The 72089-nt window shown below is 38.8% G+C and overlaps 2 protein-coding genes across 4 annotated transcripts in view; both read left to right on the forward strand.

Moving 5' to 3' along the window:
- Positions 1–7321, forward strand: part of PLAA (phospholipase A2 activating protein) — a 26676-nt gene extending 19355 nt beyond the window's left edge. For all 3 annotated transcript variants that reach the window (XM_026713423.2, XM_087926541.1, XM_026713424.2), the window contains 3 exons: positions 757–849; positions 3119–3283; positions 6618–7321. In XM_026713423.2, the coding sequence (XP_026569208.1) occupies positions 757–849; positions 3119–3283; positions 6618–7183 (824 nt within the window). In that variant the 3' untranslated portion in view covers positions 7184–7321. The remainder of the gene's footprint in view (positions 1–756; positions 850–3118; positions 3284–6617) is intronic.
- Positions 7322–12337: 5016 nt separating this feature from the next.
- Positions 12338–40846, forward strand: CAAP1 (caspase activity and apoptosis inhibitor 1). Its single transcript, XM_026713427.2, has 6 exons — positions 12338–12643; positions 16148–16348; positions 19678–19762; positions 23122–23200; positions 28080–28153; positions 38864–40846. Exons 1-6 carry the CDS (start codon positions 12503–12505, stop codon positions 39199–39201), a joined length of 918 nt encoding a protein of 305 aa, XP_026569212.1. The 5' UTR covers positions 12338–12502; the 3' UTR covers positions 39202–40846.
- The last annotated feature ends 31243 nt before the right edge of the window (positions 40847–72089 follow it).

Genomic DNA, 72089 nt, shown 5'->3' on the forward strand with positions numbered 1-72089 from the left:
CCTTACAGAACAACTTCAACTCAGGGATGTTGGTGGGCTTCCTGAAATGAACGGCCTATTCCATGTCTTTCCACAACATTTCTACAGAATTTCTATAGAATTAATGCCAGGTCTTTGACATGGACAATCCAAAATATTAACTTTCTTTTTATTTAACCATCCTTTGGTCATACAACTTGTATCTTTGGGGTTATTGTCTTGCTGCATGAGTCACTTTCTCTTGAGCTTCAGTTCACGGACAGATAACCATGATATTTTCCTGTAGACATCCCCAAATGATGCTGCTTGGAAAACAACTGTGAAGATTGCAAATCGCAACCATGTGACTGCAGAATGCTGCAACCGATGATCTGGTTGCCCAGATTGCAGTCACATAACCATGGAGGTGGTACAACAGTCTTCAAAGATAGGTCACAAATCTGGTCATTGTAACTTAGAACCATCATTAAATGAACAGTTGAACGTGAGAACTATCTGTAACTTTAGATAATTTTCCTCCATGAAGAAGTATATTTTTGACTCATTTGCTTAATTGAGTTTTATCTTTATCTAGGTTTAAGAGAAAATGAGAATAGATCACATTTTAGGTCATATTTATTGAAATACTGAAAATTCAAAAAGGCTCAGAAACTTTTTAAGTACCCCTGTGGTTGACAATCAAGTACTTTACTCTTCATTCAGTATATCAGCAAAAAAACTGATTCTCTGCTAAATTGGCTTGCAATTTCTCCTTTTCTTTTTACATTTATTCTTTAGGGCCCAAACCAGTGGTAGCTAACACTGAAAATATTTATTTTCCAAAGAAAGAAGCTGTTACATTTGATCAGGCCAACCCTTCATTAATACTGGGTAAGTATAGTTGTAATGACTTCTTCAACGATTTGTGCAAAAAGCATTTTTTCTGGCACATTAGTCTTGAAATTTTTTTAATCCCTTGGTACTTACAAACTTCTTCACTTTAATTACATGCCTAAGTATAAATATAGAAACAGAATTTATGTTTTTAATAGAGTGAAGCTGCTATTTGCTTCTCATAAAGTATAGGTGTATTGCAGGTCAGTTTCTGTTTCCCCAACAATGCTCTGTTTTCTCCTATTGGAGAAAATGTTGGACTGGAATAATGCTAAATTTGTTCCGTTTACTTTTTTGTCTTTCTGATAAGCCATCAGGCATAATCTTTCCTGGGTAACCTTTTTGTTATCAGGCTGAACATTAAAAACACTGCCCGCTTTCTCCTCTTTACATAGCTGAAGACATCGTAAGAGGAGGGCGGTGTTAATCTATGGTGGCAAAAAATATGAGTTAAAAAAAAATCCAAACAGCAGCTTTTCTGACTGCCAAATTTTATGCAAAGAATAAAGCTTTTGTGAGTTGCACTTACTTCATCAGTTGTCTAGAGTTTTTAGTTTTTATCCCATCTTTTTTTACATATAACTCAAGCCAGCAAATTTACCTAAAACTCCTCCCTGTTGATTTCCCCACAACAAGAATCCTGAGGGGTGTTGGGCTGAAAGAGAGTGATTGGCTGAAAATTACCCAGACAGACTTCTTACCTTAGACAAGACTCACAGTTTCCTGGTTTCTAGCCTGTTGCCTTAAACACTGTACCAAATTGGTTTTCTATGCACTCTGTGTAAAGTGAGCTGCAATTCTTGAAAGTTTGTCTCTCTTAATAAAATATCTTAGTTAGACACATAGCTGAAATAGTTGCCAAAGGGTGCAAGCCGTAAGCTACAATCGAATGGATTCTTATGTGCTAACCAATACAATATAAACCATTTTTGTTCTCGAAACATCAAAATTAATTTTATGTTACCACATGAACAGCATTCATTATTGCAGAAAATAGTGTTCAAATAGTGTTCTGAAATCCTGGATTCCAATAAATCTGAATTAGCCAGCTCGTGATATCTTCTCTGACACAACAAGTTTCTTTAGGTGGGGCACCTATTTGCTGCATCATCACAACTTAGATGGCAGTTTTGATATATAAGTTATATTTGAAAGTATACATATTAATGGTAAAAATTGGTTTTCAAAAGCTGTCAATAGTCTATTATTTATTACTTCCCTGATCTTATAACCATTCCTAGTTTCAAAAATGTTCATAAGACCTTCTAAATTAAGAATGGATCCAGAGTTTTGAGCTAAAGGAAAGTATCTCAAGGCCATAATACCAAAGTCTGATATCAAAGTTTTATGAAGCTGTTTTCAAGGACTCAGGATTTCAGAAAGGGTTGCATTAGAAGTCATAACTTTAGCTCAATAATCACTTTTTATTTCAGTTTTTGACAGGCACCCAGTAGAGACTGTGTTGATTAGCAGTTATTTTGTCCAGATCTTTGTAAGATCTTTGCTGGTACTTGGGAACTCAAAGCATGTGTTCCTACCAATATTTAACACAAACTTAAAGCAATTATAAATCTTCAATTACTTTTCATATTTTTTCACTTGTACTTCAATCTTAAATATATTTGTTTGAAAATATGTTCTAGTGGATCTTATTTTCTCTGCTAAATATGCCTGGGACTACAGCTTCTACATAACACCTGACAATTTATAAGCTATTTTGGATTAGAAACTGGTGATAGACTGTATATATATTACTATTCCATGTCTACAGCAAATTTATTGCTTTTGGGCAGTTTTATAGTATGTAGAGATTACTAAAGTTACACCTAATTTAAACATAACGATGGAAAAATCAACAAGTCATGCATGGATGAAGTAAGGTGGGTTGTCTCTAGACTAGGGGTGTCAAACTCATGTAGTCACAGTGTAGTCATGTAATGTATCGTGACTTTTTCCCCCTTTGCTAAACTGGCTAGTTTAGTGTGACACATCTGACTTGCAGACCGTGAGTTTGACAGCCCTGCTCTAGGCTATCTCAGTTTTTAAACTTTTTTTGAAAGTTAGTAAAATGTGTTTTATAAACTGAAATTCATTAATTTATATAATTAACGCACACAGTTTGATGTTAAGGAATGCTTTACCATATTGAATTTGTTCCATTCAGTAGTTATAAGAAAAATAATGCAGTGTTTTTATAACAAGGAATTAAATGCATTGTAGAAATAACTAGAAACTCATTTCAAATTATCTGACATCTCCCATGCAGGTAAGATGAAAGAACTAAATGGAGATGTACCTGAAGAACAACAGTTAACTGAAGATGATCTTGATGTTTTAGAAAAGATGCTATCTGTAATGTGTAGTGTGACCTTGGAAACACCCACACGAGAGCAGCTGAAAACTTTGTGGAAAGCGATTAACTGGCCAAATGGTATGCAGTAATTGTTGAGGACAGATCTCACAAATTATATGGACTAAAGGCAGTATCTTAATACATCCTTTTTAAGTAAGCCATTTTTATCCCACACTTACCTTAGATCGGTACACTCCTTATTTAAAGTTGAGAAATTTTTTGTATAGCTACATACATATTCAACATGCTCTTTCCTTTTGTAGTAAGCAACATTATGCAGAGTATAAAAAAGGAATAAAAAACAATATGCAAAGGAAATTGAAAGCATGAGAAAGGAGAAAAGAGAGTCTAGCTAAAGCTTCTTTACCCTAAAGCCATTCATTTTATCCCTCCACATCTTCCTGTCTTTACAAACCATCCTTGTTTCTACTATATCATATACTGATTCATACCTTGCTTTTTTTCCTATTTAAAATTCTTAGTTCTCTCTTTTGGAGGATGTGATCTCCATCCAATCATAATTGTTTTCAGTCTTCTCCTTCCTCTCAACTCTTTCTTCATTCATAATATTTACAGAAAGCCCTAAATATATAAACTCTAAGCAGTGTAGATGTAAGGAAAATTAAAATCCATGTTACATTGTATAAAGTGGCCTCTCAGGATCTTCACCGTGAACCAATTTTTCATTAAAAACGAATGGATTAAAATGCCTTCTAAAACATTGAGGGAGAGAAGCCATGCATGCCTCCAAAGGGTTGCTGTTAAATATTGTACAGATAATTACCAAAAAGTACACCTTCTGGTCTTTCCAGAAATGGAAGCTTCAGCAAGCCCTCCATAGATGACTTGACCTGGTCATCCTTAGCAAATGATCCTGCTAATTGTGACTCTACTATAATTGATGTTCCTGATTAGAAATCTGGCCACTACATTCTATGCCAGTCGTACCTTCCAAATCTTTGTATTTAAAGGCAGCCCCGGGTAGATGTCTTGCAGGTTCCATTCATGGTGATCAAGGCAGGAGTTACAGTTGCTGAGACTTCCTTGTCCAGGTAGGTTTGTAACTGGCGTATCTGTTAGAGCTGGGCCTCCTGGCCATGATTTCCACCTTTTGCTCCAGCGGGAACCACAAATCCAGGAGCCCCTTCTTCCTCAAATCACAAAAACTGGTTTCATCAGGGCCGTTCAATCCCGTTCTAGAGCAACTACAGCAATATGTTTCTGATAGAGTTTCATCTTCATTTCAGATGATGATGAGGATGATGAATACAAGCTATGTAGAAATGTGAATTGCCTTAGGAATTCTCATGAAGCAATATAAACTTTTATAATGCATATTTTTTAAAATTTGATTATAGTTCTCAAATAATTGTGAATGTTATAAACTTTCTTAGAAATTAAGAATTGTGGTAGTTGTAACACAGTGTTTTGCTTGGACTATTCTGATAAACAGGTACTTTATTATTATGCCATAGTTGCCACTGTGTGAATATGGAGGTCTTTGCCTAAGTCTTTCCACTTTGTAGAATTGCTTGACAAAATTCTTGGTATATCTACCAATGAAGAAAAATGGGGAATCCATGTACTAGAACCAACTAAACGCATGATTGTTTTCCTTTAGAAAAAAACTGTTTGGGGCCTTTTCCTTATCTGTGATTTCAAAAGTAAAGGTAAAGGTTCCCCACGCACATACGTGCTAGTTGCTTCTGCCTCTAGAGGGCGATGCTCATCTCCATTACAAAGCTGAAGAGCCAGCACTGTCCGAATACGTCTCCGTGGTCATGTTTAAATGCCGAAGACGCACAGAACACTTACCTTCCCACTAAAGTGGATCCTATTTTTCTACTTGCATTTTTTACATGCTTTCAAACTGCTAGGTTGGCAGAAGCTGGGACAAGTAATGGGAGCTCATTTCATTACGCAGTGCTAGGGATTCGAACCACCGAACTGGCGACCTTTCTGATTGAGAAGCTCAGCGTCTTAGCCACTGAGCCACCATGTCCCTGTGATTTCTAAGGTTAGGGTAATTAAAAATTAAAAAAACCTGCAGAAAGCAGCAGTGGCATATTTCTGTATTTTTGTCAAGAAAATTATATGGTTATGTCCTTAAGGCCACTAGGATGTAGGCCTTCACTTACAAGAGTGATTTTAATGAATCGCTTGTTTGCTTTCCATTTCTTGCCTAATCATGTATCCAGTTTTGCAGCTTGCTCTATCTTCTAGGAGCTTCCTTCTCATGAACAGTTTTATTTGCTTAGGAAATTCATGCAGCTGCCCATCTTCCAAAATGTGACTGTTGTTATAAACAGTTGCTTGTTGCAAACAGTTGTTGGACAGTTTAGAAAGCTTGAGGCATAACCATCATCTGTAGACAAGAATGAGCAGATGGGTGAATTAGTTGGTGGTGGGATGACATTCTCAGATTTTCCATTGCTGATATTTATTTGAGAAGAATGTTTTAAGAATGGAAAGGAACAGTAAAATTCTCAGGGTTATGATGCAATATCCATACTATATTTTTAGCTCATATTTAAGCCATCTTTCAGAATTGCCTAATTTTCAAGTGAATGAAGGCAAATATATATGTCCCAGGATAATGTTGGTGACCAATCTGAGTTGGTTACTGGGACTAAAGGTTTATTCTTCCAAACTTTTGGAGCCCATCCTCAGGGAACTAGTATACTGCTGTATCATCTTACAGACAGGTTAGATTAATTTGGATTTTCATAATATGCTATATTCAGTCCATTGTTGCAAATGCTGTGGCTTTGATATTAGTACAAAGATCTATAGATTAATTTCTAGTTAGCCAACAATCTTACTTATTAAATTCAAATCTCGTATAGGTTGAGCGTGATTCCTGCTGATTTCATGAAGACGTGCCCAATTTTCTCGGCAACAGTACAAAAGTGGTTTGCCAGAGCTTTCTTATTGAATATTTCTTAACTTTCCAGCCTAGTTTACAGCATAATGTTTCCTTAATACCTCTTATATAACTAATAAGACTTTACTGCTTTCCAGATTCAGAGTATGTACGGGTACTACATAACAGAGATGCTATGTGCACGCCCATTTATATTTCAAATCATTGCTTCCCTTTTATATCTAGACTTCTGAATAGATTTCTAGTCAGGCCTAGTGCCACTTAGCTTCTGGGCCTAAACATGGTCATCCACCTAGACATTCTAAATGGAGTCCCTGTGAATGAATTCATTTTAAGATCCCTAATGTTTAATTTTTCCCTTTTTGCCAGTGGGAATATGAAATGTGTTCCTGAGAAAACCATTTCATTCCTAACCTTTGCTGAGTTAATTCTGCTCAGCTATTGGAATAGTGAGAGTTACCAATTTACTGACAATTCTGTACAATTTAATAGGAAAACCATTAACTGCTTCTGTATTTCTGTTTTTAGACTTTGTCTTTCCAGCACTAGATATTCTTCGATTAGCAATCAGGCATCCCAGCGTGAACGAAAGCTTCTGTGGCGAAAAGGATGGCCTTCAGTTCTGCAGTCATCTCATCAAATTCCTGAACCCTGGAGGAAAGCAAGCCAATCAGATGCTGGCTCTGCGAATTTTATGCAATTGTTTTATTCACCCAGTTGGCCAAAAGCTCATGATGGCACAGGGGGACTCCATAATGTCACAAGCAATAGAACTGAAGCTGAGCAGCAATAAGAACATTCACATTGCACTGGCTACGTTGGCTTTAAACTATGCTGTTTGTCTACATAAGAGTAACAACATTGAGGGCAAAGCTCAGTGTTTGTCAGTGATCAGCACAGTCATAGAGGTAGTGCAAGACCTTGAAGCTATTTTTAGACTGCTTGTGGCTCTTGGGACATTGATCAGTGATGATTCAAATGCTGTACAATTAGCCAAGTCCCTAGGAGTCGATTCTCAAATTAAAAAGTATTCCTCTGTATCAGAACCAGCTAAAGTAAATGAATGCTGTAGATTTGTTCTTAATTTGCTGTAAACCCCTCCTTTTGAAAGAAACAAAACACTTGGGAATCTAGGACTATATCAAAGATATCCATTTTCGTATTTTACAAAAAAAAAAAATTGTGGGCAAACTCTGGAAATGAAAAGATCTGAATAAATTTTTTTGCACTGATTTTAAAAGTGTTTTTCTTCGAAGCTGTTAAGTGCATGCTTATTTTAAAGATAAATTTAGTAGCTTCTGTAGGTTAGGAGTAACAAAAATTACTAAGGAAATCTTGATTTATTGACATGTATGACACATTTACGCTGCTTTTCATCAGGCAGAAATCACTTGCAGAATGGATTCTTGTTTCATTGAGTGCCTCTATTTTGGTAAAACCATCTAGAATCCATTTGTATCTGGGATTATTAGATCCACAAGGCTGCAAGAAGAAAGGACTGAAAAGTTATCTTGAGCAAGCAGAAATTTTCTCACAATCCATTGAGAGCTGGAAGGAAAAGTTAACTACATTTAAGTTTTCTATTGGAAGAGATTCCAGCAATATGTTTTGATATTAGTTCCTTACTTATTCTTTGAGCTTTTACATTGTATGACACTACTAATAATGGTCCTGATTCCTTATGAAAGTGGGGATATGTCAGGAAGTTGACTTCCCACATACAGAAGGTGTCTTTTTAACCACCATTCCAGAAAAATCTAGCATACCAGGAAATAGGTCTTTTGTATTTCCAGGTGTACTGTTCTCTTTTTCATTTTTGGTTGTCTTTCTATAGAATATTTCTTCAGAGTACATATAGTTCTATCTTTCTCTGAATTTAGTGATAACCTTCCCACTGTTGAGTGCAGTGTTATCTTCAGCCAGCCAGATTTGCAAGAATAATGCTACAAAGTATGAGCTGTCTCATTCATATTGATGAAATGCTCATTCTAAAGTCTAAGCCCTTATACCTAAATGTCAGCATTATTTCTTAGTTCCTTATCAGAAACATGCAGCTCCTATGCTTATCATTTCTTGTGGATTTAGCAATGCAGCTGCAATGCTAAATATGCAAATAATTATTTCTGTTTTGAATGTTTTCAATTTATTTTGGGAAGTTTTCTTTATAGGAGGTGGTTTCTTATTGAAATGGAAATTATAAGTAAATTTTGTGTGAGACCTATCAAGTTTCAAAATCAAAGTCTGAATATCTTAATAGGATTAATAAGATATTCAAACTTTCATATATCCTGCTAAGACATAAACAGATTGCAAACCATTATGTTGGGTTTGAGAACATGTGTCAAACTATTATCCACAGTAGCATAAAAAGTAGCCCTAGCCATTATAGAATACAACAATTGTATAGGAATTGTGCAGGAATACCACAATTCCCATGTTATATTTGCTTCCCTGTACTTAAACGACCCCCAAATCATTCTACCATATAAATGTGATCTATTTGAAACAACCAAATAGACTAATTCTGATCACAATGAACAAGACAGTAGTTGAAAAATTATGTGAAGGGGGTCCTTGGTGCTCTCTGAACTTGTTCTCTTATAGATGTTTCATTACCCAAATTAGATAAGCATCATCCATACTTATCATCACTAGGAGTCTATACACTTCCCTAAATTACAGAAAGTTTCCTTAGACTCAGTGTGGTATAAAAGGAGTGTTCTCAACTTTTCTGTCTTAGATTTGGTGCCTGTATGCAAAACAATCAGAATGTCATAGGTTAAGTTTGAGTAACAAATAATATCTTAGCATCAAATATTAATCTACAGTTGTGTTGATTTGCATAACACAGCTGAGACTGTTCAAAGTTACAGAAATAACAAAAATATGAGTGGTTCAGCAGACGTATATCTTACTGTTTTAGATGGTTGTAGTTCTTCTCTATTGCTTTATACAGTTACCAGATGATGTAACTTTATACAGTTACCAGATGATGATGAAGACGGGACCTCTGATTCTAAAAATCATAGACATAAAAGATGAACACATTACACTCACCTCTCTTCATTTTAAGAGAGATACCTTTCTGTATCTATAGTTAAAGGTACAAATGTTTGCTTTGGATTGCTATGAAATTGCCTTGCTGTCAATTCCACATTCAAAATGTTCCAATATTCTCTGCAAATAGTTTTAGACCCGGAAACTTGGCAGATACATTCCTCCAACCCTGTAAAAATATTTGAATACTGCATTCCCCTACCACTAAAATATGGGCAGAAAACATAGCCAAGTCTCCAGGGACTTCCTAAAGGCCAGCAGGCTCTGTGCTACATTTTTATGTACTTTCTTTAGATTTTTATGGGACCTTACCAAATGTATTATCGAGTCACAAAATACATCTGAGCTCATGGACTATATAGTTAAAATCATGGATATTCTGTTAAACAATATTGAAAAGGTAAAGGTTTGCCTTACCCAGTTGTGTTCGACCCTAGGGAGCGCTCATCTCCGTTTCCTAGTTCCTTCAGCCAGCATTGTTTGAAGACACTTCCATGCCCCTACGGCTGGCATGAGTATACACAGTTACTTTCCTACCAAAATGGTACCTATTTATCTACTTGCATTTGAATGCTTTTGAATTGCTGGGGCAAGAACAGGAGCTCACCCTGTCACATGATACCTGGGTCTCAAACTGCCAACCTTCTGACAACAACCCAACCTCTTAACCTCTGGGCTAAAAAATAAAAAAGTGCAGTCATGAGTCTTTTTGAGTGTTAAGGATTTTTACAAAGATTTTTCTCAAGAATGAGTGATTTTCATAGTGTTTATACTGAAAGGAAATACCATTACATTTGTGTTTTCCATTATAATGCAACCGGTACAAATAACAGATCTGAGCATGGTGTTCATAGATTCAAATATTGTTTAGACTGGAACCAGTGAAATTCATAGATCACAACTGTGATGCTCTGCCAAATCATACAAATTGTAGAACCCTACTTTTCACAATATCAACATTGTGCAAAATTATAAATTAAGGCGAGGACTCTCATAAAATTTTATATTTTACAGTGGAACACACAAATATCAGATGTCATAATAATCTATGTTCATGATTAATAACTGACTTTAAAAGATCAGTTGTTAGGAGACAGTGGGAAACATTAATCATCCATGATTGTTAAGGTACATAAATCAGTTTTGTCCAAGGGGAGTGTATTATAACAATCAAGGATCTATTTCTGGCTTCACTGTGTCCCAAAACCTCAGTCTGACCCACAAAATCTCTTGCTTTTTTCATTATTTTTATACTGCTTTCTCGAAATTTCCCCAAGGAAGAGTATTTGTTTTCACTAAATCACTTAGTGAAATCAAATTTGACACAGTTGATTGTTGATTGCCCTGAACTGCACAAGAAGATACCCATTTTAAATAAATGCATGGATTCTTAAAGAATATCAGGCTTTTATATATTTGGATGGCTCCATGAAGAGCAGAATTTATTAATCTTTGTAAGCTATCCTATTATTGGTCATTATTAACCTACATGTTTCTTTAGACCCTCTATCTATCCTGCCCTTTTCATGTAAATGGTACACCTGTTTATTTCAGATCTTTAAAAAAGATCCCTGGTCATTATCAAATGCTGGCGTTTATTCTTTTTATTTGTATGATAACCAATGAGCCTAGGAATTTAGGATGAATTAGAATACTGAATAGCAGCCTGAGCAACTGAAGCCAGAATAGTTCTAAGGTCAGCTTTGGACTGATAATAAAGGTAATCCTCAACTTACGACCACAATTGAGCCCAAAATTTCTGTCACTAAGTGAGATATTTGTAAAGTGAGTTTTGCTCCATTTTACAAGCTTTTAATAGATAATAGAGAATAGAATTCTTTATTGTCCAAATGTGATTGGACACACAAGGAATTTGTCTTGGTGCAAATGCTGTCAGTGTACATTAAAGAAAAGATACATTCATCAAGAGACAAGAATCATAAGGTACAACACTTAATAATAGTCATAGGGTACAATAAGCAATCAAATCATACCAGGAAACAGTCAATATAAATCGTAAGGATACAAGTGACAGTTACAGTCATACAGTCACAAGTGGGAGGGGATGGGTGATAAGGAGTGATGAGAAGATTAATAGTAATAGTAATGCAGACTTTGTAAATAGTTGGACAGTGTTGAGGGAATTATTTGTTTAGCAGAGTGATGGCGTTTTGGGATGTCCTTGTGTCTAGTTGTTCTGATGTTCAGTGCTCTATAGCCAGGGGTGGGATATGACAAGGTTAACTACCAGTTCGGTGATTTATGATGTGCGTCGCCTGTAAATCGTCATCAGCATGCTGTGTGCAGAAAAGCTGCCTTTGAAACAGCCCCCTTTTCCTGCTGTTTTAACTGCAGCTATGCCTCGCGTGGCAGCTGAAGTTGAAAAATCAGGAAATAAAGATCAGGTAAGAGCCCGGGTGGGCAGATGGGTAAAAACATCACCAGACATAGAACCGGTTCTATGTCTGCTGCTCTTCAGAGCTATCGGTTTTACAGAGGTGGACAGAACCGGTAGAAACCTACCCCTGTCTATAGTGTCGTTTTGAGGGAAGGAGTTGAATCAGTTTATGTCCAGGATGTGAGGGGTCTGTAAATATTTTCACAGCCCTCTTTTTGACTCGTGCAGTATACAGGTCCTCGATGGAAGGCAGCTTGGTAGTAATTGTTTTTTCTGCAGTCCTAATTATCCTCTGAAGTCTGTGTCTGTCTTGTTGGGTTGCAGACCCTTTTTTCCCCACAGTGAATTACTGCAGATGTTAAGTTACTAACACAGTTGTTAAGGGAATCTGGCTTCCCCATTGATTTTGCTTGTCAGAAGTTTGCAAAACACGAACCCAGACATTGCAACCATCATAAATATGAGTCAGTTGCCAAGTATCTGAATTTTGATCCCATGGCCATGGGGATGCTGAAATGATCACAAGTGTGAAAAATGGCCATGTCGCTTTTTTTCAGTGCCCTTGTAACTTCGAACGGTCACTAAATGAACTGTTGTAACTGTTTTAAGCCGAGGACTACCTGCAACGTACCGTAGAGCAGAGGCCTCCAAACTTGGCAACTTTTAAGTTGTCAAGTTTAGGGATTCTTGTCATAGGGGAAGGCTCAGTTTAAAAAAAAAAAACCTTTGCCAAGTGCATCCAAATAAAAGATGCTACTTTCTCTCTCTATAAGATGTCTATCTCTATGGAGAAGTCGCAAGAATGACGTAAACAAACTGCGACAGGGGTCCAGCTGAGCTTAACGCGCGGATCACTGATCCCGCCAGTCGCGAGATGGCTTTTTGATGCGGTTATTTATTTATTTATTTCTCAAAAGCCTTTAAAAGGAACTGCCACCGTTTCGGGGAGGCGGGCGCCATGACGGGCCGTAAATTCTCTAAAGAGAAGAAGCGACATCGCTCCCGTTTAAGCGGCCCAGAGGAAGGAGGCGCCGGCGGCGGCGGCGGCAGCAGCGAAAGGAAACGGCGGAGCACCGAGGCAACCCGCGGCCTTCCGGAGGTATCGAATAACAGTCCGTCAGCCTTGCGAGGGGAGAGCGGCTGAATCGCGCGGACTCACGTGACAAGGAGGCGCGGCTTCAGCCTCTCACTTCGCGCGCCTTGTTTTGGCGGGATAACGGTTGTCTCGTTTTTTTTTTAAACCTCTTAAAACTCGCGTCGCATAAAATAAGGGGTCGCGGAACGGGGGAAAGAGCGGAAAAGCCATTAAAGGAAAATTCGTACCTTAGTTCAATCAAATCAAAAACGGGGTGGGAATCAAATCAAGTGATTGTGAAGTGAGCTCAACCGCCTCAATAGTACCCTTTAATATCAGAAAAGGTGCTGCCAGGCTCCTGGTTTTCTGCAAATCTGAAGACAGGTAGCGCCTTTTCTGAGTAAGAAATACCATTAAATGCTATTATCGCTTCTAAACTGTCTGTTGGGTGAACCCAGAAGATTGGTTGACGGTGGTAACTTCTAGTTAACCATGAGCAAATGTGCTTAGGAAAAGCCTCCGTTGCTATTAACACACAAGCTGCTTTATTCTCTGGAACGTAATAGGGCAAAATATTCTTAGAAGGTAGTTAAAATATGAAGAAGCTAAACTAGGCCATCTTAGAAGGGAAATTAGTGCTTTTTTTTGTCGATGGAGATGCTCAGTGATCCAGGTCATACTTGTCCCAAAGGTGCTTTTTAGTAGTCCAGTTGCCTCTTGAAAAAGCACATTTAAGTGCTTATTTGTTACACAGAAGCAAGAGTATCAGGTGTATAGATTAGAAAAAACTAAGGACAAATATTAAGGCTCATAGCATCAGATATACAGTATGCCAATTAGAACGTGAGAAATTTGGCTATTTTATTTATTCTCTCTCTCTCTCTCTCTTTCTTTCTTTCTTTCTTTCTTATCTATCTATCTTATCATCTATCCATCAATCTCATCTATCCTACCCCTATTCCACCCATCATCCAGGTGACTATTAGGAAAATAAAACTTGAAAATTTTAGAAATAGGAATATGCAGACTTAGCTGTTTTACACCTGACTATAAAATATGTTTGCAACCTTTGCCAATGTTTTTGCCTTATGCGTCAAATAAAACTTTTGAACTCTGAATGATGGCATCTGGTGTTTTGACCTGAGCAAGGAATGCACAAGAGGAAAACATTTAACACATTCTCCCTGCAAATGTAAGGTGGTGGCTGTCTGATGTAACTGGCAGGGGGGGTCTGCATTACTGTATTTTCAGCAGTATAATTTGATATTAGGATACAGAGGCAGAAGCTAATATCTGGTAAAAGCAATCCTGCAAGGCAAATAGAGAGCTCTGTCTGCAGGATATCCTACTGTACTACTCCAATTCACTTCTTTTTTGAGTGGTGGTCACACTTGTAAATTAATCATTTGGCTGTGCCCACCTAACGGTGGAGTGCCACACTGGAGGTGGTTGATGAATTAAGAGACAACCTCATCTCCCCACGCTGCGCATTCTGCTCCAACCCTCCCTTGCCATCATTAATTACAACGTTGTCTTTGATTATAATTCCATTTTTTCCATTTTAGAAATATTTATCTTTTATGTTTTTAATGTTTTTAGTGCTTTAAGTAACTTCTAAATGAGATGGGCAGAAAATAAATAAATAACAAACCAAACAAACAAATATTACGGACCTAATGGGAAGCAAATCCCTGTTCCATGTGTATTCATACATAGTCTTATGATCTGTTCGCTTTTTCTATATGCTTGTGAATTATGATTTTGGCCTTTCTACTTGGAAAGAATGCCACTGAACATGATATGACGTCTCAGCATGCATAATTTGTGCTATTACAGGTAGTCCTTGAATTATGACCACAATTGAGCCAAAATTTATGCTGCTAAGTGAAACATTTCTTACGTGAATTTTGCCTCATTTTATGACTTTTCTTGCCACTGCTATTAAATGAATCATTGCAATTATTAAGTTAGTAATATGGTTGTTAAGTAAATCTGGCTCCCCCATTGACTTTATTTGTGAGAAGGTCACATCACATGACTGGGACATTGCAACCGTCATAAATATGAGTCAGTTGTCAAGCATCTGAATTTTGATCATGTGACCATGGGGATACTGCAATAGTCATAAGTGAAAAATGGTCATAAATCACTTTCATGCATAAATTGCAGTTATAACTTCGAACGGTCACTAAATAAACTGTTGTAAGTCAACTACCTGTACATCACTAAAAAAGGAATGAATATTTTTATGCAGTTATGTTAACGATGTGACTTTTTAATAAATTTAACTGCAAAATCTGGATTACATTTTGGAATGATATTATTACAGTCAACAATCATATTCCAAGGACCAGAGAAAAACATATTTTAAGCATCTTAGCATTCCAAAATAAGTTATAAAATTGCTTCAAATAACTTAATCACATCCTATGAATCTCAGTACTGATATATTGAAGATACTCTACCTGAAAACTTACAGTGTTCTCTCCTACATTTTATACTGCCCTTCTCTATTTTTGCTTGTGTGTGCTATTGTTATTGTTTTGAGGTCAACTCACCATATTTCAATATTTGTTAAATATATATCCTTGGCTTTTCCTTTAGTGGCTTGCTTGCTTTGTCCTGCATGTTTTAGTCCTTTGCTAAATTATGGTGCAAGTATGGTTATTAATTTGTGACTTTTTTCTGACCTCTAGTAATAGATCTTTGGATCTTCTTTTTATCCTAGTCGTCTTCCAGTTTTATAGTCTTCTCTAATCTTACATTCATTAGATTATGTTTTTGTATGGAGCATTCTCTGCAGAAAATTATTCACTTTATGATAATCAAAGTAATAATCAAATAATGCGATAGTTCCCCCTAATTTTCTCCAGTTCTTTTTTCCAATATCTGGTTCAGTTTTTCTTCTTCTTTCAAGACTTTTCATGTCTTTCATTTTTTTGAGACAGAGCTCTGAATTTTTATTACTCTCTATCCCAGTGGTGGCTAACCTTTTTGGGCTCTTGTGCTGAAAATTGCGTGCACGCCCATGTGTGCGCACTTGCGCGCCAACACCCAGAAGGCAATGCACATCCCCCCGCGCCCCCGTGCATGCGCACGTGATTCCCTCCAATATAATAAAACATTATTTTCTATTATTGATTTTTTATTTTGCCAATTAGTCTTATATAATGATAACCTTATTCTATTAGTCTTCCTTTCCAACATTCATTTGTAAACTCCTTTGCTGGCCTTATGATCTTTCAAATAATGTTGACATGCAAAATTAAGCAGCTTAATGAACCATATTAAAATATTGTCACTGAAAGTGTCATAACTTAGAGTGTTACAATGTTTAGACTATACAACAGTAAGAAGCAATTTTAGAAGCTTCATTGATTCAAACTGCAATTCTATATGGATTCACTTGTGAGTAATCTATACTGAACTCCATGAGACTGAACTGTCAGTTCCTTGTCATAGTTTATTTGCTGAGAATACCACACAGTCAATCAAGTATATATTGGATATTTTTGTGTCATATTTTAGGAAACGAAGTGTATTGCTCAGGTTCCAGAAAAGAAAGATGTGGTAGAAGAGCCCAGTGACATAGAAGAAGGTGGACTAGATCTGACTGTGCAATTGAAGCCTGTCAGTTTCTATATTACGGACAAGAAAGAAATGCTTCAGCAATGCTTTTATATCATAGGGGAGAAGAAATTGCAGAAGATGTTGCCTGATGTTTTAAAGGTATTGAAATATATCAGTTACAGCTGTGCAAATTCTTTAAAAAAAATGGTGCCTCACAATACATTGGAACACACATGAAATATTTTTTACAAAAACGATTAAAAAGCAAATATGTTTTTATCCATAAAGTGTACTGGTTGTGCACGCGCATGGAAAGAATAACTTCTGAAATAGTTTCATGAGCCTAGAAAAAGATGCAGCTTTTAAAATTGTTCTAAAAAAGTGCTTCACGTAAATAAGTTATCACATTTAAGAGAAGACTGATTGTATGTGTGTATGTATGTGTGTGCACGTGTCTGTGTACGCACACAAATATGAATGAGATATGGTAAGTTAATAAAAATACAGTGATATTAAATTTAATACGTTAAAACTCTTACTATATCTTTTTATCATAATGATGAAATCACAGTGCATAGGGCATTGCTGCCATCTCTTATTTTTTAAAAAAATATAAAGCAAAATAGTAGAAATGAAATGTATTATTTTACTATGAAGCTAGACTTAAAATTTGGGCTGGGCAAGTAATCTTGTCTGTAGGATATGTTTTTCATCCTTCGGTGATGGACGAGTGAAAGAAATTCCCACATCAAATTCTGTGTATGCTTCTTTTAAGGAGTCATAACCATGACATAATTAGAGCAAAAATGTTACTTATACGATCATATAATTATTGTGTTTGTAAGATATTCTGAAAAAATATCCATAGATATCCATTTCATATTAAACATGAACAGTATGAGAACTATGTGCAATGCAATAAAAGCATATTTATTTGATACCTATTTAGTTACTGTTTAGATGTGCATCCATTTTGTTAGCCCTTCAGTGTAGGGGCCCTTTTGAAATATGGTAAATTTGATAAAATGTAGGATTTGCCAAATTAAATCATTTTTAAAGTTTGAATGTTAAACCACCCTCCATTATCACCTAGACAGACTACCTTTCACTTCTTGCATTCTTCATAATCAAAAAGTAACTTTTTGCATTCTCTGCCTGTGGGTGTCATTCCTTTCCTCAGCTGAAGTTGGGTGTGGCTTTAGTTTATTTTCCTCCAAATTGTTTCCCAACTCTGCACATTTTAGAAAACATAAAAAAAGGTTTTACCTACCATATATTTTTGAAAGGAAATGACTGTTTTCTGTTATCTATTCTTTATTGCAATATCACATTGCAATATCACGCAAACATTCAGAACAAGACATCCATATCTCAGACTTATGACCCTACCAATTATAGTGGGTTTTTTTTCACTTATTAAATAAGTTTTCACTGATTCATCAAGAAAGCTGTAATAGATTAACCTGCCAATTAAACTGCACCGTTATTTGGTGTGCATCTTATATAATTGTAAGATGGTTCAGTAGTAGTTTATATAGATTAAATAGTTCAGCTATTAAGACTGCTGTAAAGGCAGCTAGTGTTTATACGTATATCTGTATATGGAAGTATATTAATAAATTATGTTATATAAATGCTGATGTACAGTCCTTGGGATAAATCAGACTGGAAATGTAAATAATGTTAATTACTGTGGCATATGGAATAATGTAATATATAATTACAGCTTTTCCAAGGGGATATTGAAATTTTTCTTTAATTGGACATAACACCAGATAAGAATGTGGCAACCTGGCAGTTTATAAGTAAGTCATTTATAATTAAAGAACATACTACTCCCAAAGGATTTTTGACATCTTTGCCTGGAAATAACTTAACTAGAAATCAGAAGCAAGCAGGATTTAAAAATAAAACGGAAACAACATTAAGGTGTTACTGTTCAGTGCTTCTTAAGAATATTGATGAAGCTTTCAGTAGGTAAGAAAGGCACTTCAGTTGTGATACCCTAAATCTCTGTTTTTCTTTGCAATAATTACTTTTGTAAAATTGTTTTAAAAAATCAAAAATATTTTTAAATAAAAATATTTTTTTAAAAAGGGACAGATCTGCAATTGTAAAATTTTCAGCATACCCTAAAACAATGGGAATACCTGTTTAGAAGCCTGCAATAGAGATAGGCTTATGTCAAACTTGGGGTATACTAGGAAAAAGTTGAGATTGTTGGCATGGTTTCAATGAGTGAAACTGCTAGACCTTTGTGGGATTTCTTGATTCCTTGACTGTTCTGACAATTAAAAAAAAGCACATCTCTAATATTGGAGGGCCAAGAAACACATTGGAATTTTGACTATCCAGAATGGCTGCCCTATGATGTCCATTCATAAAATGCCTATAGTGATGATTGCAAGTTCCAAATCTATTTCAGACAAGAGCAAATTACTAGAACTTAAAAAATAGTAACTTGACCACAAAACAGTTTTACTGAACATAATTCATAACTCATTTTTATTATTCACTTGCACTTACCCCAAAACATTTTTTCTCTTTAATCAACGGTTGATATATAAAATATATCCCAACATGGGATCAAATGTAGATCCCAACACATTCTCTCTGTTTTATTATTACTGATAAATAAACTGCCAATTTTTCCACATAACTTTGTTTTCTCTGTAGTTCTCCCTATTGCAGTCTGGATCATTTTGTTTTCAGTGAAAACAATTAGTCAGTGGAACAGCTTGCATTCCGGAGTTGTGGCTACTCCATTGTTGGTGGTTTTCAAGAAAAAAATGGACAACCATTTGTCTGAGTTGGAATAAGGACTCCTGCCTAAGGCGGGGGGATTGGACTAGAAGACCTCCAAGGGCCTTTCCAGACCTATAATTCTATTGGATCGTTTTTGTAAACATGTGTTTAATACATAATGATAATTACTTATGTCAATAAATATAAATTATTGATTATATTTTTTTTAAAATAGCCACTTTAGAAAACTCCTTAAAAATATCTAAAAACATCAGAACAAGTGGAGTTCTAATATATTGAGTATAGTTCACTATATTTTATACTTTTCTGATTTAATCCAATATATGTATTTTAGATTGATAAAAAGAATATATAATTACTTAAATATATGTTTAACTTTTTGGTCAACAGTTTAATCAATAGTTACCATGGTTTAATAATGTATTCGATTTATATATTATCATTTTAATTGTATTCCTTCTATTCAAAATATAATATTCAAGTTCCAAATCATGCATATCTGAATTTATATTATTTTTACATTGTTTTATGACACTATTTAATTTTAATATTACTATTTAAAGTCAACTTTTCAATTCCTTGATTTAGTGAGTTTAGATTTAATTAGTAATTAATTACAATATTTTAAGTTTGTTTCAAGCATGATTAAATTTGACTTATCTAAAATAATTCTTTTTTTTATTATTGTATAGAAACATTTCTTTTTTATTTAATTTACTTAGAACTGTTCTATAGAAGAAATTAAAAGGCTTTGTCTTGAACAATTGGACCTTATGTCTGAAAAGAAGTTACTGAAAATTCTTGAAGGTAAATATATATACTGGACTATCATTTGGATTGATTATTCTAAAATTAGAGAGTAAGAACTTTTGAAGACTAGATGAGGGCACAGTTTCGTTTCAATTAAGAAAATTAGAAATATTTTTGTAGTAAAAAACTAAATACTATATATAATTATACATGTATGTCTACTAAGATGTAACTTTGACTGAGTTCAGCAGGATTTATTTGTAGATCATATATATGGTCTGGCACTATACATATATGATTAAAACCTATGTGTCTTTCTAGACATCAATTACAGCTACTAAAATCAGAATATAAATATCTGAATTAGAGATTATGAGTTGAAAGCCCTCTATTTTATGTGGTGCCATTAGATTATTTATTGAGCTTCAGACTATGGAGTAATTCACACCAAAAGGAATCAGTAGCCTTTGCTTTAAGTATGCAAAATAAATATGCTTTGCTTAGAATTACAAAGTTGGATCATTTTAACTCTTGAGTATCTAGATACTTTTGCATCATCTGAAAAAAAGAAACATCTTTAGTTTCTGTCAAGTCATAGTAGGACCATATAGGCTTCCTTTTCTGCAGAAGAACAAAAAGATTTAGGAAGAACCAGAAGACAATTGGAGACTGATGATCGAACCGCAAAGTAGAACACAGCAGGAAAAGTGAGAAAGAAGTGGCTCCTACTGCTGGGTTATCTTTAGCTTTTGGTCTCACTTAGGGCTCCCCCCAGCACAGTTGTTAAGTGAATCTGGCTTCCCCATTGACTTAGCTTATCAGAAGGTCATGAGTCCCCTTTTCAGTGCTGTTGTAACATTGAACAGTCACTAAACAAACTGATGCAAGTCGAGGACTACCTGTACTGAGATGCAGTAACTATCCCTACAATTTCAAATTCAAGATTTGGCAACTGATCATATGAAGGATTGAAACCTAGGACTTTTTTTTTCATGCAAAGTATGCAAAAAAGCATCTCTCTTATTCCCGTGTCTTACAGAAAGGAGAGCAACTCCCATTTTTTTATATCTTCCAATTATTCATCAACATTGTCTGTCTATGAAAATAGCCTTTCAGTTCATTCCTCAAGTATATAAACCAGTCCAATCTTCTGCCAGACCTACAGATAAAGACAAGGAAATTGTATTGCAGGAGAGAATGAGAAACCAGTGCTAGGATTTGAGGAAGATATATGATGAAATAAAGCCAAAGTCTGAATAGAAGTGAAGTGATGGCAGGTGTTGATAGAGAAGGTCAGTTACTGTAGGGAAAGCAAGATAGGACTAGAATATAAACATCAAGCATCCATTTACTCTGTCCTTATGAAGAAAGCATAAATTCTACTTTGTAATTTCAGTATGAATAGAGATTTGCCGGTGCCCTTAGTTGGCATCAAGGGCAGCTCCTCCCACTAAAGGAAGATACGATTACTGAGACATTGTCTGGATATTGAATAGCTCAGCCCAAATTAGTAGTCTCAAATGTAAAGATATGGGCATTTAAAGAAGCATGTTCATTAATTATAGTATGCTTTTGTTGTGTGATACATTTATATATTCCTAAAGCAGCAGAGTCTTTTTTGAGATTGTGAATCCCCAATGAACACTAAGCAAAAAGAGTGTTTGTATATGCCGCAGACAAATATAGTAATTGTCTATAATATAACTAGAATAAGACACTTCTAGCAAGTGTAGGAAAACGTAGCTAGAATCTCTCTAAATATAAGAAGATTTAAGATTAATATTTTCAGAGTCAGAGTTGCTCACAAATGTACTACTTTTTTCTTACTTTGCAAATTAAAAATGGGAAGTTGCTTTGCAGGTATCTTTTATGTTCATCTTAATGAGGATTGTTTTTGCTTATTCAAATTATATGGTTGCACAGTTCAAAATACCAGATCAGTTTACAGCAAATTTAGAACCAAGTGCAATATCAAATCTTAAAAACAAGGAGGGACAATCACTCAATGCCATAAAACATTCTCTAAAGATGTCTCAGATTCTGTCTCACTCAGTGTCCTGGCCCAATACTTATGGGAATAGCCACCTTTTAAATGCTTTCTGAAAGGCCAACAGGATCTCCATTCATAGGTTGGCAGATCAGCTGTCCAATCAAATTATTGGGTGGGGTGGGGAGGCAAGCAGGCACCATGACAATGAAAGCATTCTTTCTGCATCCATCAGATAGCATTGCTTGGTGGAAAGGACTTAGTGTCTGCCAACTCTATTGGATTTGTTGGGTTGGAGTTCCCAGATAAACCATACATGAAGCACAACTAGAGGAGCTGAGTCTACTTTGTTGTAAGGCTACATTAACAGAATCTTGAAAGTCTAAAAATGCAGAGTTGCTGCCTGCCAGTTTTAACTGCTACACCTGTTAGGGCAGGTCCTTTCTAAGTTTCTTTCTTTGACCATTCAACAGTTGTGGGCTTCTATCTTTCTTGTCTGATAGTTTCCCAGGCAGCATCTCTTATCCCCTTTTCTCAAGATTATCCATGCATTCCGCTATATGTTGGGACAGGCAGAATTAATAAGAGACGGAGGGTTTGCATATAACTCAGCCTTGTATCATGAAGAGGTTTACAGATGGAAGGATTTTTAATTGAACTTAGAAGTTTATTGGATTGGATTATCATTGGTTTATTGGATTATTATGCAGCTCAAGGAGAGGTGGATTAACATGGCATGTCAAGCTCCCATGATGCCACATTCTGGACCAGCTGTAGGTTCTGAGTGGTCAGATGATAGCTTACACAAACATAAAACTTTGCCTATGCTTATTAGCAACGGTTCTGCAGGGTTCCATGTTGAAGATGATATAGTTCTTGTGCATGAAGAATAGTGATAGTGCTTAGGCTTATATACCACTTCACAGTGCTTTCCAGCCCTCTCTAAGGGGTTTACAGAGTCAGCATATTACACCCAACAATCTGGGTCCTCATTTTACCCACCTTGGAAGGATGGAAGGCTAAGTCAACCTTGAGTCTGGTAAGAATCAAACTACTGGCAGTCGGTAGAATTAGCTAGCAATATTGCATTCTAACCACCGCACCACCATGGCTCCTGACATAAATGTGATGTGTTTTTTTTCCTTGGGTGTAAATATGGAGCAACTACTAGATAGCCAATGCTTATCTTAAAACAACCTGCTACTCTTCCAAAAAAGAGTATACCTTTGGAGCTTGCAATGCCAACTGTCTATAAAATGCAGATATTTCCTTTACTGATTGTAATTAGAGATTGCTTATTTCAAACCTGCTTCTGAAACAGATGGACTACCTGTTCCTTGACAGTAATAACAATATTTATTGGTGAATAACATTAAAACAGAAAAATGCTATCAAAATATAACATCTCATATTGACATGTTATTTTAAGGTGAGAGTGGGGCAGATTCTGACAGTGATGAGGAGATCAATGGTACTGAAGAAAAGACAATAGTCGAATCAGCCAGTCAGTAAGTAATTGCCATAAATTAATTATATTTGTTCTTAGATAGTTTGCTTTAATTTTGTCTTGTATTAAAACTTCAGTTGGAAATGCTTGTAAAATGTCAGCAAAATTCCAGCTAAAACTTTGTCAAAACTTTGGATGAACTGTAGAAATGCTGGTGAAAATTTATGAAATCTTGCTACAATATGACAAATGAACAACTGTTGTGGGTATTGCAAAAATCAGAGAAATGAAAGCCTGCAAAATTCCACATAAAGCTTCAGTGAGTTATATGGGATGTGCAAATAAACACAATATTGCATGACAAAATATTGTGAAACCCAGATGAAAATATCCTAAAAAATAAAGGACTGCAATGATGGTTAATTCTATAATTGTTTTCTGTTATTTTCTAAAATGTGAGATGTAGTCAATGTTTTAGAGTATTTGCTGTGTGATTCAGTTAAAATAGTATTTTTTTTAAATATTGATCTTTCACAATGGAACCCTACCTACCTATTCCTACCAATGGAACCCTAATATTTTGCATATTTTTTATTTTTATGATGTTCCTAATAATGCTTTTTAATTGAACTTTGAACAGATGCTATTAAATCAAGAAGTAAAATTGCCCATCTGCTAGATTCAAATATTAGAATTCAGATATTCCTCATAGGTATTTTAATCAGCTGTCCAGAATTGTCAGGAATCAGGCTACATTCAAATTTGATAAATACATTAATCACCTCATCATGTATGCTGTATGCTTTTCCTTTAAGAACAACTTTTTTTCTTGATTGCATATGTGTAAAAAGTGAACTTATTTATTTTACAATAAATCCTAATCTTTAATGTTGTTTCTCTGAATGTACATAGAATTGCAGCCTTCATTTGGGAGTCATTTCATTCTAAACTGCATTCATAGGAGGAAATGGCATTATAAGTATTGAACTTGATGTTGAATTGTAATCTGCTTTGATATACCTGGGAGGCAGAAAGGTATATACATTCCAACAGTATCACTTGTAAAGAGATTGTGTTATTCTCAGGGTAATCATTTTGAGTTATGCGAGGTCCTTGCTAAAATACATCTTTTGTAGATCTGATTTCTGCCCCTCCAATCTAATATAAGCCTATAATTGACTTGTTTAGCGGGAGTTATAAAACTTCAAAAGATACACACATATGCTAACAGGACTATTATAGAGTTATTGTAAAATAGCAGGAAAGGAAGAAAAATCAACTTAATCTAAGGCATTTTATCTTCATTGGCTTTTCCATGAGTGACTTTGAAATGATCCGTTTTTTTGATTTTAAAAAAGGAAAAAGCGACCAGGCAATATTTAATAAAGTATTTTGATATAAATAGGTATGGGGAATAATAATATTTTTAGAATATAGTAGGTTGTGAGAAAGCATCATTTCCCCAGAAATAAATACTTATAATTGATCTCTGTAAGCAGTTAGAAATGAATTGTGCAATAAGACCTTAAAATCTTGAACAATATTCATTTATGTAAAAAGGCATGCTGTAATAATGTCTTGGTGTAGTTTGGTTAAAATGAAAATTAAGTGGGAAATGTGGTCCCTAAAATTTATACTATTTAGCCACAAGATGGCAGAAAATGCATGCATATTAAAAGACCACTTGCAGCCCTACATCAGAAATTCTGTATGTGACAGCAAAGAATTGCTCAACGTTAGTGTTTTGGATAACACATTGTCTTATTAGTATATGTACAGCTCTGTTCTGCTGAAGTGGTTGATAGAAACCAGGTACTACATTTTTCTTCCAGATGGTTTTGTATCAGATGTCTTCAGATGTCAGAAAAATGACAGAGCTAAATAGGTCTGCTGTAACCATTTCCATGACCTCTACTACAAGCCAGGTTATTAGAACTAAAGAAGTTATTGTGTGGCTGCCAAATGAACAATTTTGAGTCCAAAATGAAATTTGCTAGCAAGTTTCAAGGAAAAAAAATATATATTATTTTGGAACTCATACCCTTGGGTAGTTTCTTCCTCAATAAAAGTAGATTTTGCCCAACTACCCTTTTAATTTGCTGATGAATGCTTGATTATACCATTACTATCTAATTCAGGAATTGAAGTCTTTATCCTGTAGGAAGTTAGCACCCACCCCTCTCCTAGAAAATTGAAATATCCCAGGAAATATTAAAAAGGCAGAATATTTCCTCTAAAAAGAGAAGAAACTCAGAAGCAGAAACTCACTCCCATCTTTGTTAATGGGGCCAGAATACTTAAGGCCTGGGCCAGAATACTTTACATAACAAAGATCTCCAGGTAAAGCTATAGCAATTGCTTAAAAGCCCTTTCAGTGCATCATCATCCAGCAAGGCTCAACCAAGCCTGGAACTCAGGACAGCCTACAGAGTTGCCCCTGCATGGCCTCATGGGAGTCTTACAACCAATTAGAAACAAGCTTCAATTCAAATCCCAACGAAGGTTATAAAACCCAGGCACTCTCAGCATATCAGTCCTTTCTTGATCTCTTCCTTTACCTTGAAGCATGTGATCATCCTTCCTTTTCACTCTGGAGCTCCAAGCCATGTGGTCCTCCTGTCCACCATTAAACCTTCCAAACAGCCTCCATGTTTCCAGTGTCTTTTTCCCCACTGGGAACTGAACCCGGAAGGATTTTTCTTCCAACAATCCTATCTTCAGTTAGAAAAGAGGAAATAAAAAAAACCTAGGGGTATCGTTGCCAAGTACCCTTCTCCTGTTTGCCAGCATGTATGAAAAATCTATTTTTAGTCTGGTTGTAATATACTTTGAGTAGTTGGTATTTAACTTTGTATTAGAAGGTTACTGCAATTTTAAGGACTTAAATTTGAATTTAATTCTAACAATTGTTTGCATGTCCAGCTGTATGTTACATAATTAAAATAGGTAGATGTTTTGCATAATTAAAATAGGTAGACACAGGTTAAATATGAATGGTATGGTGTTGTGGTATGATATTGTTATTTTACAAACAATGAATCCTATGACATCTAAAATATTGCCAGAATTATTATGGTACAAGATTATTCCATTATAAAATTATTTGAAGAGCAGAAGACTGCTCTTTTTGTTTAACCCTGACCTGCAGTGTCATTGACTGTTTTGATTGTGTATGTATATTAACATAATGTGTACTTTGCAATTGTTAGACAAAGTAATTCATATGTGAAATTACTTATATAAATATAAAATAATTTTATGACTAAAATGCTCATTAAGCTCAGCAACTGGACTAACCTGCCTTGATTTCAAAATCCTGTGGAGAGCTGTATCCTGTTTTCTCAAGTGTGTTTTATAGTCTTTTTTTCCCGTTACTGCTTTGTATAAAAACAATTAAACAACAGATAAGGTGCCTCCATTTAGCGGTTTCCCCTTCACTATACAGTAGAAATCTTCACATTGAGGTGAAAGTATGTAAAAATCTCTTAAGTTGGCATCTCATCAACGCTTCAGAAAATGTGTTGTTTTTCTTTCAGTTCTGTATAAACTGTCAAATGGATAAGGCTCTTTTAAAGAGATGTCCTTGCCACAGTTTTGAGCTAGGCTATTATTCTTTGTTGCATGTTGTATAATTGCCTCTCCTGAAATCATTTTTCAGTTTTGAGAATAAAAACTAAATTACTGTTAAAATGTATTCCTTATCATCACTGTGATGGTAGCAACGGTGTTAGCAATTGCAAATGTAGCACTGAGCAGCACTGCATGTAAGGTTTGAATTTGGTTCTTTATGCAGCAGTTCTCTGAGGATAAACCCTCAAGTGGGTTTTACGTTTAGTTCTTATCCAACACAGTGGGCTTATTTTGAGGCATCCTAGTTTGATCCTAAAACTGCTTGCTGGGAAACCTTTTAATCCTGTCTAATGTAGAAAGAATTAACTTTCAGATTCTGCTTCTGAAAGTACTAACACTAGACAGATTCACTGCTGGAGGCTTTGTGGGCCTGCCATTCATAAAGGTAATTGTTTTCAGATGTTTTGTAGGTTATTAGTCCTTTTGAGTTCTTCAGTCAGACTTCTTTAGGACTTAAAATGCTAAAGGCCATTCTGGGAAGATGGAGCTGGGAAAGCATTTTATTAAGAAGTCAGAGATGGGTTTTTTTTTTAGAAAGGGTCATAACCCATTCAGAGAATCAGTAATAAGTGTAGCACATATCTTTGGGGTGAGGTCATTGATCAATATATCACATATTACGCTATGCAGAAGATACTTAATACTGTTGATTGTCATCCCTTGCAGGGAGTATGGACAACCAGGCAATACTTGGAAGTAGTAAATAAGTTTACTATGTTCCTGGACTCATTAGGTTGTGTAGTTGCAAAGAAAGGCAAACTTCCTCTCTTTTAACAGTTATCTGAAATAAAGATTTTGAGTGGAAGCCACATTTTCCCTTCTTTTTCATACTTATTAAAAAAAACCAAGAACCAGACATTCACATTTGGCTATTTTATTGGTCATAGAGTGCACTTTCAATGACATAAGGTCTTCCTTTTATGCCCAAATAATATCAAAATATATTATTCCTTCAGAAACCTCTAAAATAATTATTTAGATTCGTTGCATCAAGTTTAACTTTATCCAGCTTGGTTCCCTCCAGTTTTATTGGGACCATAAATTCCTAATTCACATGCTGGCTTGGAATTGTGAAAGTATTTGCCCTATCAGATCTGAAAGGAAAAGTAGCAGGCTAGGGAAACTAATGTAATTTTTTTCTGAAAATTGTTAATATACTGTATATGCTCCATTGTATTACTATTATTTATGATTATGTCATTACATAAATCAAGCAATAAAATAGAGTGCTAAGCAGGTTTTGATATATTTGAAGTGCTTATTTTATAATTATAAAAGGCAATCTAATTTAAATGTGTTCTTGTTTTCAGGCAGGACAATAGCATAGATTCTACTTCTTCTTTGAAGGAAGAAAACAAATTGGAAGGGCTGGATTCAAAACAAGGTAGGGATTGGAGAAAATTGAACTGTTTTGTGTTAGGTATTCTGAATATAGAAGAGGAGATAATGTGATGTGACTGAGATTGGGTGGGTAGGGATATATCATGCACATATATAAATATATTGTAAAGAACTATTAACACTACATATTTATTTGGAAAAATATATATGATATAAAATTTTGAATTAGTTTTTAGTTGTCAAGTAAGGAGAAGAACAGGCATAGATGGTTTGCACATTCCCATCAGGTAAACACAGTATTCATAATGCCAATTCTTTAACTGTGATGTTGACTATGAGTTTTTCTTCCTGGTAGAATATAATGGATCAAACAGGTGAACTTCAGTAGCAACATTGTCCTGCTGTTCATGCAATTGTCGTTTTATATTAATGAATGGTTTTCAACCGTACAGGAAAAGAGAAATGGTGTTCCTAATCTCACAGTTGTGATGAGGATAAACTCCATCTTTTACTACTTCATAGACATAGGTCAGATTTTATTCTTTCCCCCAGTTGTGTGGCTTTCACCCAGAATTCTGATCGGATGACCTATCTATCTCCTGCAGAATTTTTTACATTGAAGCCTACCTATTTGATACCTCAGATTTGTAGAGGGATGACTAGAATTTGGAAAATTGACAGGAACCATGTGCGTTAGAAATTGTAGGGAAGAGGATAACTTATTTTGTTGGTGGCAATTGGTACAAATTCAGTGAGAAATTCCATCTATGGGTTTGTTTGAATTTCAACAGTTTCCTGTCTATTTTGTGATGATAAGCATGTGCAACAAACTATAGAATTGGATCAAATAAGATTTTATTAGGATACATATTTCCAGTAATTATTTCTTTAGAAATAAATGCTTCATTTTTTTTTTGTATTAGGCAATAAAGAAAACTTGACTTGAATAGAACAGAATTATGAGGCAATCAAGCTTTAGTAAAATGCTGTGACTTTCTAAGGAATAGTTTAAATACTGCTTTTTTGTACTCTGGTATGACCTTTGAATTGACACGTTTCCTGCAGATTTGCTCCCTTTCTTTTCTGCTATCAGGGGGAATTGATGACTTCTTGCAGATGATTACTTCTTTGTCCTTTTTATGACTTTATCAGCCAGCGTTTCATGATGGCTTTAGGCAGTGACAACAGTGCTAGTCAGGATGTTAGGTTTTAAGGAGCTTTGGAGAATGTGCAAGCATAAAATGGCAAAACTTAGTAACTGTTCTTATTCTACACTATGATGCTGAAGATGAAAAATACAAAATCTCAGAAAAAGTGATTCAGAGAGAGAACTTAAGAACCCAGAAATAAATTTCACAATTTCAGCTGAAAGTATAAATGCAGGTTCTCATTTTGATGAAATGAGAAAGATAATGAGAGAAATACCACCAGAGACTTTTATTACTACCGTGTTTCTCACAAAATAAGGCCGGGCCTTATTTTTATTTTGACCCCTGAAAAAACGGCTAGGCCGTCTTTTCGGGGGTGACTTAATTCCCCCCCCTTGCATCCTCGGGTAGGCAGGTGGCAACAGCTTGGATGTTGACCTCAGAGTTGGTGGGGCACTTTGTATCGGGACACCTTCCGTCACCATTGCTTCCCTTTCTCCCTTGCTGCCGTGGCATTTAGAGAAACACCGCGGCATTTGGCTCAGCCACATGCGGCCAGCCAGGGCTCTTCCCTGCAACCGGAGCCTGGCGGAGACACTCGGCTTCAGGCGCTCCTGTCGCTGCCTTCCCTTTGCCTTCGAAGGTAAAGCCAATTATTTTAAAAATGACGCCCTACTACAACAAAGCCTCCCCTGCCCGAGAGGGCAGCCCAACCCCACGTGGGGAGGCGAATCTCCAGGGGCCACAGAACAGGATCGGCCCACCTCGGGAGAAGCCACAGCCACCATCCCTGCCTGGCACTAGGCAGAGTGCAAAGAGTTTTGCCTGGGTTGCCCAGCGCAGCTGACAGGCGGGCCCTCCTTCCTGGCAGCAGAGCTCTCACCAAGGCAGTGAGCGCTGCCCCGCCAGACCCCCCGCTCATCCCGCCAGGGCCACTCCAGAGCCGTGCAGGCTGGGCAGAGCCAGGAAAGTGAGCCGCGGGTGCGTGCCCGCCTGCCAAGCAAAAGAGCCGGGCTGACCTGAGCTTGGCTTCCTTCCCAAGTCCCTCTGGTGTGAACCTGAAGGGGCCACCAGGAGAGGCTGCTCGAGGCAGTGATAGCGCCCGCCCATCCGTGGACAGGGAGGCGAGGTGATGGCAGCGCTGCTTCCCTGGTGGTGGGATGAGTGGAGGGCCCAGCAGGGAGGTGCTCGCTGCCTTGGCAAGAGCTCTGCCGCCAGGAAGGAGGGCCCGCCTGTCAGCTGTGCTGGTCGCACCAGGCAAAGCTCTTCGTGCTCTGCCCGGCGCCAGGCAGGGATGGCGGCGCCAGGAGCACCTGAAGCCAAGTGTCTCCGCAGGGCTCCGGTTGCAGGGAGGAGCCCTGGCTGGCCGCACATGGCTGCGCCAAACGCTGCGGTGTTGCTCTAAACGCGGCAGCAAGGGAGAAGGAAAAGCAACAGTGGCGGAAGGTGTCCTGATACGAAGTGCCCCACCAATGCAGGCAGCACCATATCCGGGTATGCAACAAAAGTACTTCCTAACGGCAAGCCCCCCCCCCCACCATTCCCCCCATTTCACCTGTTTAATATAGGCCTTAATTTGGGGGGAGGGGCTTAATTTGATTTTATGCCAATAAAACATGCTGGGACTTCTTATTGGTGGAGGCCGTATTGTTGGAGAAACACAATATGTAAGATTATGGGTGCAAAAACCAAGAATAAAGCAGCTCAACTAATTAAAGATTTCTTAGGCCATTATAGCTGTGTCATTATTGTGTAGCATACATCTGTGGAGATTTCAAGCACTGAAGAAATAGCCCAGGCTGATAACACTTCTTTTCAGAGACAGATAACTTCTCATTCTTGAAGAAAAGGAGAAATAATTTCTCTAAAAAATACTTTTGCCTCACTCCCTCAGGTTAGTTCTTCTTTCACTTGGAAAAGTTGGCCTTTGACAAAAAGAGATGAGTATGTCAGAACATAACTTCTGATCTTTGAACTAGGCTTATTCAGTGGGGAATGTGATCTCTCACTGAAGAACTTCTGATTAGTTGAACAGTATATTAAATAAATATGGACTATTACCCTGTAGCAAGGCAAAAGAATTTCTATTCCTTAATCCTATTGATTCCCATTTCATTTGGTCTTTCATACTTGTTTCTGCCAGTATGATATTTGATTGCTTTTCTTAGGTGGTAGAAAATTAAATATTGCATCTCGTAAATATAAATTGAATATTTGATTATTATGTTGACAACTTTTTCTCAGAAGGCAATATCGATGCCTTAATTTTGCAGAGGTTCCAAATTGCTGATTCACCCCACACTCTGCCTATCCTGCTGCACTGCTCTATGGTGTCAGTCCATGAATGAGCAAAGCATGTTACGAATAGAGACCAAGAGTATATAATCAGAGCATGAAGGTCATTCCAGCTGCCCAGTTAAAGCATGTAGGCAGCTATATTGGGCAGCAGTAATATAGGAAGATGCTGACGATCCCTTTAGCGACAGTGGCAAAGGCTGTGCAGGAAAAGGCACTGGTAAATGACTCCTGTGTTTTACCAAAACTCCCTCCTCCATATATGCACATGATGCATAAGATAAAGTGATTGATGATACAGCACCAGATGATGAGCCCCTAAGGCCAGACATGCTATTGAAGAAGAGCTCGGTGGTGTTTATGACATGGTTAGATTAAAGCCTTCAGGATGTCTAGTTGCTGATGTTGCCATGCAGACCAAAAAACCCCAAAGCTGCAAAAATAGAATTGCAGTGGGAATATGAAATGTAAAAAACATGAACCCAGGAAAATCAACACAGTGAAAGATAAAATATAATGATTACAAATTGACATCTTAGGCATCAGCAAATGGAAATGGATTGGAATTGAATACTTTCAGCCAGAGCATGATGCTATTTAGTACTCAAGACAAGAGAAATAAGGAAGAACATTGCTTTCATAGTTAGGAAAGCTATAGCATGGCTACAGTTCAATTAGCGACTTAGTACTATCAATTAGACTTTATGAAAAACCCTTTAGTATGACAGTTTTAAAGTTTATGCTCCAACCACTCCTGTAGAGGAGAAGGAGGTTGGTGAGTTTTATGATCACAGTTCAATTTCAAATTGCCCAAACAGATTAGTAGTGTATCAATGAAGGCCTTGAAAAAGATATCAAGATACTGGCAGATGTATGCCTACTACAAGAATCAGAATCATACAAGTAGTGGTTTTACATGTGGTACTGTATGGAAGGGAAAGTTGGACGTTGAAGAAACAGGATAGGAAGAATATTCATGGTTTTCAATTTTGGAGTATTCATGGTTTTGAACTTTGGAGAAGATTTTTGAGAATACTGTAGATCACGTGTGTCAAGCTTGATTTGACATCACGTGATACATCATGATGTTTTTTGCCTTTGCGGAGCCCGGGTGGGCGTGGCCTGTGCGTGATGCATCTGGCCTGTGGGCTGCCAGTTTGACACCCCTGCTGTAGATAGTCAAGAAAACAGACAAATGGATCATCAAAAATCAACCCACAATTATCCCTCAAGATGCAAGGGACCAGGCTCAAATAATCAAACTTTAGACCTATTGTGGGAAGCTTTTCTCTAGAAAAGTCTATAATGCTGTTAAAGGTAAAACAAAAGAAAAGAGGATATCTATCAGCAAGGCAGATGAACAATAGGTTGACCTTTGGAGGATTTGAAGGGCCAGAAGGATCTCTTTGGAACATATCTATCTGCGTGGTTGCAAAGGTTCCATAACTATTTGATGGCACATAATCAGATGTAACTAGGAAATCGAAAATCATAATCTTAACTATATTTCCTACACTACAAGTGTTGTTCTATGCCCAGTTTAAGTATGATGCATTTAATATGGTGGCCTAATGTCTTCATCTGATTTTCCTGGTTCTGCTAAATCTCTCTCCCCCCGCCCCCATCATATAAAATAAATGTATCAGAAAGGTATATTTTTTTGAAAGAATCTTACTAATAATTTGACAAAAGTAGTCTTAAAGTAGCATTTTCTGAAATCAGAACTTGCAAATGGAGCTCAGTGCAGTTGAATAGGCATAACTGACTATTTTGGTTTTGCCATTTTGATATTACTGAAGAAATCATAATATTTATATGCCATAGCTGTCTATTTATCTATATTTCTAATATCTGTAAAATTACTTGTGCAATGCTTTACTTTCCAGTTTTTTTTTTAAAAAAGCTACTTCCTACTTTATGGGCAAGAACATTTATTATACATTTCTCTTAGTGTTCAGTATTGATTTTTTTTCTCCCTCCAGATACCAGTTATATCATAAAAAGTCAAAGAAAGTATGTTTTTCTAAAGATTTTCTTCCTAGCTCATAAACACAAGACCCAATGCACATACGCACACAATGAAAGTTATGGCATTTCTTTCAGAAAAGATTTAAAACCAGAATAGTTTTTTTAAAGGCTTTTTCACTCTACTTTTGGCTTGAGAGAGAGAAAAAAGTAGTCTTGCTTTAAGTTGTTTGGAACTGCTGTAGATTAATTTCACTAATATGTATTCTGCTGCTCAGTCTTTGGACAGACTCCGATGTGAATGGAAAGTAATTGGTATAAAGATCAAATGCAGAATATTAACTTTTGTGTACGTAATTTTTTTTTATTTCTCTGCTCCATTTTCCAAAAGACGTATTCATGTTGCCAACTCCTATATTATTATTGCCAAACAGTGGATTACTTAGAGTAGCGAATCTCTTATAAAATCTTGGGTTTCTGAAACCTTCACAATGAACAGAGACTAGCACATGTGGGAAAACATCAAGTGCTTAGCAGGCCTTTTTTAATATGTAAAAAATAACAAGCAGCCTTCAAATTGTAATATCTGAGTCATTTGAGAAGAGCCTAGCAATAGCAATAGCATGTAGACTTATATACTGCTTCACAGTGCTTCACAGCCCTCTCTAAGTGGTTTACAGAGTCAGCATGATGCCCCCCAAAATCTGGGTCATTATTTTACCTACCTCAGAAGGATGGAAAACTGAATCAACCTTGAGCTGGTCAGGATTGAATTCCAGGCTGTGGGCAGTGAGTTAGCCCTGCAGTACTGCATTCTAACCCCTGCGCCACTACACAATAATGCCAACCATTTAATTCTACAAATTAATCTACCTGTCCCAATAAAGTCTGATTAGATAGACATATCTGGGATTTTCATTCTGATTATTGAGATTGGGATTGCATCCCAAAGGTGCTTTTTCGAAAGGCAATTGGACTTTTTTGTTTTTTCTTGAAGACGTTTGGCTTCTCATCCAAGAAGTTTCTTCAATTCTGACTGGTAGGGAAGGATTTATATTTCTTGCAGTCATCTAGTTGTTAGAAGTCTCCAAGTGGCCTCAACGATGGATTGAGGCTAGCCTTGACGACTGTCAGAGGGAGGGTTAACGACCAGATGACTTCAAGGAATATAAATCCTTCCATTCTCCACCATTCAATCAGAACTTAAGCTTCTTATATAAGAAGCAAAACATGTTCACGAGAAAAGAAAAGACCAGTTGCCTTTTGAAAAAGCACCTTTGGGACAATCCTGACCTGGGTGACTTAGAATCTCCATAGATGGCCAAGTGCATCCATTCACGTGCACTTTCTTTTCTTTTTCCTCACCTCTCTGTGTCATCTTGCTATATTTTTATTTAAAGGTTTCTCCCTCCATCTTACAAAATATGTCTGTATGGTGCTTATGGGAATGTTTTTGAAGTTCTTAGATATGTGCTGATATCCAAGATGAAATTTCTTCAATATGTGGTACTAAAGCTAAATCTGTGTTGCCTGCATCATTCACTCAAAATGCCTCGAAGAGTTGCTTTGCTGGATTGGTGAGGAGCAAAGCCCATTTCTACTACTACCTTAGTTAGGATTTCCCATCTTTTCTTACAATTTAATCTGCAAATAGGGTCAGAAAAAATTGGTTAAATAATGGTCAAGGAATTAAATTTTAAGGTATCGTTGCTTTAATGATTATCAATAACTTTACAATCATTAATTACAAAAGCAAATACAGCAATTATTTTACTTTGTAGAAGAGTAAAATGAATTTTCAGATTTCTAGATCAGAGTCCAGGTCACAGCCATTTTTCAAGAGACGGGTTTATTTGAGCGTGTGTGTGTGTGTGTGTGTGTGTGTGTGTGTGTGTGTGTGTGTGTATTTTCATTCTGTTGCAAGAGAACTGCAATTTATATCAAAATGGATATAGGATATAATTTGTATGCTGTGAGGCTTGCCCTTGCACCTACAAATCTAAATCCTTTATCAAATGGTTCTGTAATAAAACGTTTTTAAAAGTAGTTTTTATACCTCGTGGAATCATTCTAGAGAATTGGCAACATGGTGCCCCGGCGTACCCTGTACAAGATCTACATTCCCCAAAGTACATAAAAGTTCTGCTACTTCCTTGATGAGTCATAGCAGCCTCTAATTTGGGGAAGTAGGTCAATGAAGGTACATTGACCCTGACATTATTATTTTGCCAGTTCTTTTAAGTATTATCAAGTAAGTATTGCAATTCATTATTTGTTCTTTGACCAAGTTGAACAGATAGCCATAGCCAGTCAAAGAGGGTGCATTGAAAAAAGATAAGCCAGCTTGGATCTTGAGTGGAAAGTCATCAGGAAACTTCTGTGCTGGAAAAAATTCAGAAAATAATAATTTAAAAGTGATTAAGACTAAAAGGTAGAAAGCTTATTATATTTATAGCAGGGTTATAAAAGTGTTTATACACTTCATAAAACTGTTTAAACCTGATAAAGTTCATTGCAAGTAAAAAAAAAGTTTCATACAATGCCTAATTATGTCAAGTAAGGGTGAAATTAACTTCTAAAAGTGTTTAAATAACCGTTTTAACAAATTCACAGCAGAAACTATGATGTTTAACCATGATAGCTATGAATAGAATCATGAGACCTTGAAAGTATCTTTATTAGTAGCTTCAAAAGGACATTTGGCTTTCTGTAGATGGTACTGTTAATGCTGAACTAATCAGGACTGAACTGATCCAGCAAAACATATTTTCTCTTTCTCTGTATTTTACTGCTTACAAAACCTCCCATTGTACTGCTTTGTGGTATTAAATTGCTGTTAATAGTTAATAGATAGCTTCAAAGTATAAGTGACTCTCCATTCGTAGTACCTGATGACTGAATATCATATAAATATTTATATTTTCTTTTAGTATCAAAGTATAGTAATGTCAGAATACTTCCTCCTTGTATTATACGTATCCTGTTCAACTTTCTTAAAATCCACACTCTAGATCAATATTTTTCAACCTTGGCAACTTTTAAAATATGTGAATTTCAATTGCTGACTGGGGAATTCCAGGAATTGAAATCCAAACATCTTAACCTTGCCGACCTTAAGAACATTAGTTTCTCTGAATTAAAAGTTTCTCACAGCTGGTTTTGAACATCCAAGAGAATTTGGGACTTACATTTTTAGTACCTTGGTTATCTTGTTGCATTGTTCTTAAACCTAATGGAAATGTCAAAGGCGGTATAACTTAAACAGATTTGCCCAAACAGGTGTTCTTAATTAGTATCAGAATTCCTATGTAGCAGAAAGTACTATACTGAAGAAAGCTGAACTGTAAATTGGGACTCTGATATTTATAGAAATCACTTCTAAAATTTCTGAGCCTTAGTGCATACTTAGATTGGGCTAAACCCACACTGCATTTGTGCATTTGTGTATCAGTCATAAGGCAATTTACAACAATTAAAATATGAACTGTAAAACTATAGAACAGAATCACGAACATATGCAGTCACTGTCAGCACCACAGGAAAACTGTCACTGTAAATCTTCATAAGATGATATATCAGAGAAGAAAGGCTTTCCAACAAATTATTTTGGCACTATGCTGTTTAGGGCTTTGTAAATCCATACCAATAACTGACTAGTACAACTAATCAAGTACAGTATGGATATAACATAGTTATGTATTACCTAATGCTTTTAAACCATCCAAAACAATCTCATTTTACAGTAATATAGACATCATCACACCATGGATCATACTACATACAGGTTAACTAAAGATTGGGAAGTGAAAATAAACATTTGTAGGAGAAAGGCCTTATGAATTTCCAGGGCAAAACTTTAGCGTATTTCATTTATTTATTTGAGAAAATTTATATGGCCTCCCAACTCACTTTCAATGACTCCAAGTGGCTTACAAAGATAAAAGACCAATACAAAACCAATTTTTAATAAAGCAATAAGCGCCCTCCCAGTGACAACAATCAAATAAACTGTTTGATGGCTCCATCTCCCTCTGGAATCCTCAGGCCCATTGGCAAAACCAGATCTTCAGGACCTTGCAAAAGAATGTCAAAGTGGTGGCTGATCTTATCCCCTTAGGAGTGATGTTCCACAGGTAGGAAGCGACTATGGAGAAGGCCCTTCTTTTTGGTTCTGCTAGATGGACCTTTTTATTAAATCGGACCTGCAACATTCCCTCCCTGCTGTGATGGGTTGGGTAGATGTGGCTGGAAAAAGATGGTCCTTCAGATAACCTGGACCCAAGCCATGTGGGGCTTTGAATGTGACAAGCAGCACCTTGAATTGGACCCAGAAACAAATCAGTAGCCAATGCAGCTCCCTCAGAAGAGGTGACATCTGTGCACAACTAGGTCTGCACAAAACCATTTGGGCTGCCGCATTTTGAATCAGTTGAAGATTCTGGATTCTTTTCAAGGGGCAGTCCCATGTACAGTGAGTTGCAATAGTCCAGATGGGAGGTGACTAGGCAGTGGGTGACTATGAGCAGAGATTGTTGGTCCAAGAAAGGATGTAACTGGTGTACAACTTGCCATTGCACAAGCCCTCCTGACCACAACTGCCACTGCTCCTTGAGCAGGATTTGATGTGTCCAGGAGAACCTCCAGATTACGCAACAAGTCTTTTAAAATGAGAGATTTGGCCATCAACAACACCTTTGTCTTCTAAGGATTCAAATGTAATTTATTGGCTCTCATCAAGTCTATTGCTACCATCAAACATAACTAAGCAAATAAGAATGCTGTAATTGTTACGAAGGAAACCTAAACTGAAACCTAAACCTCACTGAATGTCTTTACATAGATATATCTAATACGTATACTACTGTACTGATAACTATTTTTGTATTTTTGTTACAGTACATAAAGTAATTTTAAGAGTACTTTTAAACTTCACTTTAGGAATTAAATTTACTTCTAAAATAATAAACAGTAGTCAGTCCCAGAGGCTTCCCACATCAACTTTCATTTTGAAATGCAGACGCGTCCTTATGATATAAAACCTTATGACATTTTAATTAGGAAAATAGATCATGCAATTCCATACGATGGAATAAATTTTCCAAGCACTGCTGCTTTGGACTACTGCATGTTCTTGTAAATTGGAATAAAAATGCATTAAAACTGGTCTAAATTAAATCAGTCTTAAGGTAGGGAGAAGGCTGGAAAGAGAGAAACTTGTTTTTAATTTATAGATGACCTTTCTTATACTTTAAATCTGGGCAAGGGAATATTTGTGTGCAGAAGCAACTGCGAGCAGCTCTTCCTTTTTTGGCGAGTCTTCTAAATTTGTTCATTTTCTGCCACAGGCAAAGGAGAAGATAGTGATATTCTCAGCATCAATGCCGATGCATACGACAGCGACATCGAAGGACCATGCAACGAGGAAGATAATCCAGATGTGCCAGAACGGACGGTTGGAAGTGGAGACAGTCAGATAGATGACCTTCAGAAAGACATTGAGAAAAGCGTCAATGAAATCCTGGGCCTTGCTGAATCCTCCCCAAAGGATTCCAAGGCGGCAGCTTTAGCAGTTCCTCCAACAGATGATGCTCAGCCATCAGCACAGCAGCTGGAACTCCTGGAGCTTGAGATGCGAGCAAGGGCTATTAAGGCCCTTATGAAAGCTGGAGATGTAAAAAAATAGCCGCAGGGCTGTTTCATTTGTTAGATAGTTGGATTTGCTCTGATGAGTGTAGGGTCAGCTTCTTTCCACTCTACGGTCTATTTGGACTCGTTTTGATATTCCTCATTCAAGCCCTTTGGGTATTCTAGCTCATAGCTGAAATAGTTGGCAGCAGTTTATCAGGGCCGTCAGTCTGCTTCTGTGACTTATATAAATGGATTGGTTTGATGCTGTGGTTTTTTTTTTCCACAGCTGTTCTTTTCCCCCCAGTTTGGATTAGATTATTTCCCAACGTGAATTGGAAACAGTCATTGGCAATATGGATGCAGCTAAGCCCTGTTGCTCTACGGACCAGAATAATCCCAGGATTGGCTCTAGCTTTTGAGGAGTTGAACCTTTGGTTGTTTTTAGGTAGCAGCTATAACTAAAGGGAAGTAAAATGTAGAAGCACCACACATTTAAGAGAGTATAGACAAGAAGAATATCTTGCATCATCATAATCATTTATGATGCTTTGTGATTGCTTTGGTGCCAGCAACAAATGATTATAACTCTATATGGTTTGAAATTAAATTTAATCCATGTCCCTCTTAATGGTGACCTTGGACATCTCTGTGTTATCTTATATTCTGTACAGGTTATACTTGTTCAATGACTGTTCAGAATTACAGTGGAACTGAATGAGGGGACCTATGACCAGTCCTTGAAGTTGCAGTCATTGCGGCATCCCCATGGTTATGTGATCACGATGCGGGTGCTCAAGCACCTGGGCGAGCTGCAGTCACATGGTCGCCATTTGCAACCTTTCCTGCCAGCTTGCCACAAGCAAAGTCAATGGAGAAGCTGGCAGGGAAAGTCACAAACAATTTTGCAAGTTGCTCTTGCTGCTTTTTCTCCTGAGGAACCCCATTAGGGAGTATGAGATACCAGGGGTTTTGTACTCCATAGCCTTTCCCAACCACCCTTTCCAGTGCCTACTCCTGGTTCTTGCCAGGCGGCCCACCACTCCCCATTGGCCACCTGCAGTACCCTCCATGCTCCTTATCTGCATAGTCATTAAAAGTTACATGGGGTTACAAAGGCAACTGGAATTACTGGGATTGTCATCCTAAGTGATGTCTCATGTTGTCACACGTTTAGTGATGGCAATACCAGTCCCAATTGCTGTCATAACCCTATAAAGCAACTTTTGGTGGCTAAGAGTAGATAAGTATGTAAATTGCAGAATGTAAATTGATAGTTAAATATAAATCTTTGAGCGTGGCTTAGATTGCATAATCAATATGATGAAGGTAAAATGTAAAACTCAAAGGATGCTACGGAGGCACCTGACTGTTAGAACAAGTGGTACAGAAGTACTTAATTTCTTAACCTGTAAGGTTCTTTTCTGTTCGTTATCAGTAATGTTTTAAAACTTCTCTTTGGCAAAGCAAAATTACATTTTCACTTAGTTTAGAGGGAATTGTGTTTCTTAAATATTTGGCTATTGTGAACTATAGAGAAGAGTAATGCAGATGTGAAATGTTAAAAGAAAAGTACTTTTGCTTGCACCTGCAAAATGCTTTGTAGTTCTTTGTTCGGGGCACATAGCACACCAATTTGAAAACACAGGTGGAAAATCAACATGTACAAATGACTGACAATAAATTGACTTATTAAGTGTAAATTCAGGAGCTTTTTTTCAATAAATTTTTTTGGGTCTAGTGGGGAATCCAAATTGGAGCAAGGCAGCGCATGCCAAAAGGGGAAGTATACTGAACTCAGTGTGGTTACTTGCTCTATGATACTGCAAAACAGAGAAGGAATAAAGACAGTCTGGTCAGGAAGCACTCATTTTATATTACCCTGTATTCTCCCACCTTCTTAAGCCTGGTTATTTTCTTACAAGGGGAAAAAAATGAAGATAATGGAATCAGGTAAACATCATACTAGAATAAAGAGACAAAGATGGGTCGGAAAAAAGGGAATAACTTTATTTCCTAGAGTGTGTAGGGCAGCTGACTGAGGGAGAAATCTAAGGGAGGAATGAATAGGAATTGGCCCTCTGGTGTTTCAGCAAATCCTGCCTTTAGTTTCCAGAAATGATCAGGGAGCCAAACACATCAGGGTTATTTAGAAGCCACATTTATGGACTCTAGTTAGGTAATGTTGGTTTCAACATTTGCAGTTTAAAAAGCAAAAACCTCTAACTGGGATATTTCAGCGAGTCCTTGTGAACAACGGAAGGAATCATAGGCAAATGTGATTGGAATGGTTTCATAGAGATTATAATTATGTTTTTTTATTAGTTTGGAAATATAAAATTGGTTTATATTTGTTTTCATGTAAGACTTGTTTGGAAAACTGCATTCATTAAATTTGTGAAACCAACACAATTCAAACAGTTCACTTCTCAGAAATATGTAGTATTATAGGCCTATTTAATTTTGTATTTGCTCAATATTAACATTAGTTTGGTACTTAATCACCTGATTCATGAAAGTTTTTTTAATGAACCGTCTAAATAATATTTAAGCCTTAAAGCTCGTTATTGTTAAGTACTTTTATTGCAGCATCTTCTTTTATGCAACTATATATTAAACAGTTCATGACTTTGTTTTTTTCAAAAAGTCAGGTTTAGACTCACTGTTGTCTAAAAGAATACAATGAGTGGGTAATCTTTCCCTTCTAGCTCACAGTGCTTCATACTTTTACATTTACTTTTACATTTTGTTTCTATATCACTGGAGAAAGCAATTTTGCTTGGAAGAGTTAGCTGTAAAAGGAAACTAGACTGTCAAAGAACATGGTGGCTCGACTCTATCAAAGCTGACACCAGCCAGAGCATAGAAAATTGAAAGAATTCAAGATCGGAAGATGTGGAGAGACCTGGCCCATAGAATCGCCAAGAGTCGGACACAACTGAACGGATAACTTCATGATCATCATTTGTTCCTATGAGGAAACAAATGGCTTTCGCCATCCTATAACCACCATCACTATGTGCAGCATCTTAAGGAGTATTAGAACAAGATTGTCTTCTGTTTTGGCTTCTGGTGGCGTTTACATCAGTGACAGATTGGAGATCGTGATCGTGCACGGCTTCAATCCGTGTTTACCCTGTTGGAGGGTCCCAAATGGGACTGGATGCACCTCAGAGGGTTGGAGAAAGAGGGGGAGATTGCCAGCTAGGTCGCAGGGAGCTGCATCTCCCCTCCCTGGCTAGGTATACTCCCCTTGAAGATAGGAGTAAGTGGCTGTCTTTAATGGCTGCCCTGAAGACGGGAAGCTATTCGGGAAATAAGATTGTGCTGGAACAGAGAAGATGCAGACAGCAGGGAGACCAGGCAAACTAGTTGACATATGGACACTAACCTGGAATTAAGCTAAAAAGAAAATTTTAAGAAAGAAAGACAGTAAAAGTGGTGACCAGAGAAAGTGTTGGGGGGGAATTGACAACTGAAAATGGCTTTGAACTTTGAAAGGAGCTAGATTCAAGGAGGAAGCCAGAAGAAAATACTTGTTTAAATTGGACAATATATGATTTTGGCACTAAATAGGCAAAATTAAAAGCTGAACTTGAATGTGTCAAAAAAAAAGAACGTTAATCGATAATTGGATTTATTGGATTTTTGGAATTTAAAAGCCTTAAACAGAAAAGAAAGGTGGGAAGGGGAGAATTTGGATATAACAGAGAGTGCCACCTAATGGTAAAGGAAATTTTTTAGTGACTTTAAAAAATGCCTGGTTCTTCCAAAAGTGGATTTTGATACAAAATAAGAGAAACTTTGTTACAACAAAATAGAAACCCTGGAAAGTGAAAAGTGAAAACATAGAATGCCAAAATAAAAGAAGTGTGGAGAAATTACTCTGGGACTGTTTAGTGATTTTGGCATAAATTTAAATCTATGGATATTAGACTGATGCACTTGAAAAAAACTTAAAGAGGAATTAACAGAAGTTAATTGTTGGAAATAAACATTCAAAGATGCTGGTTCAATTAAATTACAGGACAGTTGGTTTGGATTTAAAGACTAAAGAAAGGAATAAAGGGGGAAAAAAGTGTTTAAAAATGGCAGAACTTTTTATGGAACTAAAAATGGAACTAAGAAACATAAAAGAAATGTTACATGAAAGAGGTAAATCGTGCTGCCTCGCTTTGCAATCATTAGAAATGGCCATTTTGGAGTATGAAGAACAACAAGGAGTGCCAGGAGGGGAGGAGCTAATTAAGAAGCCAGCTTCAATGAACAAATGGAACAATGAACATTAAAGCAAAGTAGAAAAAGAATGGGAATTAAAACTTGGAGATTTGAGGAGGCAATTAAAAAGGGAAATGCTTTGAAAGCCAAACAAAGAAAATGGAAACAGCAGAAAAGGGGATTACAGAGGGAAATTTTAAAAAGGGAGGGGAATAAAATGAGTAAGAAAGGGAGGGAAAATGGGAGAAAAAAGAAGCAATAAGAGAAAGGATCAGGAAATAAGGAGACATGGAAATTGTTTAACAATGAAAAGAAATTGTTTAGTCAAGAGACATAGAGATAATGGGTAGGTAAGGATTAAGAAAGGATTCTACAAGGTAATGTGTAATATAATGGCATTTGAAGTAATAAATTATTTAGGAGACAGAAAAATAGATTTTCAAAATGAAAATATTGGAACTGATTTTTTTTTATTACTAGACTACTTGTTTCTCTTAAATTACATATAGAGATAGATGGAATAAATGTGAAAAAGAGAAACTATGATAAGTATGCTAAATATGTTTAATAAATTTAAGAATATAATTAAAATAAATTATGAGGACTTATAAAAAGACTAACATCGGTTTTTTATGATTAATTGAATAAATTAATTTATTTAAAATTATATATGATTTAATGCAAATGAAGGGGAAAATACCATAGGGAATCTGGCCTAAAATGTATATGTGTTAAATAGTTATTAGGAGATTATTGTTATGAACTGTTAAGGTGATAATTAAAAAGTGATTTTATTGTGATACATTATTATTATGAATTAAAGAGGAGTTAACTAAATGATGTATAAGATAAAGGGGTGATACACTCAACTTAGTAATTAAAGGGGAAACTTTGAATTAGAATTAAGATGGAACTTTTGGAATAATGAAATATGAATATGTGATGAAATTGCAAATGTGACAGATTAAAATATAAAGTATAATGAATATGAAGATATGAGAACTATTTAAAATAAAAAGAAATAAGTTAAGAAAGGAATAGAAAATATATAAAATAAATTTGAAGAATATAAGAATATCTGAGAAAGTTTATAAAATATGAAATGTAATGATATGATATGATATGAAAGTAAATGTGAAAGATGAATATGTAACCAAAGTCATGTTTGTGTGGAAATGTGCAAACCTGGAACCATGCTGTTCACTGAGTGTATCCCAGCCTAGCCTTCTATCCTTCAGGCTGACCTTAAGTTTAATTATAATCCTCTGGTCTTGTGTATATTAATTTGCAATTCATCTGTGATGTCTTGGGATGTGGCACAAAGGCAACACAGTCACATAAGTAAAGAAGAGTCCCTTTAATACCTCCAACTTTGCCCCAATGTCCAGGTTACCTTTGGCTGGAGAAAAAACTCTCCCAAGAACGGTCTTTACGTGGAGGAAATTCAGTCTGAAAACAAAGTACAAACTGTAAATAAAAATCTACACAAACCATGCTGCAGTAATTAACTTGAAGAAGGAATTGCAGACTTGAAAGGTCAGCAAAACACACACGGTTGGGAAGATGCCAGGAACCCAGATAAGTCTACAATATCAGATAATTCATTATTTGCTTCCAACAGGTTGCTGTGCGCAGCTTTCCTTTTTAAACACTGTGTGCCCAGCTGCAGCTAATGAAGGTAATCAGGACCTTTTCCTCCCCTGTAAGCCACGCAACTCATGTTGCTCCCTTCCCTGTTCCATCCTGCCTGCCCTAGGATGAAGAGGGGGTGGGACTGGGTCTTTCTCCGAATTCCCTCTCCCTTGCTCTACTTGTCCCCTGCTCTGCCCAGCTGGACTGTGCCTTTCCCTAGTTTCTTCCACACTCCCACTCCCTGTCAGCTGCTCAGCCTTCCCCTCTGAATCAGATTCTGACAGGGGCATGATATCATTTGTAGAAAACTACCATCTTGTCATCTACCTGGAAATGCATAAGGTATGTTTTGCACAGATAGTCCTCGAGATAACAAACATTCATTTAATGACCATTCAACAATTACAACGACCCTGAAAAAAGTGACTTCATGATGAGTTTTTCACATGTGTGACCATTGTAGCATCCCCACAATCATGTGATCAAACTTTGGCAACCCATCATGTATTTACAATGGTTGCAGCGTTCCAAGATTGTCATTTGCAACCTTACTAGGGAGTTTTCTGACAAGCCAAGTCAATGGGGGAATTTATTTATTATTTATTTAGTGCATGGCAATGGGGAAGCAAGATTCGCTTCACCACCACAGGATTCACTTAAAAATGTCAGTAATCTGCTTAAAAACCATGGTAAAAAATGATCATACAATGTGGCACAATTCACATAACAATTGTCTTGCTTAGCAATGGAAATTTTGGCCTCCATTGTAGTCGTAAGTTGAAGACTACATAATACCTGTACAGCACCATTTCTTTTTAAATCAAGTTTGATGTTTCTCATCAGTTAGATTGTTCTGCCTACCAAGGCGGAAAAGAAGAGCCAAAATCTCTACTGAATGCTTCTAGGTTATGTAGCCAAAAGTTTCCATTGCAGAAATTGTTTCATTTTTGTTTTACCTTTTACCAATTAAAAGATAGCATAGAGTGTGACAATCCTATCTCACACAACTGGGAGGCGGATTTGTGTGTTGCTAGGTGAGGTATTCATGGAAGAGGAGTGGTGGCTGCAGGAATTACCATACCGATAACTCAAAGCAGGAATCAGGGCAAGGATGTGACAGGATCCAATCTGTCACCGGAACCAGAGGTTTAGTTTTCCGAGCTTTTGGACTGATGCTGGAGTCCATCCTCAGGGAACTTCTCTCCCACCAGAAGGATGAGACACACCGTACTTTTTGAAAGGGGATGTGAAATTTCCACTTCTAATCTACAAGCTGCAATGTTCCACTACAACCTGTCTATTAAGCAGAAGCTGAACAGGATAAATGTCAACAAACCAAACCAATCAACAGAGAATTCAAATAAGAAATGGGCAACATCCCTTTTCATTGCGCCAGTCCTGCAAAGCTCAAATGAATGAAGATTTGGTTAAATATCTTAAGTAGTATTTGCAAACCTCTCCCTGTTAGTATTTTTGCCATTGGATCGTTCTTAGGGGTAGTTTTTTTTCCTCTGGATTATGTTTAATTCATATTATACAGCAATTCAATATTGATAGTTACACTAAATCTTTTTTTAAAATCCAAATATTTCTAAGTTGTTTTAATGACCCATTTCATATATAAGTATTTTTTTTGTGTGTGTGAGGGGCATTGCAGGAGATTTGTAAATAATCTACAATAATACCATTGTAGATCCCTTTTGAAAATGTTGGCACAGCATTGAGCTCAGACTTCTTGGCATCTTTCAGATGTGTTGGGACTATAATTCCCAGAATTCCAAGGCCAGCAGCAAAGTGACATTGATTTTCTGTTGCTGGCATTTGGCATTTAATAACCAAATCAATGCCTCATTATCCTACAAAAACCAGGGTAGGTTTTGTACACATGCATGACTGACAAATTTATTGTGCGAACAAAAATTACATTCAGGGCAACTAAAGACATTTATCAAAGAATAAATTAACTGGTTTTGCTTTGTGCTTGAGACTTTGCCAGCAGACAAAGGTGCTCTTTTAGGAAGCAACTGGACTTTGTTTTTTTTCTTTTGAAGGCATTTAGCTTCTCATCCAAGAAGCTTCTTCAACTCTGGCAGAATAGTGGGGAATAGAAGGATTTATATTCCTTGCAGAATGCTGGTCATTTGCAACCCTTTAGGGGGTCATTGAACCACTTGGAGGTTTATCTGTCTTCTCAGGGTCACCTGAGCAGTGCCCGTTTCCCATAGTTTTTTCCTCTGGAAATCTATTCCTACTCCCACACCCTTCAAGGAGTGTTCATCCCAAATTGTATAGCTAAAAGTCTACAGAGATTCTCAGTCATCCAGTCATGGTGATAGGTAGATAGATAGATAGATAGATGATTGATAGATAGATAGATAGATAGATAGATAGATAGATAGATAGATAGATAGATAGATAGATAGATAGATAGATAGATGATAAAATACTTTATTGGCCAAGTGTGATTGGACACACAAGGAATTTGTCTTGGTGTACTCTCAGTATACATGAAAGATACATTCATCAGGAGTCGATAATCACAAGGTACAACACTTAATGATAGTCATAGGGTACAATAAGCAATCAAATCATATTAGGAAACAGTCAATAAAACTTGTAAGGATAAAAGCGACAAAGTTACAGTCATACAGTCACAGGTGAGAGGGGATGGGTGATAAGGAGTGATGAGAAGATTAATAGTAATAGTAGTGCAGACTTTGTAATAGTTGAACAGTGTTGAGAGAATTATTTGTTTAGCAGAGTGATGGCTTTTGGGAAAAAAAACTGTCCTTGTGTCTAGCTCTGGTGTGCAGTGCTCTATAGCGTCATTTTGAGGGAAGGAGTTGAAACAGTTTATGTCTGGGATGTGAGGGGTCTGTTAACTATTTTCACCGCCCTCTTTTTGACTCGTGCAGTATACAGGTCCTTGATGGAAGGCAGGTGGGTACTAATTGTTTTTTCTGCAGTCCTAATTATCCTCTCAAGTCTGTGTCTGTCCTGTTGGGTTGCAGAACCAAAAGTATACCAAAAGTGCTTTTTCAGGAGGCAACTGGACTTTCTTATTGGTTTTTTTTTTCTTTTTGCCAGCAACCACATATTTAGGAGCAATTTCAGTTTGGAACTGGTGAGGCTTTTATCAATCACCATTTTGCAAGCTTTTCCCCTCTTCCAGATAATTTTTTACTGCTTTCAGTTTTCAATGTCTCCCCAACTTACTCTTTCTATATCTGAGTCATCACTCATCCCTAGACTGTATGGCCAATGATTAGGACTAACAGGAATTCTGCATTTAGGCCTACATTAACAACATTTAGGATTTCACAATCATACATCACTGCTTTACATCACAATCAGCAAGACACGGACTAACTCCCACCAGCTCAGACCAAGCATGGGGAAAGGCAAATCATTGTTGAAGAAATAACTCCAAGCCACATGGAAATATAGTCTTACGTGTAGGTAGTCCTTTACTTATGATCACAATTGAGCCAAAATTTCTGTTGCTAAGTGAGACAGTTCTTAGGTATGTTTGCCCCACTTTTCAACCTTTCTTACCACAGGTGTTAAGTGATTCATTGCAGCTATTAAGTGAATCTGGCATCCCCATTAATCATGCTCGTTGAAAGTTTGCAAAAGGCGACCACATGACCCCGGGAACAATGCAACACTCATAAATACGAATCAGTTGCCAAGCATCCGAATTTTGATAGACTGATCATGGGGACAGTGCAACGGTCACAAATGTGAATAATGTTCATAAATCATTTTTTTTCCAGTTCTGTTGTAGCTTCGAATGGTTACTAAATGAATGGTTGTAATAGCGATAGCACTTAGACTTATATACCACTTCACAATGCTTTCCAGCCCTCTCTAAGCAGTTTACAGAGTCAGCATATTGTCTCAAACAATCTGGGTCCTCATTTTACCGACCTCGGAAAGATGGAAGGCTGAGTTAATCTTGAGCTGGTGAGAATTGATCTGCTGGCAGTTGGCAGAATTAGCCTGCAATACTGCATTCTAACCACTGTTGCACCACAGCTCTTACAGTCGAGGATTACCTGTGTTTTGCCTCAGTTCATTCTTCTATACAATGAGTGGCTGGCCCAGGTATTAAGGATAGGGTTGTGCCCATAGAAGTTGATAGTCTCCATTGTTGTTTTCCTTGATTGGCCATGTAAGAGGGTCAGGACCAGGAAATAGATATGTTTTTCTGCAGAGTTTAATGCAGTCAATTTCAAGGCTGCATCACTCAGTTGATATGCACGATATCCCCTCCTGAAAGTGAAATAAATTATGTGAGGGATCAGATTAAAGTCATTCTATTTCTGCAGAACCTGACCAGATGCTAGGCACAGCTCATAAGCTGGAACTGGGAGACACACTGCCTCCAATTTCACAGATGAAAACAGGGATCTGCTTCAAAAGGACATAATCCCAGATCGGAGATCAGGGCTCCGTTTTCAATCTTCCCTGAGGAACCATTCTCCCTGCTCAAGGCTCCGCTCCATCTGCTGACTTATTTACTCCTCATTGTAATAGGTTCTTCTACACTCTTCTGAAGCCAAGATTTTGTCCCTCCTTTCTAGAAAAAGATAGACTAGAATAACTTAATTAGCCTATCATGAATTGTTCAAAATGGGTCCCCTCAGCACACGCAGAATGGCAAGCGGTGCATAACCTTGGCCTGGCTGTTTCAGTGGAGGTATGCAAATGGCAAGATGCATCCATTATCTATTTGGGGATTTAAATGGCGGCAATGCGTGCTTAATGAGCCACCGGATCTCGCTAAATGGGCTGTTTCTCGCATGGCTTGGACAGTTCTATTATTAGGCAGAACAAGACAGCTGCCTCAGGCATAAGGTGCTCAGGGACAGATTGCAGACAGAGTCGTGTGCCAGACATCTTGCTCTGCCTCCCTATAGCCTGCTGTTCTCATACACAGTGGGGGAGTCTGCCCTTTCATTAGCGCTGAAGTCAAAACGGACACTCTGGATATTTCCATAAGCTCTATAAAGCAGTTTGGAACAGTCTTTCTGAATGCCTTTTTATTCTTGCTGATCTCGGAAACCTGGGAGCAATATGAGCCAATCCAGGATAGCCAGGAAGAGCTTGCAAAAAAAAAAAAAAAAAGTTATATGCAATGGTATATGACAGGGGTGGCTAACCTTTTAGGGCTCCTGTGCCAAAAATTGTGCGTGTGCTTGCATGCGCACGCTTGCATGCCAGCACCCAGAAGGCAATGCGTGCACATCTCCCACGTCCCCTGCACATGCATGCGCAACTCCCCCCTGCTTCCCCCTTACCTGCACTGCACCTTACAGCTGATTTTTGGGCAGTTTGAGGCCTTGTTTGGTCTCCCAGAGGCTTGAATTACAGGTATTACAGGAAGTGACAAAACGGGCCTATTATTCATCCTGAAAAGCTTACAGAGGCTTTTTTCAAGCCTCTGGGAGGCCAAAAAAGGCCTCAAACCAGCCCCAAAATCAGCTGTGAGGCGCGCACATGCACAGTGAGGTAAGTTTGCCTGCGGCTCACGTGCCAACACAAATGGCTCTGCATGCCACCTGTGGCATGCGTGCCATAGGTTTGCCATCATGGGTATATGAGAATGACCTTGGGAGATTAGAGGAAGAATCACAGCCAGGGGAAAGGTCAGTTAAAACATTGCTTAAGCCAGCGGTAGGAATGGGAACATGGCAAACTTCTCAGAAGGATTCTTACATAGTTTCTTGGGCTATAGATAGTCCTTGATTTACAACCAATCATTGAGTGCCCGTTCGAAGGTACAACAGCATTGAAAAAAAGAGCTGAAGCAGCTTCTTGGATGAGAAGTGAAACGTCTTCAAAGAAAAATCAGAAAGTTGTCTCTTGAAAAAGTACCCCTTGGGTCAACCATGACTTGGATGTCTGAGAATTCCCATAGACATTTAGCACTGAAAAAAGTAACTGTTCTCGGTCTAATTGGTTGTTGGCTATAGTGGAGGAAGAAAGAGGGTGGAGGGTGATAAGTTTTATACAATTTATCTGTACCAGTGGTTATCCACCTTTTCTTGACCATGGAGCCCCTTTAAATAACTTTTGTGGCCACCGACCCCAAGACTTAACTCAAGTCTTAACTCATAACATTTCTTCAAGTCTTCAGAGACTCCCCTTTGATGACATTGTGGCCCCATCAGAGATCTGTGGGCTACAGTTTGAGAACCATTGACCTACACAACTGTATAGAAATTCTATACAATTCTACACAATCGTAGTTCTAGGAGTGCTTTTTCTAGGAACTACAGTACAATTCATGGCTAAAACCCAACTGCATTGTCATTGTTTACTCACTGGAATAACCCAAATGCCCAACACACACAGACACACACACACACACTCCACGTGACAGAAATGAAAAAAAAAATCTAAGCAAAACTGGTGCTTTGCAAATCTTCTGGTTTCCATCACAGGAGACAGAACCAAACAGAACCCTGTCATCTTCTGAAGCTCAGAAAGTAAATGGAGAGGAAAGAGAAGTTTTCCCTGGTAGAAACAAATGGCTCGTGCACTTTGTAGAACTACAGTACGTCATTATCAAAATAATAATAATAATGTGGGGGGCAGCAATTTGGTTTACACCACATCTGATCCCAAAGATATTGGTTTTGCTGCTGAAATCTATCAACCAAATGAGTTCTAGAAATCTAGGTTTGCTTAGAGTCTTCTTGTGCAGGCGTCTTCAGTCTGAATGACATAGCTTTTCATTGTCTTGTTTATCCTTTCCTCTACATCTGTGTTTTATAACCTTGGTGATGCTCCAGTGCTGGCTGGAGAATTCTGGGAGCTGAAGTCCACATATCTTAAAATTGAAAAACACTGCTCCGTACCATGAAAAGTTTGGGATTGGTTAACATTATTTATTTAACACTATTTGTAACATGTTGCCCCATCTAAAATACTTTGAGCCACCTTGGCTTTTGTTCTTTCCACTGATTATTTTTATAACGCCTTCATTTAATTTACAAATATTATACATGCATAGAGAAAGGAAAGCTGAGAAGAATTTAGACACGAAGAAAGGAAAATAAGTGCTGTTTGTGAGCTTAATTGTAAATCCACAGGACCACTTTACCCCTCTTAATTATATTTAGCCTCTTATCTTAGGAATAATCTAAGGATTCATTGGTAATTGGAAAAATATTATCAGTTGAATATTACATGTTTTTTTGCTTATACTGTTTTAAAACCAACAGCTGAAGAGCTAGAATATTTACTACCTGCTCTTTTTGATTATTTGTATCGTTATTCTTTTTACTATTTCTGCCGCAGACAGGATGAAAATTGGTACATTTTTTTAAAAAAAAAACTAATGAAAATAATGTGATTAAACAGGTATTAAAAATAATCTGGGATTCAGGAAATACGAGTTAAAATTTGATTCAGTTGGGATCCATAACATATATCCAACATTTAAAAGTTGAGCTGTGTGTCTTCTTTTTAATACAATGGCTTGTGAGCAAAAATATTATTGAGCAAATCAAGCAAAAATATGCCACTACCTCTGTATTGTATGTATTATTGTGTAAATTAGATGCTGTCAATCAAACAGCCTGGACATTTAATTTCCGTTTGGTAAAGAAAAATGAGCAAATTAGAATAGCTTTTGAAAAGTTCCAAACATCATATGAATAAAATAGCCAGTCCCATTTTTTTTAATTTTACAAAGCTGCCCCACGCAGAAGTGTCTGGTGATGGAAAAGAAATAGGGGCAGGTTCCCCTATACTATAATTTAAATTTCTGTAACTAGAAACAAGTATGTTTAATTTTGATAGCAATCAGTTAGCGTGCTTACTTGTTCCAAGAATATACAGTAATAATAGAACTGGAGATGCACGTTAGAGAGCTCGATTTAAATTGCTTGTTTACCTGCCACAAATAACTCTTTATAACTTTTGGATTCACACGACAATTTTTCCCCTTGGAAAACACAGGCTTGACTTTTTCTCAGCTTCAGATAGACTCACTTTTATGCTTGTTTACACAATCAGCCAGATGTTTAGACTGGATAGAGCAGTTTTATCTACCCACTGAGCCCTTCCCAAGGACTGGGATAAGCAGAGGTTGTTGGGTGGCATTACGTAGATTGCAGGATGTAGCTGTTCCAAATAAAGCTACCATTTGCAATTGACTGGTGGTGAATTTGCCAAGGTTGTTGAAGTGGTGCTCCAGATGTTTTGTGATTGTACCTAAGCCGCCTATTACTCTTGGTACTATCTTTGCTTTCTTTTGTCACTGTTGTTCTACTTCTATTTCAGATCTTTGTATTTTGTAATTTTCCCCCCCCAAATCGATAGGCAGGGCTCGATTGATAGATAAAAATACCCAATCCAGTCACTAAACATCTGGCTGACTGTATAACCAACCATAAAAACGAGCGTTTTCCCCTCTTCTCCTATTTTCAAGTACTGCCACCTATGCTATCCAAACTCAGTCTCCCAAGTTCAAATCAGCCCCTGTCTGACCACAAAGGTTCTTGGAGTTATAATTAAAGCTTTGAGATAGCCCCGACGTGGCTATCACATTGGGTATCTCTGATGTGGAAGTATAAACACGAATTTGGTTACATAACAAATGGATGCCGTTGGAAGTGAATTCTGTTGCTGCTGTGGTTGCTTTCAATGGGTAGCATCCCATTATTATTTTTTTAATGGGACATCATAACTTATACAGGTAGTCTCAGTGGTGGGATTCAAATTTTTTTACTACCGGTTCTTTGGACATGGCTTGGTGGGCGTGGCAGGGGAAGGATACTGTAAAATCAGTCAGAGGTAGTTTTTGCCAGTTCTCCAAACTACTCAAAATTTCTGCTACCGGTTCTCCAGAACTGGTCAGAACCTGCTGACTACCATCTCTGGGTAGTCCTTAACTTACAACAGTTTGTTTAGTGACCGTTCAAAGTTACAATGGCCCTGAAAAAAGTGGCTAATTTAAAGTAGCTAATTTTTAATCAGTAAAAACTGACCATTTTTTTACACCTGCAGTATCCCCACGGTCACGTGATTTACATTCGGATGCCTGACAACTGACTCACATTTATGATCGTTGCAGGGTCCCGGGGTCGTGTGATCCCCTTTTGCGACCTTCGGATGAGCAAAGACAATGTGGGAAGCCAGATTCACTTAACAACCCTGTTACTGATTAAACAACTTCAGTGATTCACTTAATAAAGGGGGCAAGAAAAGTTGTAAAGTAGCAAAAAACTCACCTATCCTATTTCTCACTTAACAGCATAAATTCTGGGCTCACTTGTGGTCGTAATGTTGAGGACTACTCGTAGTTTAGCAAGAAAGACTGCTCTTCCCATAAAAGCTGAACAAAAGTGATGGCATTAAGATCACCCTTTTTTTGTCTTCTTCTTTTTTCTCTCTCAGTTGATGTGCATTTCTGGAAGTTCTTTCTACATTAGTGACTTTTAGAATCCCCAACCACCAATGCACTGATTGAAAGTTTTTCTCATTACTGCTATTTTGAACACCCCTCCCCCATCCAGAAAACTCTGGATAATGCTGTAACAAATTCTAACAAGAATGAAACCATAGTGCCTTCTAGTGGTCAGTAATGAACCCGATTACTGTAATATAAACTACAGCTAGTCCTCAAGTTATAACTATTCGTTTAGTGATTGTCCAAAGTTACAACGGCGCTGAAAAAAAAAAGAGACTTGTAATCATTTTTCACACTTATGTAGCAGCCCTGGGATCAGAATTCAGATGCTTGGCAACTGATACACGTTTATGACCGTTTTAGGATCATGTGATCCTGTTTTGTGACCTTCTAACCAGCAAAGTCAATGGGGAAGTCAGATTCATTGAACAACCAGGTCACCAATTGAATCACTGCAATGATTCACTTAACAACTGTAGCAAGAAAGGTCGTAAAATGGGGCAAAAGTCAATAATAGACTAACATTTAACTATTGATTTGTTAATAAAGGTAGTCCTCAAGTTACAATCACTTGTTTTAGTGACCGTTCAAAGTTACCACAGTATTAAAAAAAGTGACTTATGACCAGTTTTCGAACTTAACAATTGTGGCATTTATTTTAATGTCACTTTGTCAACTTTTGGGAATGTGGCACAATAATGATTAGGTTCAGATCAGTGGTGGGATTAAAAAATTTTTACTACCGGTTCTCTAGGCATGGCTTAGTGGGCGTGGCTTGATGGGCATGGCAGGGGAAGGATACTGAAAAATCTCCATTCCCTCCCCATTCCTGGGGGATGGTTACTGCAAATCCCCATTCCCTCCCCATGCCACTAACCTGCTTTCCAGCTCCATTCTCCTGTGCAGGGCAACCAAAGAAGACGCAGCCAATCAGCTAGGACCCGGGAGGCAGAGAATAGATGGGGGTGGAGCCAGTCAGAGGTGGTATTTGCCAGTTCTCTGAATTACTCAAAATTCCAGCTACCGGTTCTCCAGAACTGGTCAGAACCTGCTGAATACCACCTCTGGTTCAGATACTATGAACTATTATTTAGCAGGAGTGTAATGAATAAAGTGCAATTGTCTATTTCAACCTTCAGAATTAAGAATTAATTAAAATATTAATTAAAATTAAAACAATGAAGAATTAATTCAACCTGGAATTAAGGAGGAACTTCCTAACAGTGAGGACAATTAACCAGTGGAACAGTTTGCCTTCAGATGTTGTGGATGTTTCATCACTGGAGGTTTTTAAGAAGAGATAGGAGAGCCACTTGTCTGAAATGGTGTAGGGTCTCCTGACTGAGCAGGGGGCTGGAGTAGAAGACCTCCAAGGTCCCTTCCAGCTCTATTCTGATTCTGATTCTGAATTCCCATGTCATGTGATCAAAATTTGGGTGCTTGGCAACTGGCGTGTCAATGGAAGAAGCCAGATTTGCTTAACAACCACATGATTAACAGCTGCAGTGATTTGCTTAAATGTGGCTAAAAAGATCATAAAATGGGGAAAACTCACTTAACCACTGTGAGTGGGCTCAATTTAGTTGTAAGTCAAGGACTACTTGCATACAACTCCCAGTCCCATTGGGAGGCCATGAGGCATCTCGTATAAGGTCCAGATAAGCCCATACCTAGAACTGTCTAGTTGGAGAGTTCAGCTCAGGTGGCTATAATGATAATCCTTCTTTCTTCCTTATTTTAACTTCTCCCCATCCCAATTTTATCCAAACACCAGACCAGTAGTTGATTAGGATCAGAACAGCAAATGGCCAAAAGCAGTGTTTCTTAACCTTGGCCACTCTTAAGATATGTGGACTTCAACTCCCAGAATTCTCCAGCCAGCAATCCAGAATTGGTGAATTCTGGGAGCTGAAGTCCACATATCTTAACAGTGGCTGAGATTGAGAAATTCTGGCCTAAGGAATGAGCTTAAATACTGATCAAGTGACAAGGAAAATCATCCCATCCCATATAGCAGAGGAATACCAATCCATGAAATGTTTTTTTTTGTTTTTGTTTTTTGCTCTTTCATTATTGGCACGATTGCTGCTGAAATTATCGAAATAAAATGGTGTGACACCCCTGTGAACTGAAAGTAACAATTATTGTTGGCAAGTGACTTTAATGCTGTTTTTATGGTGATTTGATGAGAATAATAATTAAATATCAGGATGTCACTTTAAAATTATAGGCATCTCTTCCATACACCTCAGGTTGTTTGGAACACTTCCCCCAGTTAATAGTATTGCTTTCTCAAAAAAAAAAAAAGTTTTACCCAGATTGTTTTAAGAAACCAGAGACCTGATTGATTTTCTTCCAAATACATTTGAGAGTTTTGCCATCTCTGCGGTTTGAGATATTTAGTCATGCGCTTGCAAAGGTGGCAAAGGATTCACATGAACAAGGAATTAGATGAGGTTTCTTAAAGGCTGCATAATAAAATTTTTAGCAACATTTAAAAACTGCAAATACATTTGAATCAAAACTGCAAATCCTTTTTGTTCAAATTCCATAAAAAAAACTATTCAGTTATGAAAGTGGGTAATATTGATGACAATGGCTAGTCTGAAATGATTTCTAAGGCATTTCCACAGAAATTGGGTTGATTCCCTTACACTCTAAAGTGGTTTAATGTTGTCACATGTCCTCACCAGAGGTGGTATTCAGCAGGTTCTGACCAGTTCTGGAGAACCAGTAGCAAAAGTTTTGAGTAGTTTGGAGAACCAGTAGTGGAAATTTTGAGTAGTTTGGAGAACCAGTAGTGGAAATTTTGAGTAGTTTGGAGAACCAGTAATGGAAATTTTGGGTAGTTCAGAGAACCGGCAAATACCACCTCTGACTGGCCCTGTCCTCATCTATTCTCTGCCTCCCAAGTCCCAGCTGGTCGGCTGGGTCTTCTTTGGTTGCCCTGCACTGGAGAACGGAGCTGGAAAACAGGTTAGTGGGGTGGGGAGGGAATGGGATTTTGCAGTAACCGTCCCTTGCCACACCACCAAGCCACGCCACCAAGCCACCCCACCAAACCATGCCACCCCCACCAAGCGACACCCACAGAACCAGTAGTAAAAAAGTTTTTGAATCCCACCACTAGTCCTCAATAATGTTCTTGGAGGGTGGCTGGATGGCTGGTTGGAGTGGACGAAGAGAAAGATGGGTAAAAATGTTAGCCAGATCATCAAGGGTAGACTATGTTCAAAAGAAAGGGAAGGGGTTGGTGAACTCTTGTCTTCATGAGGAAAGGGACGGTCCCAGGAGGTGGGAGCAGGATGAGGTGGTAGATAATTGCTAATGGGAAACGCGGTCAAAGAACTGGAGGCAGTTCTTGAGTTATGACCACAATTGAGTCCAACATTTATATTGTTATGGCACTGATGATGTTACCTAGTTAGGGTAATGAAACTTCTGAAAGAAAACAAGCAAGCTCAGAGAACACCAAGGACCCCTCATGTCAACCCTGAGGTACAAACATTCTCCTTTATTGACACGAAGATCAGCCAAGTATACTAAGACCACTATATCTAGAATCATGGATCTCACCAATCTTTGTCTTACTACCTACTTTCAGTTTGATTAACATTCCCAGTTGAGATATTTTGAACCATTGGTCCTTTCTTCTTCCTTGGTTGATTATTTTCTTCTTCTTTTCTCAAGGAAAGAAAAAAAAACCGATGGGAGAAGTTGTAGTAGAAATCGGGAAGGATGGAGGGAGGAGGATTGCAGACAGCAGCTGGACTCTGAGGCAAGAATGTGCACAGAAGATGTTGAGAACCTGAAGCCTCCCTTACTGCCTGCAAGGGGGCATGAGGTGTTGACAATGAAAAAAAAAAAACATAGATAACTTTAGGAGTGCAGGTCCCAAATTAAAATCTGATTATTAAACCCTGCAGTTTAGTCATGATAATATAAAGCTTCATGTTTATGGCTAACTCAATCTGCAATATGTGTAGAGAGGTGGGGGGGAAATCTCCAACCACCCCTGTTTATTATGTTTACCTTATTTATGGCCAAATTTAAATGTTAAAATACTGCCATTTTTTTTGTCAAGACTCGTGTTTTATGGTTGCTTCTTTCCATTAATATTAAAATATGTAAACAGGATACATAAAAGGTGAAGAAAAGTCTGAAGCCCGTAAAAAGGTTTTTGCTGCATACCAGTTAATCAAAGTGACTCTCTAGGCAGAAGGGGACGGAACCGGAGAGTGTAACTATAAATATTGCATGGTTATTAAACTGTAGAGGACAAGTTATCATCTCTAGCTTTAAATGCATCGTCATATGGTCCAACAACCCTGTCTACAAATGCACGGTCCAATTTGGCCCACACTCATTTTTTTTTTTTTTATGGCTAATTTCTGAAAAATGGCAAGCTTTGAGAAATCTTTAAATGCTTCCTGCTCCTTGAAAGATACAACTGCCACATCTATCTCAACTTCCTTTCTCTAATTTCATTCATTTGCACTTAAAAATGTAAGGACTTTGAAATAAAGATTAAAGACTTTATTGTTCTAACCTGGTGCAAACCTTCAGCGAATTGGCATACGTGGCCAGTCAAAGTCAGGCAGGCAAGCAGATTCCAGGCATTGATTTAAACAGGGAAGTTAAGAAGGTGCTTGACACAACTTTAATTCTAAGTTATTTATTGTTAAGCACCGAAATACATTTCATTAAATAAATTAGTGGGCTTGGATTTTGATAACACTTAGTCTATTTCATCTGGAGAGTTAAAATACACAAATGAAAAAATAAAACCTTAAATTCTAAGGTTTTCCTAACTGGCAGCTTTACTAAATTTAAAAAACAAAACCACAAACAATACTCCTGTTAAGTTCGGAAAGAAGGGAGGCCACACCAGAGCTTCAGTCATAACGCACTTTATTCGTGGGAAAAAAGGGGGCTGTCGCGTCTGCAGCTAACAGCAGACCTACCAGCGAACAGCAGCTGGCTCAACCTAGCAGCCGGCTTTTATAGCCGACTGTCGAAGGGAGCCAGCCAATGGGGACTAAGAACGCCCCCCCCGCAAGAATTGCGGACCTGATGGGGAACTGGTGTCAGCCCCGAGGACATAACACCCCTTCCCCCCAGATACGAACATGAGTAGTCTTTAAGGTATGAAGGCGGTTTGTGTTGCCGCTCTGATCGTCTTAGTTCGGGTGTAGGAGCGGGTGGCACAGAGTTCGGGACAGCGGGGATTTGGTCCCTTGGTAGCTGTCCAGCCACCCGACCTTGCTCGCCGGTCGCCCGGCCGGGTTGTCGAGTCGCTGCGGTCTCCCGGTGCAGTAGGGGAGCTGCTGGGGATAGATGTTGATTCTGTAGGATGGTCACGGTCAGCCGTCTGCTCCCTCGGTTCGGTTGGTGGAGGCAGGTTACTCTGAGTGTCCCAGCTAGGTGCCGGATGCGGTGCCTGGAATGTTGCTGTGGTCTCTGGGTCGGTGTGGTGGCGTGCTCGTTCTGCCGGCTCCTCAACTGATCCAGGTGTCTCCGCCAAATGCGCCCGTCTTCTAACTGGACGTGGTACGACCTGGGCCCGTGATGGCCACGATCCTGCCAGGTACCCACAACGGGTCTCCCGCGTAATTTCTGGTGAAGACTTGATCCTGCAAGACAAAACTCCTGACCCTACTGTTAGACCCAATGGGTGTATCTGGGCAATAGTGAGGGTGCAACCTGTCTAGTATTGTCCTTAAGCGTCTGCCCATCAGTAGCTCTGCCGGTGACTTGTTTGTGACCGTGCACGGGGTCGAGTGTTGGCTTATAAGGAATCTAGAGAGTCTGGAATGCCAGTCATCTTGGGAGAACCTGGCAAGGGCCTCTTTGGTTGTTCTGACTGCTCGTTCGCCAACCCATTGCTTGAGGGTGAAAGGGAGCCGTTAGGATGTGCCGGATGCCTAGGTTGGCGACATACCGGCTGAAGTCTGTGGACGTAAATTGAGGACCGTTATCCGACACAATGGTGTCTGGGAGACCGTGTGTGACGAACAAACGAGTCAGTGCTTGGGCGATTGCTCGTGTGGTGGTTGAGAGTAGGAGTGCCACATCGATCCATTTAGAAAATGAGTCTACTACTATTAGGAATGTTTTGCCATGGAATGGGCCGGCCAGGTCAACATGTAGACGAGACCATGGTGCGTTGGCGCTTTCCCATTTGGTGGGAGGGGTTACTGGGGGCGCTGGCCGGGATTCTTGACAGGGACGGCAGGAGCTTACCCATTTTGCAATTTCGTCGTCCATGCCCGGCCACCATACATAGCTCCGTGCCAACGCCTTCATTCGTACAATGCCGGGGTGCCCTTTGTGTAATGCCTTCAGGACGGGTCTGCGTAGTGATTCTGGAATGACAACTCTGGTCCCCCATAGCAGACAACCCTGTAAACTGGAAAGTTCCTGTTGGCGGACTTTAAAGGGTGAAAATTCGTTAGAAGGGTTACTGCCCGGCCACCCCCTCCGTACCCAGTCCAGGACCTGGGCGATCAGTTTGTCCTTCCTGGATTGGAAGGCAATGTCTCTCGCAGTGATTGGAATTCTGAACTCACTGGTGTCAAAGATGGTGTGGACTGGGGCCGGATCCTCCACAGGCGTTGGTAGCGGGCACCGGCTGAGGGCGTCTGCATGGCTGAGATTTTTTCCTGGACGGTGCACTAACTTGTATGAATATGCTGCCAGGAATAAAGTCCATCTTGTCATTCGGGAGACAAGACTTGTGGTGTTTGCTTTTCTCCGGAGAGAAGCCCCAACAACGGTTTGTGGTCTGTAACCAATTGAAGTTGTGCCCAAATAGAAATTCATGAAATTTTTAACAGCTGCTACGGCAGCTAGGGCCTCTTTGTCGATTTGGCTATAGTTGCGTTCTGTCGTTGAAAATGTTCTAGAGAAGAACGCAATGGGGGCTTCGGACCCGTTGGGTAGTCTATGACTTAATACGGCCCCAATTCCGAAAGGCGAGGCATCTGCTGCCAAAACTAGTGGTAGGTTCTGGTTGAATTGGATCAGTACAGCGTCTGAAGTGAGGAGTGACTTGACTGCCCTGAAAGCGTATTCCTCTTTGGGTCCCCAGTGCCATGGAACATTTTTATCTAAGAGTCTATGCAGTGGTTCTGCCACTGATGCCTTGTGCGGCAGAAATGATGCATAGAAGTTCAGCAGGCCTAGGAAGGCTTGTAGTTCTGGTTTGGATGACGGTGTGGGTGCCTCGTGAATGGCTTTAACCTTTGATTCTACCGGGTGGATGCCAGAGGCGTCTATTCGGTACCGAGAAAGAATCCACCTGCTTAGTGGCTATGGTGCATTTTTCTTTTTTTAGTTTGAGGCCATGCTGTCTGAATCTGTCCAACACCCCTCTAACTCTGAGGAAAAGCTGTGTTCTGTCCCGGGCGGAAACCAAGATGTCATCAAAGTACGGAACCACGCCAGGGAGGCCCTGTAGGATCCGTTCCATTAACGACTGGAATATGCCCGGGGCAACACTCACACCAAATTGGAGGCGCTTGCATCGGAAGGCCCCTCTGTGGGTAACAATGGTTTGCAATTCGGCCGTTTGGTTGTCTACAGGAAACTGTTGGTAAGCCTGTGACATATCCAATTTGGCGAATATCTTTCCGGGTTCGAATGTGTGCAGTAAATGCTGGATTACTGGCACTGGGTATGCGCTAGTCTGTAAATAGCGATTTATTGTGGTCTTGTAGTCTGAACACATCCTTATACTACCATCTTTTTTGAGGGGTGTGACAATAGGTGTCTCCCACTTAGCAAAATCCGTGGGTTCGATTACCCCTTGTTTTAACAATTTGTCTAGTTCCGCATCCAGCTTGGAACGCAGAGCGAATGGCACTCTCCGCGGTTTCAAATGGATGGGAACTGCCTGGGGGTCCACTGAGAAAGAAATAGGTGTGCCCTTGTAGCACCCCAATTCATCGCTGAAAACGTCAGCGTAATCAGAGAATAGTGAGTCGGTGTCAGAGGACGAGACAGCATGAACCCCGTTAAGTTAAGGCCAAGAGAGGGGAACCAATCCAACCCCAAAAGACTAGGAAGGGCACCATCAACTACCACTAATGGCAGGTGTCCTTTAAAGGTTCTGAATTTGACTAGGAACTTGCCTGTTCCGATTACTGGAATGTTCTTTCCTTGGTAGTCTCGTAAGGATAGGCGACTCTTCTGCAGCTGTTTCCTGGACAGGCTGGGACGTATCTTCTTGAGCGTGCTCCATGAAATAATCGAGAGCGCTGACCGGTATCGACCTCCATTAGGCAGGGTTTACCTTCTAAATGAATGGAGAGTTTAATTTTATTGGGTGTTAAGAAGGTATGGTTAGCTTGATAGCATGTAAAACAGTTTTCTACTTGCCTGGATGGCCCCGAGGGGCGTAAGATGGTGGCTTTTGTGGAGCCACGTGCGCTGCCTGGCACACCCTAGCGATGTGTCCTCTTCTGCTGCAGTTGTTGCAGGTGGCACTTTTGAACCTGCACGTTGCTCTGGCATGGGGACCCCCACAGGAGAGGCACAGCGGGGTGTGCCTAGGTACGTTGCCTTCTCTCGGTCTAGTTCCTACCTGTGGCTGCTTGAATGGTTTGAGACGGTGCACTTCAGATTGCTCGATGGGCTCTTCCTCATTCACTGCCTCCTCAGAATGTACAGTGACTGGATTACCTTTGGGGGTGCTTCCCTGTATTTCAGCCGCTGACTGTATTGCCAATTCTGCAGCCAGGGCTTCCTCGATGGCTTGTGCTAGGTTGAGGTCCTTCCTTGCCAACAACCGCCTCTGTAGTCTTGTATCCTTGACCCCGCAGACAAGTTGGTCCAGGAGCATGTCATCAAGGTAGCCTTTAAATTCACAGTGCAGGGCTGCGGTTCTGAGGGCTGCCATATATTGGTTTATGGTTTCTCCCTCCGCTTGCTTCCTCATGCGAAAGGCGAAGCGTCTCGCGATCTGTGACAGTTTTGGCGAATAATGATTGGAGAGGGTCTCCAGTAGCTCAGACCATGGGACATTCTTGAGTTCTCTTGGGGCGAACAGTGCTGTTGCCATGTCAAATATGGTGGCCCCGCAGTAGCTCAGGAAGAAAGACTTCTTTTTGTTGTCTGTAGCGTCAGCCAGACCCACAGCATCAATATAATGGTTAAACCGGTTTTTATAAGAGTCCCATTTATCTTCGTCTGGTTTGAATGGCTGGAACGCCGGATTCGCATTCATGACTGGTTCAGCTTGCGGCAGGTAAAACAAGTCTCACTGGGAATACAGGCCCTGGAAGGGGAAACAGCTACAGTTTGTAGTGCTGTTAACGAGTGTTCAGCTTCTGAGTTCTCTCTGGGTTGTACAGGTAGCAGCTGCGCTCGCAGTGCAATTTCGGTCTGGTGATTCAGCTCGTGGAATCTCTCTGGGTTTTCTCACTCTCTGCAGCCCTTGGCGGCTGGGAACAGATGCTATAACTGACGTCTGTTTGAATTTCACGCCCTTACAAGGGCGAGGCGGCGATGCTGCAGCTGCGCGCTGACAGCGATTTAAATCTCGCGCCTAGATTTAGCGGTCGTGAGCGTCGCGCTGGAGCTTCGCTACACGCAATTCTGGCAAGTTTGTTGTTGGGCGGCTGAGGCTCTCAGTGCCCACTCTCTTGTAGCTAGTTTGTGTTCTTGAGCGGCTACACGCTCCGCTTCGATTCCTTCTCAGATGGCTGACTGAGCTCTCAACGTCGCGGCTACGGTTCAGCGCTTCAGATTCGTGATTTTCAGCTCTTGTATAGCTGCTGGCTGGCCAAATCCCATCCTCGTCGCCAATGTTAAATTCGGAAAGAAGGGAGGCCACACCAGAGCTTCAGTCATAACGCACTTTACTCGTGGGAAAAAAGGGGGCTGTCGCGTCTGCAGCTAACAGCAGACCTACCAGCGAACAGCAGCTGGCTCAACCTAGCAGCCGGCTTTTATAGCCGACTGTCGAAGGGAGCCAGCCAATGGGGACTAAGAACGCCCCCGCAGGAATTGCGGACCTGATGGGGAACTGGTGTCAGCCCCAAGGACATAACAACTCCAAGTTTCTTCCAAACAGGGAACAACTACATCTTTTTCTGGAATATTTCCTGCAATGTCAAAGCTACCAAAGCTATTTGTTTGAAAATTGACCCTATCACTAAAGGCAGCTATGATTGCAAATGTCTTCCAATTTTGCTAAAGTATGAACAGGTCTCTGAAATTCCTCTGTTTTTTTCTTTATAGTAATAGAAATTTAAAGGGGTATTTATAACACACACAATCGTTTTTCACTTGATTGCCCGTAATTTATCAGGCTTTATTTTCCAAATAGAATAAATAAAGAAAAAAAAATGATGGCCATTTGTTAATTTCCGATTCTAGCCAAGTTGGACTGGGTAGCCTTTGAATCATTCCAAAGCAAAACTGGTTGCTTTCCAGATTGAGCTCCAAACTGCATTTTGTAAACACCATGTATCCTTCTTCCGTTCTTATTCTCTGGAAGCATGTTGCTAGAATTTTTTAATTGGAACGATACGGTTGATAATGGACGATCTATTTGTTTGCCCACAATCCACAGGAACTGTTAACAACTGATGTGCAAATGGCATCTCACTCATGAGGTGGAAATGGTGGAAAAACAATCCTCATAAAATTGCGTTTTACCGATGTGTCACCAGTTGCCAAATTGACTTGGCTCACATTTGGTTCATTCTGTTTATTTGTAATTCAAGGATAGCCCACTAATTGCTTCTCAAAAAACAAGAAGGTGAGCGAATAAGGCTACTCCGTTAAAAGGCCTAGCTCAGAGGTGGGGGACTATGGTCACTTCACGATTTGTGGACTTCAACTCCCAGAATTCCCAGCTGGCTCAGGAATTCTGGGAATTGAAGTCCACAAGTTATCAAAGGGGCCATGGTTCCCACCTCTGTCTTAGATAATTAACACTGAGAGTGTTGTCAACTCATAAAACATTTTGTATACACATTTTATAGTTGACAACAGAAAGAAGGGGGGAGTTTCAAAGAGCAGGCAACAGTGTAGAATCGAAAGTATATTCTATTCACATTTTCTTCAAAGACTGGTTAGATGGCTGAAGCTTGTGCTGCGAAAAAATCTAACTGGAGAGCATGATTGATGACTCTTGGCTATGGATGTTTTTCGTGGATGATACACCCAGAGGGGTGGGTGGGAAAGCAGGCTCAAGGGTGACAGTGAATTACGTATCTCTGAGTTTGCTATGCTGGACGGAGAATGTTACCTTCAAATAAATCCTCTTTATTTTGGGGAGTGTGGCCTGAGGCTCATGATTTAATTGGAATAACTGCCAGAACCCTGACAAGTGTTATGTTTAGCCTGAAAAAGTCTAGGAATTACTCAACTAATTCCCCACTGTCAATTATCTCTCTGCATCACATCCTGAGGCTTGATGTCACCTCCAATCAAAATGCAAGCTTAGCAAAACTTCATGAGAATGGAGTTACTCTAGTATTCCATATCGGTCATCATTTTACGGTACAGCTGGTCCTCGACTTAACTTATTGATTTAGCAATCATTTGAAGTCACAACGGCACTGAAGCAGTGACTTACAACTGGATCCTTGCACATAATACTGTTGTAACTCACGTGATCAAAATTTGAGTTGGCCAACCAGCATGTATTTATGATGTTTACAGCATCCCGAGGTCATGTGATCGCCATCTGCAACCTCCCCAGCCCTCTTCTGACAGGCAAAGTTGATGTCGGAAAATGGATTTGCTTAACAACTGCATGACTCACTTAACAAAATGCAGTGGCTCGTTTACCAACCGTAGCTGAAAAGATTGCAAAAATTGGGCATGATTCATTTAACAACCAGCTTGCTTAGCAATGGAAATTTTGGTCTCCGTTGTAGCTACCTGCAAGTAGTGCGGTGGCCTGGAGGTGGAGCTCTCGCCTCACAATCAGGAGGCTGTGAGTTCAATCCTGGGTAGGGGCAGATATTTCTCTCTCTGGCAGGATGAAAATATATCTGCTAAATATAACTCCGCATTGGTGACAGGAAGGGCATCCAGCCAGTAAATACTCAGCTCCATTCAGTTGCCCTGACTCCACCCCGCAAGGGATTATGGGGGTCATTAAAAGAAGATGATGATGATTTGTGGCTACCTGCATTACTCCCATATACCCACTGGGGCCCCATTAGGAAAGAAGTGAGTAAGGTTGCCCTGCCTCCATCCAACTGGATCATACCACAATGCTAGAGGAAATGACAAATTCTAGAGGAAAAAAAATGGTCTCAACGTCTCCTAGCTAGTAAAAAAAAATCTCCTGACTGATTCACTGCCGATGCAATGAGTTTATTCAACAGGTGCAGAGGCTATTTGGCTCTGCTGTGTCAACTGGACCATTGCTTGCCTAGCTCTCCTCAGCTTTCCTCGATTTTTGCAGAAAAACCAAAACCCAAATAAACTTAATAAGGAGGCAGTCTTCCCTCCCTGCAAGAAAACTACCCTCTAAAAGGCTGCTCTAGGAATTTCCTAAAGCTCGGAGACAGAGGAAGCTGTAATAGCATTTACTTCCAATTAACGGCCTTGTACAAGGGCATCTAATGAAATCTATAATTTACTCACTGAGCCCTCTGCTCCACAATTACCAGCCCTGTTGTCTGAACAAGCTTTGAAAGGGAGGGCTCCAAACCGTACTTTTACCTCATGGAGGATTTATAGGTAAGGCCTCTCTGAAAACCTGGCCAGGGTCCAATCCTGTCCTCTTCTTTAAGGAAAGGAGAAGGGAGAGGGGAGAGCTGCTTAGCCACTAGAGGCCTTTCTGTTCCCGTTTGTGCTGCCAAGGCCAATAACGTTGTCACTCCTGTTCATTAAATATCAGTAGGCCAAAGGGAAGGAACCTGATGCAAGTCAGCTCTATATAGTCAATGGAGAGCTGCCTCATAAAGCTGTTTGGAGAATGGCTTTGGAAGATATAATCTATATATTTCTTTCTGAAGGCTGTAATCAGCCTGAAAAATCAGCAAGCTGAGTTTGATACATTGGATATATAAAGTTGATAACAATTGTAATTCAAAAGGCAACAGATTTTTATTTTATTTTACAAAAAGTGGACAAATGCAGACCAGACAGGGTATCTGGGCCTATTCTATCCCATCCCTGCTGCTGTAATATATTAAAATGCAGACAAATTTTCCAGGATCTTTTCTCATTTAGTGTGACTAAATGGCTCCATGTGAACAGTGAATTCTTTGTGCAAGCCATAAATTGCGTTGGGATTTTTATTCAGGCAAGTTTGTGTGTGCAAGAATAATCACAGCAAGCTTCCTTGTCTTATCCGCAGCCGACCCACTTCTGTATAAACCTTAAATCTGAAAATCATTTTTTCGAATTTAAAGAGTGTTGCTTTCCTCCTAACATGTACAGTGCTATATTGGTACATTACAAAACACCAAGTCGAAATTCCAAGTTGTAAATTCTTCACAAAAAAATCTGACCGAGATTCGAACATTTAAATGCACATTTGGCAACCGCAGTATTTCTTCTACAGTACTTGCTTGTATTTATTTCTGTTGGTAACGCTGCCCCCCCCCAAAAAAAAAGAAAAGAAAAAAAGAAACCTGGGCTGTAGTTAAATGCAACTCCTTGTATAAATGCACTCTATCTACGAATTTCAGATGTTGGAATTAAACTCTGAAGAGAGAATGACCCGTCCACTTATTAGCTAACGTAAGTAACAAACAGATCATAAATCACTGCTTGATATTTACCACATTCTGGCATTGTTCATTCAGCAGTGGTTCCTGTCAGCTAGAGCAGACTGTGGGTTACATAAGCTTTCATCAGCATGGCTTATGTAAAGTATAAAACATACTATGCGATGCTTCTGGAAAAAGCTGACGGAGATTCATCTCTGGCGTCCCCCACCTCCACAGTAAAGCCAGTTTGGTGTAGCGGTTAAGGCACCAGACTAGAAACCAGGAGACTGAGTTCTAGTCCTGCCAGGTACATGATTAGACATAGAATAACAGAGTTGGAAGGGACCTTGGAGGTCATTAGCCCGGGGGTCTCCAACCTTGGCAACTTTAAGACTTCTGGACTTCAACTCCCAGAATTCCTCAGCCAGCAAAGCTGGGAGTTGAAGTCCACAAGTCTTAAAGTTGCCAAGGTTGGAGATCCCTGATCTAGTCCAACTCCTTGCTCAAGCAGGAGAGAGTCTCTATTCCAAATATTACCCTCTACCTAGGATCAAACTCACAGCCTCCTGATTGTGATCTTGGGCCAGTCATTCCCTCTCAGCCTTAAAAAAGCAGATAAGGGAAAACCACTTCCAAAAATGTTGCCAAGAAAACTGCTGGGACTAGTCTGGGAGTCAACACTGATTCAAAGGTACCAGCAAAACAACAACAACAACAACAACACCACATACACACAGTTCTCCAGAAATCTCCATTTTCACTAGCACTTCCTGGAGAGTTCAGGTACAATAATCATCCAATTGTCTGTATCATAAAGATAGGATAAAATAAGAAGAACTTTATTGTCATTGTACAAGTACAACAAAACTATGGATGCACCCCAGCAACTGTTCGCAATACAATAATAACTGTCAAAACAGAAATGCTATATAAAAGAAATGGCTTATATCAGAGAATTGGAGGGCCACAACTCCTGTCCTAGTGGACTTTCAGCTGGGTTGTAAGTTGTTGGGGGCGGGGGGAAGACCATCATAGGGTAGACATCTAAGTAATTAATTGTGTATTGTTATCTATGATTACTCAGAGGCAAGCTCGCTTGATTTCAATAGGACTTACGGCCAGCTAAATATATCTGGAAGACACTTTTAGCCCTGCCTGTCTTTCTTTCCTCATATGTGACACATGTGCCCTTATCTACACACATGGATGTACACACCCAACATAAAGCAAAATCGAATAATCTCTCTCCCTCTCTCTGTTTCTCTCTCAATTCCCTGAGCTGCTGTATTCCTAAAGCAATAGAAATATTTTACTATGGCAGTTTGCTCTTTGTGGCTTCTCATGTTGGTATTGATAAAGTGTTATAATCAACACTTTGTCTTGCTACCTCATTTTAATTTTTTCCCCCTGTGTTTATCTCAGTGGGGAACTCTAAACTATATTTTTATAATGTCCTTTTTTCCCTGCAAACTTTTCTCTTCAGCTGGTGAAAAAGATTAATAATCCTCTTACCTTTGCTGCAAAAGGTTTAATAAACAATGCTTAATTAAAACAAGAGAAGCACAATAAACCCAAAAGGTTTTTGTTTTAGTGTTGCATATGTCTGTCATTTTTCTTCTTTGTTGTGGGGGCTTTCAAAAAATAAGGGGACTGGGGAGGCAGAAGGGAAGGGCCAGCAGAGAACATCAGAGTTTTATATTTAATTGAACTAACAGCATGTGCTGACAAGTAATAAATAACAGCAGAACGGAGTGACTAAATAAATTGGTTTCCTGGAGCAATGATTCATTCTCTGTCTTTCATTGCCATCAGGTTAAGAGAGAGCTTTTTGTCAGCTACTAGGAGAAATATTTAATAGTATAACCATCTTTTTGTTTTCCACTGACTTTTAAAGTTGCCTGGATTACTAGCAAGAAATTAAAAAGGAAATGAAGATGAGTGTTCCAACTTTGCATGTTTGTTTTATGGAAGCCAAATGAACACAATAGGTGGTGATGCCATCCTGCTTCCACTGAAAGAAAATTAATGGGCAAATTTTATACATATCCATTTGGCAGATCCCCACAAGCATTGCCCCTGTTGCATATTCCTCTTTTGGAGATTTCCCTGTCCCCTTCCCAACTGAAATTTTGTAGGAGACATTTGTCTAGTTCACCAGTGGTGGGATTCAATTTTTTTTTACTACCGGTTCTGTAGGCATGGCTTGATGGGCGTGGCAGAGTAAGGAAACTGTAAAATCTGCAGTCAGAGGTGATATTTGCTGATTGGCCGAACTACTCAAAATTTCCGCTACCGGTTCTCCAGAATTGGTCAGAACCTGCTGAATACCACCTCTGTAGTTCACCCATTGTGTTAAAATAACTTACGGTTAACCATAGGCTAACCCCAGATCCACCCAAAATAAACTTCTGAGACCTCTATAATTCTTCCTCAGGCAAGATGATACTAAAAAAATAGCATAGAGAAGGAAGACAAATGAAAGTTCAGCTACATGTAGTCCTTGATTTACAACAGTTCATTAGTGGCCATCCAAATTTACGTCACTGAAAAAAGTGACTTATGACCATTTTTCACAGTTACAACCTTTGTTGCATCCCCATAATCAAAACTGGTTGGCAACTGGTTCATACTTGTGACCACTGCTGTGTCCCAAAGTCATGGGATCACCTTTTGCAAGCTTTCGACAAGCAAAGCCAACAGGGAAGCCCAATTCACTTAGCAATTGGTTACTAATGTATCATCTTCAGTGATTCACTTAACAGCTGTGGCAATGAGGGTTGCAAAATGGGGCAAAACTCACTTAAATGTCTCACTTAACAACATACATTTTGGGGGCTCAGATGTGATCATAAGTCGAGGACTACCTGCATTAGTTAAGTTAGCTATTGATATCTCATAGGCATAGGATTCAGTACATCCAGGACAAATGACTTGATTAAGCTTGGAGGATCCTGTTTACATCTGACTGCATGAAGTTAGTGGTTGGGTTGAACAGACATTCATCACCATCATTTATGCCTGTGACATATTGTTTATTTGGGTACATTTTCCTGGTGCTTTCTGATTTGCCCAAGTCTAGTTCTCCCTTTGCAAGCAGACGTAAATTTGACTCACTTGATGTGGTGATTCTCTCTGTTCCTTTGAGTTTTTATGAAAGCTTGGGATTTTATGAATTAATCCATCAAATGTAATTTCCTCATTTCACATTTTCTGAGATAATAACAGATAACAGATAATCAGAGTTGGAAGGGACCTTGTAGGTCATCTAGTCCAACCCCCCTGCCCAAGCGGGACACCCTACACCATTTCTGATAAATGGCAGTCCAATCTCTTCTTGAAAGTCTCAAGTGATGGCGCTCCCACAACTTCTGAGGGCAAGTTGATCCATTGGTTGATTATTCTCACTGTCAGAAAGTTTCTCCTTATTTCCAGGTTGAATCTCTCCTTGTTCAGTTTCCATCCATTATTCCTTGTCTGGCCTTCGGGTGCTTTAGAAAATAGCTTGATCACGTGGAATAATAGATCACATGGAATAAGACCTGTAAATATTACCTTTTTAGTAGATGTTCCTCAAGTATAACTGTAACCTAAACAACGGGTGGGATTCTACCAGTTTGCACCTATTCACTAGAACTGGTTGTTAACATTGTAAGCAGTTCGGAGAACCAGTTGTTAGAAGAAATTACTGTCCTAATCCTGTAAGGAAGGCAGGAAGGAAACATTCTGGTGTTGCTTACAGAAACTGCCTTTCCATTAACCCTTATTACATTCTTGGCAGGACTAGAATTCCTGTCTCAGGAACATCTCTGGAGTTTTCTTTCCCTCATTTGCTGGTACTTTGCTTGTGTGGCGTGACCATTCAAAGTTACAATGGCACTGAAAAAAGTGACTTATGACCATTTTTCACACTTACGACTGTTGCAGCATCCCCACAGTCATGAGTGGCCAGGTGAGGAGATGTGTGCCTCGATGTGAGTGATATTGAGTTGG

Source organism: Pseudonaja textilis, chromosome 2 (genome assembly GCF_049901715.1).
Source record: "Pseudonaja textilis isolate UNSWEBS1 chromosome 2, rPseTex1.2, whole genome shotgun sequence".
In the NCBI taxonomy this organism is placed as follows: Eukaryota; Metazoa; Chordata; class Lepidosauria; order Squamata; family Elapidae; genus Pseudonaja; species Pseudonaja textilis.

Coding starts and splice junctions, on each gene's coding strand:
- CAAP1 (XM_026713427.2), top strand. CDS start 12,503: ATGACGGGCCGTAAATTCTCTAAAGAGAAGAAGCGACATCGCTCCCGT. Junction 16,349..19,677: donor TGTTGCCTGATGTTTTAAAG/GTATTGAAATAT, acceptor TAATTTACTTAG/AACTGTTCTATAGAAGAAAT. Junction 28,154..38,863: donor AGGGCTGGATTCAAAACAAG/GTAGGGATTGGA, acceptor TTTCTGCCACAG/GCAAAGGAGAAGATAGTGAT.